This window comes from Solanum lycopersicum, chromosome 9 (genome assembly GCF_036512215.1).
Source record: "Solanum lycopersicum chromosome 9, SLM_r2.1".
Classification (NCBI taxonomy): Eukaryota; Viridiplantae; Streptophyta; class Magnoliopsida; order Solanales; family Solanaceae; genus Solanum; species Solanum lycopersicum.
The window spans coordinates 58921737-58993825 of NC_090808.1; the positions used below are offsets into that span (position 1 = coordinate 58921737).

General features: G+C 34.9%; 2 protein-coding genes across 2 annotated transcripts; both read left to right on the forward strand.

The window, feature by feature from the left end:
* Nucleotides 1-23945: 23945 nt before the first annotated feature.
* On the forward strand, nucleotides 23946-24867 carry LOC138338620 (uncharacterized). The gene is made up of 3 exons (XM_069289599.1): nucleotides 23946-24127; nucleotides 24285-24463; nucleotides 24539-24867. Exons 1-3 carry the CDS (start codon nucleotides 23946-23948, stop codon nucleotides 24865-24867), a joined length of 690 nt encoding a protein of 229 aa, XP_069145700.1.
* A 23928-nt stretch (nucleotides 24868-48795) lies between these two features.
* LOC101249759 (mediator of RNA polymerase II transcription subunit 33A-like) lies at nucleotides 48796-60393 on the forward strand. Its single transcript, XM_004247094.5, has 12 exons — nucleotides 48796-49217; nucleotides 50110-50220; nucleotides 50955-51302; nucleotides 51481-51800; nucleotides 51882-51973; nucleotides 53155-53491; nucleotides 53886-54096; nucleotides 55373-55487; nucleotides 56780-56941; nucleotides 57428-58085; nucleotides 58418-58624; nucleotides 59070-60393. The coding sequence occupies exons 1-12, from the start codon at nucleotides 48937-48939 to the stop codon at nucleotides 60191-60193; spliced, it is 3966 nt and encodes a 1321-aa protein (XP_004247142.1). The 5' UTR covers nucleotides 48796-48936; the 3' UTR covers nucleotides 60194-60393.
* Nucleotides 60394-72089: the final 11696 nt, after the last annotated feature.

The window sequence follows — 72089 nt, forward strand, 5'->3', positions numbered from 1 at the left end:
CTCTTTGAATCCGGAGGGAATGCAAATCAAGGTACTAAATTCTCTTCTTATCACTTTATAAGATTATGTATAAGCATGTTATTACTTGCTTTTGTTGTTTAGTGCTGAAATGATATTGTTATTCTTATCTTAAAGAAAGAATTCTCATTCGAAAATGATCCCAAGGAGAAGATATTGTAACATCTCGTATTCTATATAAACTAACGTTAAGCTAAGAAAAACAAGAAGAATTAAATTTGGAAATAAGTAAGAAAATCTAGAAAAATTGATGATTTCAAAAGTGAATTTTGGTCATTTTCAAAAGGCCAGAATTTCCAGCTCATGAGAAGTTTTGGTGAGTTCTTTATAAGGATGGAAAGCTCGTTGGATGATCTTTCCAACAATGCTAATTTTGCAAATGTCTGAGGTCGTATGAGGGAGATATGACTTTCAGAAGTTGGGTTGTTGAGCAAGGAAAGTTCCAAATCCGGATTTGTTAAGAGTGTTTTGGTCTTTTCCTAAGTCAAGTATTAAATTTCTTCTGGGGGTAATATGTTAGGGTCTAAACTATCTCGTTCAGTTTACCACTTAGAAAATAAGCTAGGTCTTTGAAAGAAAGGATAAAAGAGGAGAAGGGAGAAAAAGACGCAAGAATGCCAAGATTTCATTGCGTGGATTTCGTCGGGGGTGATCCCTATCAGGTATGTGTGATCATTTGGTGTTGTATTCTTTCACCCATCCTTCAACTTGATTTATTACAACAATTTGAGTTAATTGAAAGAAAATCTTGAAGTTCTTGATGAAAAGTTTGATGTTCTTGTTAGTTGAATCGTTGTTCATCTCTGTTAGTTTTAATCCATGTTTACAGATTATTTTTGGGTCTAATCTATTGGTAATGAGTTATTTAGGGATCCTAAGAGTTTGGGGTGGAATCGATGGGAGTTTGGGAATGTTTATAGATGAAAAACGAAGAAAAAAGTCGGAAAACATGTCTGGTAAGTACTGGGGTGTCGCGCCTCCAAAGCCCCTCAGGAGACTCTGTCCATCAGGCTCTGGCACAGCGCACCTCTCAGAGCGCCTGAGTACAGCCTCTGTCTATCGTGTATGGTGCTCCGTGCCTCTCAGAACACCCGGACCCCCTGGAGACCCCGTTCTTTCCCTATCTTTTTCGTATTAGTTCCTAATGATGTACCCTTCATTACTAGTTGATTTTAACACTCTAGAGTACATATAAACATCATGAAATCATCCAAAGATGTGAGATCATGATCCTTGAATCCATAATTTAATTCAAGGAAAGTTAATATCAAAGTCAAGGAAGTTAAGAGCCAAGTTTAGAATTTACGAAGCAAGTCCAAGTAAAGTTATCAAGTTTTCTAAAGTCTTTCACAAACATTTTCAATTTGTTTTAAAGACTTAAATTTCAAGTCAAGAAAGAGTAAAGAGTTGAGTTCATTTCTCAAAAGCTATAAGGGAACTAAGTATTTTGTAAGAGTTAAGTTTCAAGTAAACAAAGATTATCAAGTTGAGTTCACTTCTCAAGAATTATAAGGGAACTAAGTAGTCCCTAAGAGTTCAAACAAATTGTTTTCAAACTTTTGAGAAGGAAGGGAATCTAGATTTCCACAGAGCTTATGACTAGTTTTAATAGAAGGAAGATGAAACCATGATTTCTAAGAGAGCTTTTTAAAAGCTAAGTTTTGAGCACTAATCTCAAACCACAGAATCAATATTTTTTCAAATATAAGAGCCAATATACTTTTGGGAGTAGTATTGAGCACCGATATGGGGGAGAGTTCAGATAACTCACAGCCCCCATAAACCATGTAGTTACCATAGGTAGAAAAGGGTCATACTTTTTAGATGATTTTTTCACAGTTTACCAGTGGATCCATTAGGCAATTTTGGTCTTATACTTTTGGCCGGGGGTCTAATACTTTTGGTCGGGTATAGGGTGCGCTGACAGCATATGGTAAATCGTTGTATTATCATTGTAGCAGTGATGATTGTCGGTTACAGAAACACCCACATAAACTAAATTACTTTTATATACAAGTAAAGTTGAGTTTATTATTGTTATATCTTTAATGAACTAAAAGTTACACCGTTTTATCAGTTTTACACATATATATTGCATATGTTATTTTTGTTTATATTGAGTTGTTGTCTTATGGGTTAAGTAGAGCCTAGATAAGTTCATTCTTACTCGATTTCAAGCTTTATAGTTGTACTTATCATTCCAACTCGCATACTGGTACATTCAATGTACTGATACCAATTGGCTTGCATCGTTTTATGATGCAGACACAGCTAACCAAGATCAGCACATGGTGTTTTGTTGATCCAGATTAAGCTCTAAAGTCAGTGGTGAGCCTCTTTGCATTCCAGAGGACATCCATTTCTTTTGCTTTTAGCAGTTAAGCTTTAGGATGTTGTGGGATCTCTTCAAACATCCCTCTTCATTCAGTTTAGAGGATTCGTAGACAGTAGTATTTCAATTTAGAGTTTATTGTTGCTTGTTGAGACTTGAGTACCGTCATGGCCAGAGATTATATGAAGTACTTTCCTTTAAACATGTCTTATTTCTTTTTTAAGTTGAGTTTAGTGTTCAACTGAGTTAAGTAATCTAGGACAAGGGTTCGCTTGAGGGCCAACAATAGTCTTCGCGTGTCAGTCCCGCCCAGGGTACTCGGGCGTGACAGTGCAACGTTTACATTTGGTCCAAGTGGAAGAGGATAATTTTCACTTTCAATTGTTTCCCATAAACTAAGAGCTTCGAGATAAGCATGTGTCTTTATCACCCATATGTGATAATTTCTTTCGTAAACATAGGAGATCCTACATCAAAAAGATGTTGGATGCCATGTTACTGCTGCTCAACTCTCACCTTAGAAGAACTGGAGAAAAAACCTTAGCTTTCTTACCCTCACAGATCCCTCAAGAAGAAGGACCCTGATATCACTGTTAGCACTAGAAACTGGAAAGAAGAAAGGATAAGGTACAACAACAGTTCTTTTCATTCATATTCAAGTTTCAAAAAGGCATACAAACATATATCCACATAAGCTTTTCCAAAGTACGTAGAGGACCATACATATCCAACCATTATTGACTTTCTTACAAAAACATAATCCATACTAAACAAGGACTACCTTTCCTTTACATACTAAACCTAATCATCATATAATGTATGATTTTTTTAAAATCATATATTATTGGTTATTATATATTAAATATAAATATTATGGGATGCTAAAAGTCTATTTTCTTTTTTAGTGAAATAGAAAATGTCCGAAGAATTTGAAAAATCAGTTTATATATTAAATATAAATATTATGGGATACTAGAAATTTACTTTTTTTTAAATGAATAATAATAACAACAACAACAACAACAACAATAATATAGTAGTAGTAGTAGTAATAATAATAATAATAATAAAATATATATTAAAAGTGAGAAGAAATCTAGGAAGAAGTTAAATTGTTGTTTTCCCCCTATATAAAATTAAAATATTGTTAGATATCAAATTTATTAATTATAAATGCGAAGCTCCAAATTGTAAAGTTGAAAAACTATTTTACCTCCATACTAAAAACATTTTTTAAAAAAAATTATAAAACTTTTTAAAAATCATATATTATTAGTTATTATATATTAAATATAAATATTATGGATGCTTTTAGTCTACTTTCTTTTTTAATGAAATAGTAAATGTCTGTAGAATTTGAAAATCCAGTTTATATATTAAATATATATATTATGGGATGCTAAAATTTTGCTTTTTTTTAATGAAATAGTGAAGTATTTGAAAAGTCAATTTTTCATAATAATAAATTATTATTATTATTGTTATTATTATTATTATTATTATTATTATTATAATAAGTGAGAAGAAATTTAGGAAAAATTTAAATTGTTATTTTTCCCCTATATTAAATTAAAATGTTATAAAATATATAGTTTATTAAATATTCTACCATTAATTAAGAATATCATATTAAGTTTTACAATAATATAATTTATATGTATTTGAGTATACATTCGAATGAATTAATTTTCTTGGTACTGTCATTTATTTCAATACCCTAGAATGACTTATCATTTTTTCATACCAATTTAATGTTTTAAAGTACTTTTCATCTTCTAATAGTAAGCTTTCAGAATTTTATAATTAGTCAGACATTGATGTTCTTCCCCTCCCCTTCTTCTTCTAAATACATCTTCAATGTGATTGGTAAGCATTCTATTGATATTTCTCATATGTCGGCTCTCTTAACCATCTATTAAATTATTATTTGGGACAAGGGTCAAAATTAGCCCTCAACTTTATTTTATTGGTCGACTTTATCCCAAGCGTTAAAAGCAAGTTATTTTTACTCTTACCTCAATAAACTTAATAAAAATACCTCTCTTTGAAAGAAAAGTCCCTAATCAATTAAAATTATCCAATTTTACATAAATTATTCAATTTTAACTCGGACCCAACCCACTTAATAATATAATCCATTTATTTTATCCAAATTCTCTTTGTTTAGTATCTTTTCTCTCTCCGACCGATTCATGTAGTGGAGTAATTTCGAGAAGCACTCTATTGGAATAAGGAACCTACTCAAGTTTGCGTTGATTTCGGAGTTCTCCAAGTATTTGCAGCCCATGTAAACCGATCTACTCCCATGAAAAGACTCAATAGCCAAATGCATACTTCGTGGAGGCAAATCTGACATATTTATAAATCTGTCGTTGCTATTGTTCAATGGTAAGACTGGAAATATGCGTTACGAATAACATTATGCTCTTCTTTCTCTGCGACTTTGATGTCATTGACAAATAGTCTTATTGTATCATTGTTCAATTGATAGTGGTGGTGGTGGTTTTGACGGTGGTAGTGAAGGAGATCTCGGAGAGGGTGGTGATTTGGTGGTGTTGGGGAATATAAAGTTATTTGAGTAAAAGAAATGAGTTATATTATTATGTAGGTCGAAGTTAAAATTGGATAATTTAAGTAAAATCAGATAATTTTAATTTATTTGGGGCTTCAGGGTATATTTGTTAAATTTATTGACGGCAGAGGTAAAAATAATTTGCTTTTAGTAGCAGGGATAAAGTTAACCAATAAAATAAAGTTGAGAGATAATTGTGACCCTTTTCTCATTATTATGCTTGATTATGATATTTCTTGTCTGCTAATAATTCTATCACGACATACAAAGTTTCTTTCTTTATAAATTGGATATAAAATGTTAGTCGACTAGACTTCTTATGAAACTTTTAATTTTATTGGTTATTCTTTCTTATTCAGATTAATATATAGCTTTGTTTAATATTTTTCATTTTGTATGTATATGATTACATGTATATTTTAATTTTTTTTAAAGTTAATTGGGTTGATACTACACATGTTTGTATTAGACCTATGTAAATTTGATATAATAATAAAGGTCAAACGTGCAAGGCGTTCTTAGAACTAGTATTTTAAAAGAACCATTAAACAAAAACCATCTAGAAATATCTCATTTTCAAACAACAACAACTAAATTAAGTATTCTACATGTGGGGGTGTACAATTTTGATTTCATTTGCTTATGTAATGTCAGGCACAAACGTTCAACTTGCTACAAGCAGTGCAAGAAGGAACATGTTATTGAACATATGCGAACATCTCATCATTCGGTTCATGACCCTAAATGATGTGTGTGTAACAAACATTGCAAATCATTTGAATCACTAAGGGAGCACGTTTCTGGTAAGTTGTTCTGCTAGGAAAATGAATGTTCTTTACGTGTAAATCATTTCTAAGTTTTCTTTTTACTTTAATATTTAGGTCCGTTGGCCAAAGTGGATTGCTCAGCCGTCTTTGCTGAACGAGGCTGCATTTTTTGTCTAAAAATATGTAGCAGCATGGACTCTCTCAACAAGCATAATGAAACATGTCGTCTTACCACTCCTCAATCCATTGTGAATTGATGAATTTTCTTTCGTCGATGCATTCGCAGGCAAATGAACATATCTATTTATTATACTGTAAGCTGACGCTTTTTGTATCTCACCTTTTCATACTTCCTCATCGTTGTGTGCCATGTATGAAATTACTGGTATAACAGAAGAAAATCTAAAAAATGACATGCCTTGGGAAGAAGTCCGGGAGAGAATTCGATTGATTCTTTACAGTGGACAGCCCATTGGTAGAGTACTTCTGGGCCATAATCTTACGACAAACCTGCGTTGCTTGGAGTTGTCTTATTTTGATCATCTTCAAAGTAATTTCATTTTTTTTTTCTTTCTAATAAATAGAAATCATTTTCTAGGAACCTAAAATCATGTATTATGTCTTGCTCATGGGATTGGCTTGTATTATGTGTATCCATTCACGGTCCTGCATCAACATGAATGGTCAAGGTGCACGCAATTTGGGCTGGAAGCAAATGCTATTAAAAAGAAAAAAGAAAAAAAAGAGTACCTTATTGTTGTGGGTTGCAACATGTATGCTTATTAGGTGAAAGTAGGTTTGTTCTTGAGGATGGACCTAACCAGGCCTTTGCCACATTTTTTATTTACTCATTTAGGTAAGGCGTGAAATAGTGCTATTTGTGGCAACTATAATTTCCGCCCTTTAGCTCATTGATCTGCGAGCATGTACAGTAGTTCCAATTGCAGCTTATGTTGACTTCTCTTGTATGTAAGAGATGCTAAAAATGCAAGAATTATCATATCACTTGTTCACATTCTCTGTATTTGTCTGTCAAGTTAGGTAAATGGAGATGCTATATGTGTGCATGTCTTGGAGATCTTTTGTACATGAGATGCATTTCTCTATTCACGTCTTGCCTTTGTTCTATGCAGAGATACTGATGTAGAGAATAGCAGAAGAAAAGTATAATTAGGAAACCTTCTGCTTGCCTAAGATCGTTAACTAAGATAGGAAGATTCAACTAAGGAGGAGGAAGCTAGAAGGGAGAATGAGTATTTTGAATAAAAGAACTTTGATAAAGAAGAAGACTTGATTTTGGTTACTTGGGTTGATTACAGATGACTATGGTCACCCCTATTTATACTAGTATAGGGATGCTTCTAGAAATTATTCTAGAAAGATCTACAAGAAAAATTTAGATGACCCTATCTTCTAACTATCTAACAAGAATCTAGATTTTTCTATAATTCAGTATACATCAAGTACTTAAGGTGCTACTCTACATAACTCTAGAAAGTTCGATTAAATATCCAAGATTATTTATACCTCCAAAAAATCATATTTATTTTTCACACTCCCCCTTAAAGTGATTTTTTGGAAACTACCCCACACTTGTTGTGGAGGAACTCAAATGAAGCTTTGAGACACGTTTTGGTGAAAATCTCAACATTTTCTTCTGGACTCCTCTTTCTTCTTCAAATGATAAAAAAAATTTCACTATCAGTTGATCCATGTAGATTATCTCCTTGTTGAGTTCTCAAACTCCTCCTTTCTCTCAACTTCTCAATCATTATATTATCGATAAAAGCACTATCAATTTCCTGTGAAGTCTCAACACCAACATAGTATCTACTGTCATATTCTCTTATCATTTCCTTTGATATATTTTTTGGCAGTTTTAGAGCTTTCAAAAAGCATATCGCTTGACTTCAAGACTTTAATATCAACCTCTATTTCATATTCACTTTCTCCATCTGCTTTCAAGAATTCCTCAAAGCCATTAATTGGCCTTGATATTGTAGATGATTGACCAAATACTTCCGCTTCCAATACATCTCTATCAATGCTCTCTCTATAAAGGTCGCCACTAGCGCATGTGATTTCAAATATTGCCTGTTTGGGATCTTCTTTTCTATTTCTTTAATGGAAGTTACCATATCACCACTTGGAACATCCTCAAAAATTTCTTGCTTAATGTTGAGAGCATCAATTTCTTGCTTCTCCAAGTGATCACCTATATTATATTCTAAATCCTCGATCCGTCCTCATTCAAGATTAATAGACATCATGACATCTATTGCTCGAGCCTCAACTATTAAACACTTTTTCTTCATCTTTTTCTGCAACCTTTTGAGCCGTATTGCTCTCCTTGGCTCGTCAATATCTTTTTATATGTCCTATTTTGCCACAAAGATAACATCTGAGAGGCTTCTTACCATAATAGTTAGAAGACTCTTCCTTCTCTCTAGGTGAGCGTGATATACCCGAGGATCTAGAGTGCATCATATCTCTTGTTTTTCCTTTAAAGTTCCTCTTGTTGGCTACAAGAGCATTTCATTCTCCTTTGACAAATATACTAGACAACTGCTTGGCTAGTAGTTTCTATGACGACAACAAATTTTCAAACTCCTCCAAGGATGGTTGTTGAGCCCATCCTTGTTTTGACGTCACAAATGGAATATATTCAGGCTTCAACTCATGAATAACTATTCTTATCATTCGTGCTTCAGAAATAGCCTCTTTCGAATACAACAAAGATATCTTGAAACATAAGTTCTTGATCTTCAAAAAGTACTCGGAGATAGAAAACTTACCTTGAGTGATGTTAGCCAATTCATTCTCAAATATTTGCAGCTGAGCTTCATTCTTCTTGTTGAACAAGAAATCAAGGGTCCCTCCATATTTCATGAGCTGATTTACACTTTATAATATGATCAAATAAATCGAAGGAGATTGTCCTCTTCAGAATGAACTCCACCTTCACATTAATTTGCTTCCACTTCTTGTAAGCACTATTATTTTCCGGTCCGTTAGCAAGAGGACTTATGCCATTCCTATTAACAACATCCCACAAATCCTCTCCACAAGGTATGGTTCCATATATGTCTTCCATGCCTTGTAATTGGACTGATTTTATAACTCCATCCCGATTCCATTAATACTGCCACTAAAATCCATATAGACAAACAAGTTGAATCTACCTCTATTCCGATCTTGAAATAACAACCAGAAACAAACGTATTGTTATGACTCTGATACCATGTCTATGAATAGCAAGAAGAAAATTATAATTAGGAAACCTTCTGCTAGCTCAAAGTCATTAACTAAGATCAGAAGATTCAACTAAAGAAGATAAAGCTAGAAAGGAGAATTTGTTTGTGGAAGAATACTCTTTTATTAGGTTGTTCTTGGTTTTCTTTGTTTGATTACAAATGACTATGACCACCCCTATTTCTACTAGTATAGGGATGCTTCTAGAAATTATTTTAGAAAGATCTACAAGAAAAATCTAGATGACTTTATCTTCTAACTATCCAACAAAAATGTAGATTTTTCTATAATTCACTATAAATATCTACTTCTCTAGAACATCTTCACAATTTCTAGATACATCAAGTACTTAAGGTACTACTCTACATAACTATAGAAAGTTCAATTAAATATCTAAGATTATTAGGTGAAAGTAGGTTTGTTCTTGAGGATGGACCTAATCAGGCCTTTGCCACATTTTTTTATTTACTCATTTAGGTAAGGCATGAAATAGCGCTCTTTGTGGCGACTACGATTCCCGCCCCTTTAGCTCGTTGATCTTCGAGCATGTACAGTAGTTCTAGTTGCAGCTTATATTGACTTCTCTTGTATATAAGAGATGATAAAAGTAAGAATTATCATATCAATTGTTCACATTCTCTGTATGTGTCTGTCAAGTTGGGCAAATGGAGATGCTATCTATGTGCATGTCTTGGAGATCTTTTGTACATGAGATGTATTCCTCTATTCACGTCTTGCCTTTGTTCTATGCAGAGCTACTGCAACATACCAACCCCTGATGAAGACCAATTTTTCAGCCATTCTCTTGAAATATCTAACCAAGACTTATCTAGGGCAAGTTACTTGCTCTCTTCCTTGTTTTCCTTATTTCTAATTGTATCTTCTCTTGTATTTTTTCGGTCAAGTTTATCCATTATATTCTCATTGTGCATTGCACTTTAAAATGTTCAGTCACTGTTGTTTCCTTGTTAGCTTGAATTGGTGACAAGCTTAGTAGTTATTTGCTTCAACTGTGTTTATTACACTTTTGTGCTATGCTGACCAAAAACTTTTTGCCCAAACAGATATAATATCCAAGTTGGTTTCCATGATTCTTACCAAGTTGCAGTACCATCGATGTGGTTGTACAAAAGGATGTGCTCACAGGACCACTCGATGGTTAGGGTATCAAATTCACCAGTTCAACACTTAATCGTTTGCTCTGATCCATGAAACATCTGTGGCAAACGAGAGAATGAAAATAGAGGAGATCTAAGCAATATCTAAAGCAAACTATGAATGTTGGTGTCTTGATTCACAGGATTGAATATACATTTGATCTGATAAAAACTTCTAGCTCCAAGAAAGAATGTGGCATATACTGAATTAGGCCTGTGAGGCTTCTGCTACTGAAGTTTTTGTAGTTACTAAAGTTAATTGACTACACTGAAATCAAGTATATGCCATATACTTTATGTTTTTACTTGGTAAGCCCTCCATCCTTGGAAGACTCTTCTAGTTTGATGCTGAGGGAGAATTCACATGTGAACCCCTTATAGCTGTCATAATACAGGAGGATAGCTTATTGAGGGAAAAGAGACGGCCATTAAGTTTCAGCCATTCTTTACCATTTTTGATGCATATCACTCTAGTTATTAACCTGCTCAAATCTAAACATATTGGGTGGATTGTGATTTTTTTAGCCGACTTTACCAGTAGCTACAGCCTATAGGTGTCAAATGTCTTATCTAATCACCTCCCTTGTTGATATTCTTTGATGATCTCTATTAAGAGATAAGAATGAATTGCTTTGATGATTCGTAGTGTCATTCAAGTAAGCCACTCTTTGTCTGTGCAGTTGTGTCCTCTGTATCGACCCTTGTTCCTCTAAATAATTTCCAATTTCTTGCCCTCCATTTAGTTCCTTTTTGTACTATTTCCAGGTTAAGCATTGTGTCACCTCTCTATTATACCCGACCTGTTCTCAAGTTCTGTCTTCACTTTTGCTGTCTAAGAATAGGTGCAACTTAAAAATCAACTGGTATTTAAGAGAAACATTTAGTTAGAATATCAACCCAAAGTACCGCAACTTAAGTAAGAGGAACAACTATACTAGCAGTACCGCAACCTTCAATTTAGTCAATGCCATAATGATTTAATTGGGTCTCAATCTGGGTAACCAAACACTAGATGAAACCGAAAAAGCGCTTATCTATAATTTGACTTAGTTTGAGACTCAATTGTTCTGCATTTCTAAAAGGCATAGTTTATAATAGGTTCCCTGGATTCAAAATGGAAGAGGACCTACTTAATTAGTAAAAAGCAAAAACATTCAACAAGAACGATACATAGATTTGATGATATAAAAGAAATTAAAGATATTCATTCTCACTCCACTCTCTCCCCTAATTCCCCTCACATTCCCACCCAAATAAAAGGACTAGGTATATAGGGATCGATAAGTCAATCGAGTACGCATGAACAAACCCAATAATACTCAAGCCTATCATTTGACTATTATAAAGTGTAATTTTATTAGGAGTGCCTTAATATCTTCTTTGTCTGTTCCAAGTACTAGACATATGAGTTAACATCCATTACCTGTGACTGTTCAAGCTGAGAGAAGACGCCCTAGTTCAACATCCCATAGCTACATGGTAGAGTTAAATGAAGCACTACACAGACATACAATAAAACATAACCAATGAGCTCAAAGAAATAGAAGGTTAGGTGCAATACATTAAATCAGTGCACACAATGGTTAAACTTAAACTGTATCTATTTGGATTATTCTTACTCGTAAGGGGATACGCCACTACGGGCCAGATCACAATTATTTCAAAATTTGAAACTCAACTCTTGGGGCTTGACAGTTCGCTGGGGCTGTTGAGCCTCGCTTCAAAGCTTAAGTGAGCCTTCAACATATAAATGTTACTATTCTACCTAAAGAAGTGGAACTCTGAACAAATTTAAATAGAATAATGTAACTACTAACTCGCAAACACCATGCTTCACTACCCCTTAAAATCTCTATAGGGTACACAAGATTGATTCAACTAGAAGCCTTCAGTGCAAACACAGCAGGGGCTTGAAAGGACAACAAAAATAGTGTCATATAAAATGGAATGGTGGAAGTATTTCTTTAAATAGTGAATACTCACCGTGTATGGCAAAATATAGAACCTTTTATCGCTTAGCTATGAAAAATGATCCAATCATAATCTACGACACTAATGTGAGAAAATATTGTAAACATGACCGGTATCAATAGATAGAATACGTTGCCAATAACGACTTTTTATTCGGTTTGCTTGTTCCAGCGCTAGTTGGAATCTATTTGATGGTATATATCTCCTAACAAAAACATATTAGCCAATATATGATGTCTGATTTAATTAAATGAATCTTTCAAGAATAGATATGTTATGATGTTCTCTAAAATCATGCAAGCAGGCATGTTGTTTCATGCTCCAATTACCCCAAGAATTCTTGTTGATAGGGGGAATTGGTAAATAACTTTGTTATCATCAAAAAGGGGAAAAATATTAGTTTGGAGCTGATATTAAGTTTTGATGATTTAACAAACTATCTAACAAGGGACCAGACCCCTGTTATTGAGAGTGTTGACAATGAAATGAATGGTAAACTCAGTGTTAGGTATATTTGTGTGTTATCATAAAAAAGAGGGAAAATTTTATATTCTAGGTATTTTGATTATCCTCACAAATGTGGGGACCTTGTCCCAGTAGAGTACTCTCGTCCAGATACAGGGTACAACTATAAAGCTATCATGTCAGGTGATAGGTGAAAAGTGTAGTGTCCTACACCAATAGGAAGAGCGGAATAGATTGTATGTTTTAGTATCTCAAAAATACAGGGACTTGGTCCCAGGTAGAGTTCTCTCCATCAGATGCATAATGGTTACAACTATAAAACTGTCATGTCAGAGGTTGGTAAGGCGTCAGCGTACTACACCAATCAGAATGGACGAGGGTGTTTGTCCAATGGTCAATAACTCTTTATGGTTGAATTAACCAACATGACAAAAAAACAAATAAATTCATTCATCCAAAGAAGGAAGTCAGCTAGTAAGTCGTTTCAAGAACTCACAAAGTAGTTTGCAAGGGACATGGTACCTGAAAGACTGCGACATGAAAAGGTGACAAAACAACTCTTAGAAAAGTTGCAACCTCTGATACGGTAGGCCCATAACTTTTCTAATAGCAGGCCTTCAGCCAATGGGATAGTCTCAACAAGTTTGTGGTGATTTATATCATTTGGCAAACTAACTTTGGATTTTCTCTGAAAAATTCATAAGATTAAAAATATAACACCATATTTAAGAAAGAATTCAAGCAAAAAAAATACATACAACAAGGACTTGATAAAGAGAAGAAGTGTTTTCCGTACCTTCTGTTGTTCTTGAATGTTTGTATTGAGCTTAACTTGTAGGATTTGTTTCATTGTTTGTTAGAAACATTTCAAGCCTGGTTTAGTCTTGTAAGAACATAGTTAGGAGTAACTTTGAGTCTTACTGTAAAACTATATATTAATCAGTTGGTTAGTATAGTGGGCTATGTGGTATTTGCTTAGTTAAAGTTTAAGTTATCTAGGGGTGATAGCTTAGTTGGCAGTGTTGTATCTGCTCTGGCTCGTCTAAGTAATAGGTGGTATGTTTAATTGTCTTTTACTTTTGTTTGTTGAAGATCAGTGAAAATGGTTTGAGAAGTCTTGTTGAGAACATGTCGTTATTTTACTCCATTGAGTAAAGACGTTTCCACATAAAGTTGCTTGTTCAATCTTTACTTTTAGCACTTATTCTACTGTTCATTATTGTCACTATGCTAAGGACCTGGTCCCATTGAAACAAGTGGGCGCAACTTTTACTTACTGTTCTTGTTGAATAAAAGAACCTGGTCCTTGACTGATTGGCGGGTTCATACATTCCAACAAGTGGCACCAGAGCAGGTCTCTCTAGCTGGTTACACCAAGAGAGATTCCTGAGGAAATAATGGCTTCTCCACTGAGATGGCAAGAAGGTTGATCTTCAACAAGGCCACCCATGTTCGATGGTTAGTATTATTTGTGGTGTAAATATTGCATGTTTGACTTCATAATGGCTGAAGACTGCAAACCGTGGATGTTTTTTTGTAAGGGTCCCTATGTGCCATAGAAGTAAAATCTGTAGATATTAAGAGGATCATTGTCAAAACTCGACATCAATACAATGAATTTGAAAAATGGAAAGTTGATAAGAATCACAAGGATAAGAAGTTCTCAATATGTGGAATAGGACAAATGTGTATAATATGATTTCCTTGTGGGAATCAACTAAAGAAATTTGGGATGTGCTGAGAACTACCTTTGAGGGAATTCAGGAAACCAAGGCAGATCTGACTAGGGATGTTAATCAGAAAGGAGATGCAGAAATAGATGAATCATTAGCTTCCAAGATGTTCCAATGTGAGAACCTTGAAGTAGATGAGACCACGGACTATCTCACTTATAAGTTCCAAAAACTTGTGAGCAAAGTGGAGGTTCCATGAAGGAAGAAGCTCATGACATCATTACGAGCTCTAGTGGCATGTGTTACAAGTGTGATCAACCAGGTCACACCATGAGAGGTTGTCTTGTGCTTGAAGTTGATAACAAGGAAGTAAAAGACCAAGAGGGGAAGAGGGGGACCAGGTCCGTGCCAGCAGTAGCAGAAGAGAAACGTTTTTCCAGACGGTAAAGAGGGAGATTACTACATTGGAAGACTCTTTGAGTGTTTCAGATAACTCTTAGCACTTTGGTGAAGCCTTAATGGCAAAATCTTATGTTAATGAAGATGAAAAAGAGGTAACCTTTTTTTATCTTAAACCAAACTCGTATGTTTACTTTGTAAAGAAGTTGAGAAGTCTAGCTGCTCTTTTGATTGACTCTATCATTGATGCAACAATTGAAAAGGAGATGATGACAACAACCTAGATACTTTTCATGAAGATAAGGTAGCTTTGGTTGACCATATGTCTGCTGCGGAAGAAAAATTGATAGTTCTAGAAGTTGAAAATCTAGAACTTAGGTGAAAATTAAAGGTGTTGAGTGACAACTGTGGTAGAGGAAAGAGAGGCCAGAAGCTTGCAAATCGATCTAGAAATTAGTTTGAATACTAGTGAAACAAAACTTTGTACGGCTCTGGAGAGAAATAATCAGTTAGGGAGGGACCTGTTCCACGTCAATGAAGAACTGAAAAAATCTCTCAAATGGGCCACCTCTTCAATATTTCTTGTCAATCTTACCAATCAGGAGGAAATTTAATTGGATGATATAAACAGGTGTCACATCATCTTATCTAAATCTAACTTTATACTATAACTAGATATAGATGTATTTAGATATTGATTTCACAACTTTCAGTATGCACACAATTAGTAATCATATGAAAATTTACATCCATTATTCGTAGGAACTTATACTTTATTAGTCTATTTATAATGGTAAACTACATAGTTTGACATTCATGTGCAATGTACGTGCATCAAAACTAGTTAAATAATAAAGTGCCTATTAACATAAACCTCTCGTATTCATTGGTTTGATGTGGATACACTTATTGTATTATCCCTGCAAACAATTGTCTATCAAACTTTTATTTTCTAGTTACAATGGTTAGTTTAAATGTTATTTTGTTTTTTCCTAAAATAATAGTCAAAGTTCAACATTACTCCGATCCTATCCTCTCTAATCCAATCCATTAAACACTATTTGAAGGGAAAAAAACTAATTAATTAATGAGATTTTAGTAGTGGGATACACTTCATTTGTATAATTAATAATTACCTATTAATCCACTCAACCTATCCCCTCTACCCCCACCCCCCACTATATATACCCCACTCTCCTCACAAGTCTTTACCAAGTAAATGTTAGGCCCTACCACCCTACTGTACATATAATACCTTGTATTTTTTATTGCCAGTATCCTTCATTCCCTCTATATCATATACTCGACTGATTTTATTCAGTGAAAAATAAAGAAAAAAGGTTATATTGAGCGTCGATATCGGAATCCGGAAGAAGACAAGCTATTGCAGAAGCTAGTAGAGAAATATGGAGCAGAGGACTGGTACAAATGAAAGCACCTTTATATGTTAGAAGATTTGACATTCTAAAATCTTCAACCGTTGTTCAAGAGATCGTTCAGTATCAGGTGGGGTACAAATCTAGGTAGTTCATATGAATCTGACTTGACCAATTTAGATTTTTCAAAGTTTCCTTAGTTGTTTCATTATCCTCTTGTTGCCCCTAGTAGAATTTTACCTCTTTCATCAACATTTACGAGTCCATTTGAATCTGATTTAAGAATTACACATGTATCACATCTTAACCCACTATATCAGAGTCTCTCTTTACCTTATTCAAATCTAGCAAGAATCTGAATCAGATAAATCGGACCGAGTAAGTACTTGATTTGGCACCTATATTGGCATCTATACCTAATAATCTGTGAGTCTCTTTTTTCTCAAATTCAATCTAGTGACAATTTGAATCGACTAAACCGAATCGAGAAAATAGTTGAATTGGCACCAGTATTGACATTTGAACAACTCCATCAATTTTTATGCTCCATGCTTCAACAACTCATAATTGGAGAGAAAATTATTGAGATCAGAACTTTTGATAGTTTTGCAAGATATGGTACGAAAAGAAGTTAAAAATTATATGCCTGAGTTAATAAAAGGGGTTAAATGAAAACAAAGCAATAAGGGATGTCATTGTTAACAACATTCGTGTCTGCAAAGATTGAGTAAATATTGAATAAGGAGAAGGAAAATAGAGAAATCATAGTTATTATTTTCTTTAAACTTTTGTTGTTGTTCTTATAGTATCTCATTAGACTTTTGGATGAATTTATGGGAAAAAAAATAGAGAAAATATTTATATTTATGAGAAATGTAGGGAAAGCAACCCAACCAAACACCCTTATCCACCCCTACCTTCACGTCACCTAAAAAAAGGGAAGTGTAACGTGTGATTTGTTGTTTTCAAGAAAGGCGTGGGTTTTCTTATCTTTTTTGGACTAGGAAGAAATATTTATAAATATGGGGTTTTTCTAACCTAGAAAAAGAATCAGTTTTCTATTCGATAATTACTCACCCATGTATAGAGAGAGTTCGGATCAGATTTGAACTTGGGATCAGTTGTTGTCTATCTTGTTGATTCACTTGACGGTATTTGTAATTTGTGGATTCGCTTAAAGGTATTTGATCACACTTCAGGACGTAAATTTTAAATTAAATGTCAGCAAGTTTATTGTTCTACCATAAGTACGTGTGTTCTAACATAACAGATTTGGTTATCTATTACTCATGTTAGTAAAAGTACTAATCCCGTACGAAATGAACTTGGACATCCATTCACTTATTTGCATATTTGAATGATTTATTATGAGAAAATTTATTGACTAAGTAGCGGTTGAATGAAGAATTAGAAGACCTCAAGTGTAAACAAGGTAAGTCTACACTTGGTAAATATTGCCCAACTTTAAAACATGTTTTGCAATCTATACTCACAAGATTCATATCAAGTTTGAGAAAGAGTTTCTCAAAGGAGGTGACATATGTGACATGCACTTGCAAGGAAATATATTGAATATATGTATATCATATGTGCACATTGTCTACTGATTCTTTCTTCCAATATAAAGTATGTGCAATTCTTCAAACAAAAAAGATGGAGAAGTTCGAGAAGCTCACTCCTTTAGATTCAGGTACATACAAATCTTTATCATCAATAGATATTGTTTATGCATATATTTAGAAATATTATGTAGGTGCTCGTTGTCCTGTTTATTTTTAATTTAGAAAATATTAATATAAAAAGCATCTCAATGTATAAAATATTTTACGAAAGGAGGGTTAGAAAAGAACCTAAGAAATGTGATGCAAATAATTTATCTACTGGAAGAGTTATTTAATTAATATTCAAAATTTATTTTGGCATTCAGGGGTCAATTTACAGGAATTAGGTGATTTTCAGCGTATGAATATTTTGGTGATATAGCTTCAGGATGATTTGATTTGTAATATCTTTACAGAACCCTCCGTAGGGAGATAGGAGAGCAATACATACACTCTTACAATTTATAAAATCCATTTTGGCAATTTAGGCGTCAATTACAGAAAACATGTGATTCTTTTAGTTTTTCGTGTGTGTTAGACCAAAAATATTTTGGTGATATGACTTTTAAACAATTTTTCTTGTGTGTATTTATAGTTCAGACTAAATGCAAAAGAGTAAAAAAAATTCCTGGATTCAAAATGGAAGAGAACATACCCAGAAAAAAAACATTTGACAAGAACGATACAGTTAACTTAGTCTCACTCCCCCCCCCCCCTCCCTCCTCACATACCCACCCAAATAAAAGGAATAGGTATATATGTATCAATAGTTCAATTAAATATGAATAAACAAAAACCACATAATACTTGATAATGTAATTGAAAGTTAAAAAGGGTAATTTTATTAAGAGTCCTTATTTATATCATGTGTTCAAGTAGACATAATGAGTTCACATATGTTACATGTGTCAGTTCAACTTATGAAGAAGACGCCCTTGTTCAACATCCCATAGCTTCGCAGTAGAGTCGAATGAAGCACTACCCACTGGCTTCATTTGACTCTACTGTGAAGCTATGAGATGTTGAACAAGGTCGCCTTCTTCACAGCATGAACAGACACATGTAATGGATGTGAAGTCGTTATATTTACTTGGACACATGAGATTAATAAGGAGTTTTAATTAAAATTACCCTTTTTAATTGTCAAATACATGATAAAGTATTATGTTGTTTGTTTACTCATATTCAATTGAACTATTGATACCTATTTACCTATTCCTTTTATTTAGGTGGGGATGTAAGGGATGGAGAGTGAGAATAAGTTAATTGTATTGTTCTTGTCGAATGTTTTTATTTTTTAAAATTAAGTAGGCTATCTTCCATTTTGGATTCAGGGAAGTTGTTTACTCTGTTGCATTTAGTCCTAACTATGAATACACACACGAAAAATTGTTCAAAAGTCATATCACCAACATATTTATGGGCTAACACACACAAAAAAACTAAGAGAATCGCCTGATTCATGTAATTGACGCCTAAATTTCCAAAATGGAAAAAGAAGAAACACACTTAGTATATATCCACTAAAAGAAAAAGAAGAAACACATTACTTTGCATCTAAAGACATTTATTTCAACCTTTTTAAACTCCAAAGAGTTGACTGATTCTTAGTTGTTTCTGTCGCGAAAACAGAAGGTCATCCTATCAATAAGGTCTTCCCTGTGTTAGGAAAGGGTTCTCCCCTTTTCTTTCAGGATTTGAATTTGATTAAGGAGTTATTGAATGTGTTGTTGCATTGGGTCTGGAAAAATATCAAGGCATCTGCTCTAAAAAAGCATGAAGCATTTGCTGACGTTCGTGCCTTTTTTATTTTCAATGTTTAGAATTATTTGATTAACTTTAGAAGGTCTTTGAAACTCAACTCTTGGGGCTTTAAGTATGACTTTGACAATAGTATACCAGATAAAATTTTAGAGGTAAGTCAGTCCCAACACACCGGATGTTGTAAACTAGCGAGCAATAAAGTGAGTGAAGATCATAGAGACTAAAATTTATATCCTAAAAGCGAAAAAAGCTTTAGATGATTTCTTCCTATCTACCTAAATCTCGATAGCCAGAGTAAAGGTTTGGGCCCAATGGAAGGCAAAGGTGAGCAAGGAATGTATTGAGAAAGATGAGATGGGTGAGCAAATAACTGGTGATTTATATAATATGGAGAGGGGGGCAAGTTCTGATGCCGAGAAAGGGGGTGTCATGGATCTAGGGAGAGTATGATGAAGAACGAAGGGGGTTTCCAGCAAAACATAGAAACTTTATTGCACAGCTATGAACAATGATTGAACCACAATCTAAGACACTGATGTGTAATATATATGTAAACGAGAACCTAGTGCTACCACCACATGTGAAAGAAAATTATGATAGAAAAGAATACGATAAACATGACCGGTAACAATAGATAGCATACCTTGCCAACAAGACTGTTGATTCGTATTGCTTGTACCAGCACCAGTTGGACTCCATTTGATGGTAGATATCTCCTAAAAGAATAATAGTCAGTAGTTGATGTTTGATTTGATTAATTGAATCAACAAAGAAAAAGAAAGAACAAAAATATATACTTTGTGATGTTCTCTGAAATCATGCAAGCATGCATCTTGTTTCGTGCTCCATATCTGCACATAAACAATGAGTTACTGACAAATTTATTATAAACAACACAATAGATATTCAATGTCTTAGCGCAGGAAGAGGTGAAGCTAGGATGCATTAACACAACTAATACATAAATTTAGAACATAAATAGATATTAAAAGTTACTTAAAAGACCGTAAAAAGTACTTTTCTCAAACATGTGGAGGAAAGAGCCTCCATTAGTTGCTGTTTTAGAAGGTTAGGATAGAAATTACCTTAAATGTGGTATCTTCATAGCACGATGCCAGCAGAGAACCAGAGGGGTCTCACTCAATAGCATTGATTTCATTCTGCAATGGAAAAGTCAACAATCCTTCAATGTTCCAAGCACAACTTCAGTTAGGAGGGGCAATTTTAGCCCATATTAATAAAATGAGTCTATTTTGTCCATAAATAGTTTGGATCACTCATATTTTAATTATTTAAATATGAGTTTTAAACTATTTTAAGAGTCTGTACAAATATGGGTATCCATTTGATCCATATTAGATCAAATATGGTCAAAATGGGTTAAATATGGGTATCCATTTGATCCATATTAGATCACTTATTTTCACTTTCACTCAAAATTCTTAATTGTGCTAAAAACTAAAAAAATTAATATTACTTTTTCAGAAATTCAATTAATTTTCAAACTTAATTGAAAAAAAAATATTTTTTTTGTCTTTGGAAAACAAAAAAATTTAGGAGTAGGTTGGTGGAAGGTTGGGTGCCCGGGGGAGGGGATAAATTTTTTTTTTTTTTTTTTTGCAAAAAACAAATTTTTTTTGTTTTTGAAAAATAAAAAAAATTAGGGGTAGATTGGTCGAAGGTGGGGGAGGGGGGGTGAGAAGGTAATTTTTTTTGTGCAAAAACATTCTTTTTTGTTTTTGAAAAATAAAAAAAATTAGGGGTAGGTTGGTGGAAGGTGGGGGAGGGGGGCAGGGGGTGGGGGGAGGCGGTAAATTTTTTTTAAAAAAAAAACATATTTATTTTGTTTTTGAAAAATAATTTTTTTTAGGGGTAGGTTGATGAAAGGTGGGGGGGGAGGTATGTGGGGAGGGGTACATTTATGTTTTTTGCAAAACAATATTTATTTAAATGGGTTAGAACTATTTTGCCCAAATCATATTTGACCAAATCAATATTTTCCCATACTAAATTTGGATGGATTGTAATACAAACCATCATTTTCTCAAACCATATTTAACCCATGCAAATCCGATTCAATCCAACCTTTTTGTCACCCCTAGCTTCAGTGTTCAACTGGTAATTCAATTCCTTTTTGCAAACAGTGAATTATTTAGAGCATCATCTGGTTATACATCAAACAAGTAATTCAATTCAAACTTTTTGCAAACAGTGAATTATTTAGAGCATCATCTGTTCAATCTGTAATACATCAAACAGGTAAAGAGAAAATGTATATTATGCCATCAGTGGAGCACACCTGATATCTTGAGAACTTTTTGACTGGTCTACACTCACCAACTTTACAAACGTAGATTATGCCATCTATGGAGCTGGTGGCAAAATCATTATTGTTTCGTCAATCAAAATCAAGCAATGGACCTAAATGGGGTTGTATCACAATGGTGAGAATATATACAAACTTATAAATTTAAGACAGAACAAGGGAAACAAATTGTTACATCCATTCGCCAGACCTCACCTCAGAAAAGTATAGATCAACGAAAGTCAGACCAAAACAAGCAGTAGAAAACTCACATTCCAATCAAGAGTCGTAACATTCTTATTTTTCTCAATTTTTCAACTTTGGATAGTAGAATTATGTGACCATCTCCGATAGACCAAATTCTAGAAGTAGAGTCTTCAGACCCAAATTGATATTACACATGCTTAGCTATAAGAGAGATGATTCCTTAGACGAGTCTAAAACTACTCTCAACCTTCATAAAATCCCGGTACTTATGATGGTCATCTCTAAAGTCATAAAATCACAAGAGAATTAGAAACAGAATTATGAATATGAACATGTGTATTCATAGACGAGAGCAACAAAATAAAAAATGGAATAGTAATGCTTACCCAGATGCAAGAAAAGACCTTTCTAGACTCCAAGCACAACCAAAAATCTGGAACAAGAAAAAATTGTAATGTTAATATAGAAGATAGAAAAGATATGATATTTATCATTTTTCCTATTAAGAAATCATGTCGGATTAGGAGAACTTTGTAAAGATGTGGTCATACCTTAGATGTATGTCCTTCCAAAGTCGTTACATCAAGCCTAGGAATTTTACTCAGCATAGAGGTTGCCACTGTGCTAATATCTATAGGCTCCAAATATGTCTTGCGCAACAACAAAAGCAAAATTTTAGTGTCACAAGACCAACAAAACTTGGAAGATCATTAAAACATACTGAAATGAGCACGAAAAATAGACGTTTCTATTGTTTGTCATCCAGAAATAAGAAAAGCAATATGCAATTCAACTGAAAATGAACAAAAGCACATGACAATTGACATGAGTTTTTGGAGGCTAAAAGCTAGCACAAAAAAGGCACTCCTTTTTACAATAAAAAACACACATTATTTCTCTAAAAAGTAGTTTTTTTTTGTAGAAGTTGTTTTTTACAAAAGTGTCTCTAGATCTGAATAATATTAATTATCTTACCTTTGAGGTACGAACCCTCGATTAGGAAAAATATTATACACTAAAATGGTTACAGAAAAATATTCCTTTCGCAGAATTTAACTCAATTAACAACAACTATTGGGTTGTAGCAAAGTGTAAATGGGAAATGACAAGATAAAAATGAAATGAGGAGGAACCAATTTTGGAGGAAAAATGAAAAGTCATTTATCCCATATCAGTAGAAGGAAAGTGTTGTCCTTATATTAGGAAACACTTCCTTTACTTCTTAAAGGTCTAAGAAGAAGGTTCCCCCTCGCACCGTCATTACTCGCGGCCTCGACTTCGGCTTCGACTTCAGATTTGGAGTTAATCAATTTCTTTTATCTCATAAATTAATTCACAGTGTTAGTTAAATAACATAATTAATTTAGGCGCAACAAATATATTTGAAATTAACGTGCAATGGTCATAATGGTCTGATTTTTTAAAAGTCGTTATTTTTTCCAAAAGACACATCTTTCTAAAAGTTGTTATTTTTTTCCAAAAGACACAATTTTTTGGAAAAAATGGGTCTAAATAAACACGTTTCTTGTTGAAAATAGCTATAAAAGGAAGTCATTTTTCGTTTTTCAAACACAGAAAATCTTATCTATTTTCTCTCATAAACAAAGTGTCAATCGACTGAGTCTGTGTGGCTTGTTACTGTTCTTACGTTCACTGAAGTTATAGATGTTTGAGATACCGCTTATTCTTTAATAGGATTAATCCATTTTATGTTAGGAGAAATTAATATTTAACCTCGGGTACAGTGAGGGGATTAAATTTCTTAAGGAGACACAATAGTTTCTGTGGACTCAGATTATAAGTACATTCTTTCCATTTCATCTTCTTTCTGTTTCTGTAATTTTGACCAACCTTAATACGGGTGATAATAATCTTGAGAAATTTAATAAGTTTCTGTATTTGAGGTTTTTGGAGATTAAAACCTTTATGATTTTCTACTCTGTTTGAATTTTTTTAAATTCATTAGATTAACGATTAAAAGAACATAAAAACTTTATCGTTAAATCAGAAACAGTCTGTGCAAAGATTTATTCTTTACTGTAAGTATTTCACATACTAATGTTTTCTGCCATTTGTGACAGTAAAAATGACTAATTCAAGTCAAGTAAATGCTGGAACAATGAGTGATTCAACAGTAAGTGTTGCAACAACAACGGTTGAACACAATCATTCAACTATTGCTTTAGCGCCAACTGAGAAACCTGCAAAGTTTTCTAGAGTCGACTTCAAGAGATGGAAGAAAAATATGTTCTTCTATCTCTACGTTGAGTCTGCAGAGGTTCATTAATAAGAATGTTCCTGTTATGTCGGATGATACTCCGCTTGAAGAACAATTCTTGGTAACAGAAGCATGGACACACTCAGATTTTTTGTGTAAAAATTATATTCTAAGTGTCCTGCAAGATGATCTGTACAATGTGTACAGCAATGTCAAAACCTCAAAAGAACTCTCGGATGCTTTAGAAAAGAAGTACAAAACAAAGGATGACGGAATGAAGAAGTTCATTATGGCAAAGTTTCTGGACTATAAGATCATAGCCAGTAAGACCGTAGTCACCCAAATTCAAAAACCGCAGGTCATAATCCATGATCTCCTTGCTGAAGGTATAAATTTATTTAATGCATATGTTTTAAATATATTATGTTTTTTTCTTAATACTCACATAATCTTTAATTTAGGAATGATTGTGAATGATGTCTTCCAAGTGGGAGTCATTATTGAGAGTGTACCTTCATTGTGGAAGGAGTTCAAAAACTACTTGAAACATAAACGCAAGGAGATGATTGTTGAAGATCTCATAGTAAAGTTGAGAATAGAAGAGGATAATAAGGCTGCAAAAAAGAGGTCACTTAGTAATTCAGCAATATCTGGAGTAAATATTATTGAAGATCCCAAAAAATTAAAGAAAAGAAAGAAAACATCTAGTCCAAAAAACAATCCTCCTAAGAATAAATTCAATGGAAGCTACTTCAATTGTGGCAAACGTGGTCATAGGGATACTGAATGAAGGACAAAAAGAAGAAGGATCAAGCAACTTGGCTGAATCCAAAGGAGAAATAGACGATCTCTGTGCAATGCTTTCAGAATGTAACTTGGTTGGAAATCCAAGATAATGGTGGATAGATTTTGGTACCTCATGCCATGTTTGTGCCAACAAAGAATTATTTCATCATATACTCCAGGACCTACAGACGAGAAGTTGCTTATGGAAAACTCTATTGTTGCAAAGGTATTAAAAATGGCATCATGTAAGGTGGTGACTTTAAACATGGTCTCATATGTTCCGAAATTTCAAAAGAATTTAGTTTCTATTCGAATTTTGATTAAGAATGGATACAAATGTGTATTTGTTTCTGATAAAGTAGTAGTGAGTAAGAATGAAATGTATGTAGGAAAAGGTTACCTCAGTGATGGTCTTTTCAAACTCAATGTAATTGCAATTGATATGAATAAAGATTCTGCTTCTTCATACCTGCTTGAGTCGAAATGTTTATGGCATGAATGTTTGGGAAACGTTAAGAACGAAACCTTGTAAAAACTGATTAACATAAATGTTTTGCCAAAATTTGAGTGAAATAAATCAAAATGTCAAATTTTCTTTGAATCTAAGTATGCTAAGCATCCTTCTATTGAAAGGAATTCAAATCCTTTAGAACTGATTCACACTGATATTTATGACATAAAGTCAACACCCTCATGTGGTGAGAAAAAGTATTCCATAACTTTTATTGACGATTGCACTAGATATTGTTATGTCTATTTGCTAAATGGTAAGGATGAAGCAATAGATGCATTTAGACAATATAAAACTGAAGTTGAAAATCAGTAGGATAGAAAGATCAAAATGATCAGAAGTGATAGGCGGGGAATATGAATCTCCATTTGTAGAAATATGTTTGGAAAATGGAATAATCCATCAAACTATTGCTCCAGACACTCCTCAGTCTAATGGAATTGCAGAAAGGAAAAATCGAACATTAATGAATGCACTACTTATAAGTTCAGTTTTACCACAGAACTTGTGAGGAGAAGATGTCCTTATAGCAAATTGAATAATCAATCGAGTGTCTCACTCAAAGACACATATTATTGCATATGATAAATGGAAAAGTTGACAACTTGAAATATTTCAAACTGTGGGGACGTCTAGCCAAAGTCCATGTTCTTATACCTAAGAGGGTAAAAATAGGGCCTAAGACTGTGAATTGTGTATTCATTGGATATGCCACAAATAGTAAGGCATTTCGATTTTTGGTTTATAAGTCCGAACATCCGGATATTCATGATAATACAGTAATGAAATTAGATAATGCTGAATTTTTTGAACTTATAAAACTAGACTTGAGTTCATCTAGTGGGGGGTCTAAATAACCCCGAGAAGAACCAAAAGAGAATGAAACCAATTAAGAGAGTCCAAGGCACAACATAGGACTGAGCTTAATCCTATGTGATACTCGGTCAGTATATCGATATCATATATGATTAGACTCTTTTTTAAATAAATAAATAAGAAACAATTATAAGAAAATTATTAAAGTCACAATCTTATTAATTAAACTCTAAATTAGTAGAAAATATATTCTTTGTGATACTTCATCGGTATATTAATACCATATCGATACCATATAAGACTACTTAATATCCTCTATGTTACTCTGTTGGTATATTGATACCATATCAGTATTAACTAGGATTTACATGTTCCTTAGGTAAAAATCTACCGAATTATTCTACTCATTTTTTGACCTTAAATCATTTTAATTCAATTTTTTCTCAAATTCACGTTAGATTCATGTATTCGCATCATATATACAAGGATCTAACCCAATGAATTCAAAACAACACCTAGATCATCAAAGAACTCTTAAATATCAACTCATGTTCAAGAAGGAAAGCAATTCAAGAACAACATTAAAGGACATTCAAAAATTCAATATTTTTAATTCAATTTATACCCCTAATTAATTACCAAAAATGAAAAAACTTAATAGGAAAAGGAAAATACCAAACTACCCCATCAAAATCCGGATTGGACTTCCCTTAATCCAACCGCCCAACTTCCGAATGGCATATCTCACTCATACAAGCTCGGAATCGCACAAACTTGGCGGCATTTAAAAGATAATTCCAAGGGATTTCCAACCATTTCTGGAACTACACATAAATCCTCCTGATCTAGGAGTTATGGTCATTTGAAGTTGACCAGAAACTCACGTTTAACTAGTTTAAAAAGATATCCAGATTTCAATTCTTTCCAAAACTGTCTATTTCAACTTCTAAGATTCTTCCTAGCTATTTCTATTTGCGAGATGTTACATATACTATCAAATATAAACATCTGGTTTAAATTTTGAATCCTTCTCGTTATTAAATAAATTTAATCTTTCTACTCTTTGAAATGGCTTGAGTATACATTAGTCATTCAATCACTTGATTCAACATGTCTTTTAGAATTAAAATATTTCTAATTCTAGTCTTATATATAATTTTCATGTTTCTATGAATTCCCACTTACCATATTTATCCTCTCTATATATCACAAGTAGTAGGAATCCATTGACCATTTGTGTGTTACTTTAAGTTGCTGCCAATTCACATCAATGGCTTCTTTACCTCTGTTTTCCTCCTACTTGAATTTGGTAATTCAATTTTCATCTTCTTTTGAACTTTTTTTATGGATATTTTGATGTTACATTTCAATAGATGCTTTGATATGCATTACTTGAGGCTTGTATATACATCACCCTCTTCGAACCTCAATTTACAGAAACAAAAAGAAGGTGAAATAGACAGAATGTACTTATAATTCAAGTCCACATAAATTACTGTCTCCTTAAGAAATTTAATTCCCTCACTGTACCCGACGTTACCGATTAATTTCTCCCAATATAAAATGGATAAATCCCGTTAAAGAAGTAGCAGTACCTCAAACTATTATAACTTCAGCAAACGTAGGAACAACGATAAGCAACACAGACTCAGTCGATCGACATTTTGTTTATGAGAGAAAATATATGCAGAGAAGAAAAAAAATTTAGTGTTTGAAAAACGAAAAATGACTTCCTTTTATAGACATTTTCAGTAAAAAAAATTGTCTGTTCAGTCCCATTTTTTCATAAAGTTGTGTCTTGGAAAAAATAACAACTTTTTGAAAGAAAAATTAATGACTTTTAAGAAATCAGACTGTCATGACCATTGCATGTGAATTTCAAATAAACTTCGTTGTGCCAAAATTAATTCTGTTATTTAACTAACATTCTGAATTAATAAATAAGAGAAAAGAAATTAATCAACGATATTTATTTGATTAAAAAAATTAATTAAATAAATATTGTCGAAAAAAATTTATCAGTCAATCACATCACTTGCCAAATCTGAAGCCGAAGTCGAGCGACGATGACGGCGTGAGGGGTCGCCTTCTTCTTAACCCTTAGAGAAGTAAAGGAAGTGTTTCCTCATATAAGGACAACAATTTCCTTTCTTATACCGATATGAGATAAATGACTTTTCATTTGCACTTTGCAAATGACTTTTCATTTTTCCTCAAAAATTGGTTCCTCCCCATTTTATTTTTCTCTTATCATTTCCCATTCATACTTTGCTAAAAACCAACAAACCCCACATGAATGGGGAATGACTGTTGTTAAAACATATGCATAAAAAACTTGTGTGTCTTGTAAGTAAGGGTTAATCGCACGTGGATAAGTAGGTTTTCCTTTAAACTTTGTGTAGTGAACATATATCGGATATACTCAATCAATTGGTAGATTTAATATCTTTGAACCGTCGAGCTTTGGTGTAGACCTAGACAACATAAGTCACACAATCAACCCTTGAACTGTTCTTAGTTCTCATTATTTTGTTCGTTTCATCCATGAACGCATCTCGGTTAGTATTACTTAGAGAACTGCCTTACCAGATTCTTTTTACACTTCACACTCACATAGGTGGTTTCTATATATGTTATCCAGTAGATACACTATTTGATATACCCTGTATCAAACTTATAAACCATTAAAAAGTCCTTATGCCTTTATCTTGGGTACTAAACATTGTCTCATCATGAGAATGGACCATAAAATAATTTTTGACTATGTTGAACCGTCATAATGACTTTGTTTTATCTCCTTGAACCTAGATCTTGGGATCTCTAGTCTTCTAGGTAGAGTTACCGCCATAATGACTTGTTCTCGACCATAGTCCCATTCCTGTCAATAATTTCTCAACTCTCTCTCAAGTTAGGCCTTTTTTAAGTGGACCCGACACATTATCCTTTGAATTTTACATAGTCAATTGTGATAATTCCACTAAAGAGTAATTGTCTCACATAGTGATGTCTTCGTCTTATGTGACGAGACTTATCATTATACATAAGGCTTCAAGCCCTTCCTATTGTAGCTTGACTATCACAGTGTGATAGCGATTGGCATCAATATACTGATGGAGTATCACAAAAAATATATTGTGTACTGATTTAGAGTTTAATGAATAACATTGTGACTTTAATAATTTTCTCATAATCATTTCTATTTATTTCTTAAAAAAGGGTCAACTCCCATATAATACCAATAGGATATTGATATACCAACAAAGTATCACAAAGGATTAAGCTTCATCTTATATGATATTGATATGGTATCAATATACCGATATAGTATCATAAAGGATTAATTCATAGTAGTGATGTAGACATCGTGTACGAAATAAAAAGGGAGAAAGTGAGGTAAGCGGGTAAATAGTTTGTCATGGTTTTAGTATTATTAGGAATAAATAGTTTGGGTTGGGACCAATTTGAATTATATTTGTGATGATTGTTTTTCCTTTTTAAGACAAGTTTTGTATATGACCATGAAACATATTAATTCAATTCCAAGAGGTCAAGGGTATGACCGACATTTACTCTTTCTGAGTTATAAATAGTAAAAAAGTTATTTCCTGAATCTATTATAGTTATTTAAACTCTGTATTTATACTATATGTATTACCTAATACCTTTTATATTTTTTTGACGGCACATTGGATAAATATTACTAGATTGAAAATAAAGATTTATACAACCCTAACAGAAAGTTGCTGAAAAATTCTACATTTGAAGATTTTGAAAGGCATTACTCTCTAATTGGGCAATTTTACAGAAGAAAAAAAAAGGAAAATGGTTAGAGAACAACATAAAATCAAACGTCTAGTTTTTAGCAAAAATTTCAGGTACAATTTTAAATATCATATTTTTGTTATTTTCTTTATGAAGAAATGATAAAGTGAATTTCTAATGAAGATGATGAGATTTTTGGTAGGGTTTGAAAGAAAATTGGTATAAAAGAGATTAAAAAAAAGAAGAATGAGAGATTTGCACTAAATAATTTGTTTGTTTGTTCTTTAAAAAAAAGAGAGACTTATGCACCATTTATTTACATTAAGATTAAGAGATCTGAAATGCACATTTGAATGATTAAATATTGTATTTAGATCAAAATAAAATGATAAAAACTATTTGTCTTCAACACTTGAATATTCATAATTTATTTATTTTTAACTATAATAAATATACAATTTAAATAAAAAGTAGTTAAATATTTGAAATAACAAAATAATTTTTAATATAAAGATATGTATGTCCCCTAGGGATGATGGTGGAGATAATGAGTGTTGTGGTAACTCATGTGATCATGATAGTTGGTATTAGTGAATAGTGATGATAGAGTCAATTGATTTTAATAGTTGACGATGGTGCTAGTTGTGATAGTAGCTAGAGGTGCTTGTTGTATGAACTGATCATAGTTATTAGTGGTAATAGTAGCTAATAATGATTGCGGAGGTTATGTTAAGTATAGTATCGATTAACAATATTGGTTGAACAATGATAATGGTTGCAACTATTAATCGCGATAGCAAGGATGGTTGGTAGTTGACAATGATGAGAGTAATTGTGATGCTGAAAATTATTCACACAAAAAAAAACCTCTTAATGGCCTCAATGTTTGTATTTTATGAAAGTGAAAATCTGAATGATTTAGACCTTAATTAGGCTATTAAGAATGTGAATCGTAAATAGTTGGTTGGCCCATGGCCAATCCATTTTTATTACTAGTATACTATTGCTTGAATTTTCTTAGAGGAGCTTCTTCAATGTGATGTTCATGTAACATGTTATATTGTTTCAGAATAATTTTATACATGACTTTAGAAGTCCAAATATGAATTTCATCGTAATTTCTGCTCAAACAATTTATTTGTGTTAAAAAATTTATTATTAAATATTTTATTTAAAATTCTATTATTAGCATTTGAAATTTTAAAAAACTAGAATTTATAGAGTCAAAATGTTGGGGCTTATGTAACTGTATATATGACAAAAATTATTTTAATTCAAAATGGCTTTGCGCGAATATATATATATAATTTTAGTTGATTAAAGTCGCTTCTGAGTTATTAAGAGATTAACTGCTAAATATAAAAATAGAATTAAAAATAATGAAATTTTGACGTGGTGCTTGGAGTAGTTTGCATTACTAGGTAGGGTTAGTTCGATAAAAGAACACCAAATACTTACTACAATTGATCGAGAGATAATTCTGACATGTTAAGATTTGCGATTGATAGAGAATAATTCAACGATATTATAATTAACATATTGCAGATTTATTTTGATAATAAAGGAAAACATTATCTTATTAATTATTGAAAGAACTTCACATTATTTTACTTGAAAGTTTGTTGTTTTTATTATTTAATTTTCTTAGTTTACTGAAAAAAATTTAAATATTTCAACTTGAAAAAGTTAATTGTATTGTGTTTCTAGGTGATATAAAAGTGGCTAAAATTGTTTTTATGCTGGATTAGTTCTAAACCTTTAAAATGAATTATATTTGTGATGATTTTTTTTTCTTTTTTAGCATGAGTTTTGAATATGACCAATTGACCATGAAACATATTAATTTCAATTCCAATAGGTCAAAGGGTTTGACTAACATTTACTGTTTATAAGTTAAAAATAGTAAAAGCATTTTTCCTGATTTTTTTATAGATACTTAAATTCGGTACTTATATTATATATGCTACCTAATACCCTTTATGTTGTCTGATGATATACTAAACAAATATTATTAGATTGAAAATAGAGTTTTATACACATCTAAAGAGAAAATTTTTGAAAAATTCTACATTTGAAGAGATTAGAAGACATTTCTCTCGTGTAATTTTACGAAAGTAAAAAATGGTTGGAGCACAATATAAAATTAAACGTCCAATTTTTAGCCAAAATTTCATGTACAATTATAAATATCATATTTTTGTTATTTTATCTATCTATTAACGATAAAGTGAATTTTAAATGAAGATGATGAGATCTTTAGTATGGGTTGAGAGAAAATCGATATGAGCAAAAAAAGATTTTCACTAAATGTTAATTTAAAAATAAAGGTTTTTGCACTATTTATATGCAATAAGATTAGGATATCTAAATGTACATTTAAATATTTAAATATTTTATTTACATCAAAAAAGTTATTAAAACATTTGTCTTCAATACCTAAATATTCACACTTTGTTTTTCTTTTGTAATATATATACAATTTAAATAGAAAGTAGTTAAATTTTTCATATATATATATATATATATATATATATATATATATATATAAATTAAAATTATTTTTTGATATAAAAATATGTAGGTCGCTAGTGATGATGGTGGAGATAGTTAGTGGTGCATATGAGGATTCACGTGATAAACAGTAGGTGTTAGTGATTGTAGAGTTGATTAATTTTAGTAATTGACGATGGTGCTATTTGTGATAGTAGAGGAGGTTGTTATAGGGATTGATCATAATTATTAGTGGTGATAGTGGCTAATAGTTATTGCAGAGGTGATGATTAGTATAGTACCAATTGACAATATTGGTAGTGATAGTGGTAGCAACTAGTGGTTGTGGTGGCAAGAATTATTGGTAGTTGACAATGACGATAGTGATTATAAAATTGAAAATTATTCACACAAAAATGCCTCTGAATCTGAATGATTTAGACCTTAGTTTATTAAGAGTGTGAATTGTTTACTAAGTAGTTGGTTGGCTCATGGTCAAGGCATTTTGACGACTCTAGTATTATTACTTGAATTGTTTTAGAGGAGTTTCTTCAATGTGATATTCACCTGACATATCATATTGTTTTAGAATAATTTTATATACAATTTTAGAACTTAAAATACGAATTTGGCTGTAATTTTTGCTCAAGCAGTTTTTTTGTGTTTTAAAAAAATTATTATTAAATATTTTGTTTGAAATTCTAAAAATTGGAATTTATAATGTAAAAATGCTAGGGCTTCTTATGTAACTGTACATGAGACAAAATTATTTTAATAAAAATGGTCGCATATATTTGTAATGAATTAATATTGTATAAATTAGTTATGTAGTATATATCAGTATTGTGCAGATAGTACATAATCATGTACACAATTGCTTCTTAGTTGTTTTTTCAAATTCCGATCAATTTAAATATATTCTAAATAGTGTCAAAACTTAGATATGAGTTCACCTCGTGTGAGTTTTTTTTGCTTATAAGTTATGAATCTTTAATTCTTATATGACTTATTGCAAACAATTTCTTCTTGCGGGGTCTTTTGAGACCTTTTAAAATGACTTTAATGTTTAAAAAAATAGAATATTATAGTTCCCCCCCTTTTTTTTTTAATGAAAAGAGATTAAAGACCCAATTCCCACGGAAAATTAGATTCATTCATCTTCATACTTTGAATTTGTCATTTGTTTGTGGAGCAAAGGAGTAAAAACATAGGTGTGTTTGGTACGAAGGAAAACATTTTTCAATCTTCTCATGCTTGGTTGAGACAAAAGTTTTGAAAAATATTTTTTCAAATCAATTCATTTTCCTCAAAATTAAGGAAAGTTAAGGAAAAATGACTTTCCTTCAAAAGTTAAGGAAAATATTTTTCAAAATTTTCATCCAACTTCAAATTACATATTTTTTAGAAAAAACATCGATTACTAAAAACTATTTTCAATTTCAAGATTTTATATTTTCACTATGCCCTCCCCGACCCCGATCATCCCTCCAATCCCCCTCCAAAAAAAAAAAGTTACTATTGTTTTAAAAAAATATATTTAATTTTAAAATTTTATTTTTTCATGCCGATCCCGGACTCTCCACCCCCACACTGAACACCCCCTGCACCCCCCACCCCACCCCACCCCCCCACCCCCGAAAAAAATGGATTTGTTTTTTGAAAAATATTTTCGACTTCAAAATATCATTTCTTCGCCCTTATCCTCGACCCCACCCACCCCTACCACCACCACCACCGAAAAAATTAAGTTTGTTTTTAAAAAATATTTTCAACTTTCAAAATTTCATTTTTTCACCCCTACCCCCAGCCCCCACCCCCACTACCGCCCCAAGTTTGTTTTTAAAAAATATTTTCGACTTCAAAATTTAATTTTTTTTCACCCTACGCTTGACCTCCCCACCTAACCCACGCCGCCCACCTCTCAAAATAAATTTTCAGTTTCATTTTAAAAAAATATTTTCATCTTCATATTTTTATTTTTTCACCCCCAGCCTCCATCATCCCCCCCCCCCCCCGCAGCCCTTACCACCCTGGCAACCCCCCCCCCCCTCCCCCCCCCAACACACACACAAAAAAAAATATTTTTCAACTTCAAATTTTTATTTTTTCACCCATACCCCTCCCCCACTCCCACTCCCTTACCAGCTCCACCCCCAAAAAAAGAAAAAAAATTAAGTTTATTTTTAAAAAATATTTTCAACTTCAAATTTTTATTTTTTCACCTACCTCGACCCCCGCCCCCCCGCCCCCCCCCCCCCCAACACCCACTTCCCAAAATAAATTTTCATTTTGTTTGTAAAAATTATTTTCAACATCAAATTTTTATTATTTCACCCCAAACCCATTCCCGACAGCCCCCTATCTGCCCCCACCCGAAACAAAATAATTTTATTTTAAAAAAATATTTTCAACTTTAAATTTTTATTTTTCACCCCATACCCCCCTCCCTTACCCCTAAAAAATTCATTTGTTAAAAAGAATATTTTCAATTTTCTATTCTAGTAAAAATAAAATATATTTCTCAAAAATATTTTTCATTCATAAATTAAACACTAAAAATTATTTTCTAACAATATTTTTTACTCAACAACCAAACATGAAAAAATAAGTCATAGATCTATTTGTTTTTCTAGGAAAACATTTTTCTTCATACTAAACACACTCATAATCTTGCAACACTGAACTAAAGTGTTCACATGTGAGTTAGAAATGACAAAAGGGCTTAAATGCAAATTATAACCCAATTTATCCCATTCTTATTAAGTTTGAATTGTTTTATTTGTCCTTTTTATAAGTTTTCCCCCAAATCTCACTTTGTGTGATTTGACTCTGTTTGTTGTTGTTTTTGTTGTCGTCTTTTTCATGACTTTTAAGTATCCAATAACTTTTTTTAATCGTTATGGCTATATCAACTAAAATAATAATCACTCTGTCCCTAATTAGTTGTCCACTTTAAAAGTGACACACATATTAAGGCACCAAAGATTATCAATGATTAGTTACAATTTTACCCTTAACTTAAAAGATTATGCAACTTCCCAAGTATAATAAATGTATTTCTAGTTCCAAAAAGCATGCATTACAACTTAGTAGTACTAAAATTTTTCTAGAATTAAATAAAGGCATATTAAGAAAAAAAAATTGTTGTCCTTTATTGATTTGTTAAAATGGACAATTAAATAGGGACAGATATAAAAGAAAATTTGGACAAGTAAATAGGGACAGAGGGAGTATTTCTTTAAAAAATAAATTATTTTGGCATAATTTCTCAGGAGTCATTTGAACTACTTATCAACTCATTTTTCAATTGGTTGATGAATAACCTGGCCCAACTTGGAAGGATTGGATGAATTGAGTTTGATTTTGCCTCCCTTATGTGAGGGGGTAGAATTTTGTTTTAGTTTGTGTCAAGATCTAAACTAAGAATAAAATCAAACAACAACCTTATTGGGACTACTACAACTAAGAATGAAAATATGAATTCTAAATTGAACTACTTTACTGGAATTTCATAGATGAACCTGAAATTTGTAGTAAAAGATAAGAAGAAGAGGAACTTAGACTAAGAGAGAAGAAGGAAGAAATCTAGAAAGAGAGGAGAAATGAATAAATTTTTTTCTCTCTCATGGTTTTTAGCCTTATAACCATCTAGTCCGAGTTGGCAACAACGTCGTCCTTCAAGCTCATTAAGCAACTTTCAATCAGCATTAGTTATAACTAGTGTTGATTAAACCACCACTCTAGGCCCATCTTTTTTCTTCAAAAGTGAAACATGAATGACAGGATGCGTACACCTTGGAAGTTGGTGGAATACTAGCTTGTAACTAGTAAGCAAATAGTCCAATCTTGCTGATTACCTGATAAGGCCCATAATATTTTCAGCTCAACTTAAGGTTATTCCCCTGAGCAAATGAAGTTTGCCGATAGGGTTTCAACTTCGGATACGCCATTTCACCAACTTGGTACTTCCTTTCGGTCCTCCATTGAACTACAAAATACTTTGTTCTCTCCTGAGTCTTGTGGAGATTGTCCTTTAATAGCTATTGTATTTATTGTTGGTAGGCCTGGGCATAATATGGTTCAAACCAAAAAAACCGATCGAATCAATTTATTTTTAATTTTGATTTTGGTTTTTCGGTTATTTCGGTCGGTTTCGGTTTAGAATTTTTACATTTTGATATTTCGATTCGATTTTTGGTTTTTAGATTTAAAATTTTGGTTAATCGAAAAACCAAAATTATATATATATATATTATTACACCATAAGTCCATAACTCATTCCTAATCCTCCTATAGCAGTCAGCCCAAGCCCAACTATCCAAATTCCTAAATCCTAACCCAAATACCCATAACCCAATTACCTAAGCCAATTTCCCTAAATTGATAAATCCCTAAATTAACATCATACAAATTACAAACACTGAAAAGTGAAACCTTCTTCTTTGAAACACACCGACCACTACCGTCTACCAGTCTACCGTTGACCACTACGTAAAGCCGTCCTCCTGCTACACCGTTACGCCGTCACGCCGTCAGCCCTCCACGTTGTCAGCCTATCACATAGATATGCAGGCCGCCGCCACAGCCAGCAGCACACGCTAACATCGACGATAGACCGAAAAGGGGCCACGTCGGTCGTCGGTCGCCGCCCGCCGGCTCGTCGCAACCGCCACTTCCGTCTTATCATTAGTTCATCACTCTCACTCATCTCTCAACTCTTAGCTCTCGTTTGTCGTCACTCGTAACTGTAATTTATTCAAATGGTCTTAAACTCTCATCATCAGTCATCTCTCAACTCTCATGTTCTGATTTTGTAGTTGTTCCTACTTCCTAGTTCCTTGTGCTCTTGCGTTTGATTTTAATCTTTGTTTCCTTGTAAGTTGTCACAAAGCTGAGGGGCGAGGGCTATTGTGAGGCCAGATCCTTGTAACTTTGTTGATTGTTTTTCTTATTGTTTATTTCACTTTTGTATAGATGGCCCAAACTGGAAGTAAAAGAAGTGAAAGTGGAGCTTCAAATGAGAGCATACCTTACACCTTATCTCCCAATGAGGTTGAAGTTGATGTTGATACTTCAAAGAAAGGAAAAACCATGGAACCTAGAGCTAATTGTTGGAAGCATTTTGAAAAGTTCACCGATGAAAATAGAGCTAGTAAAGCCAAATGCAAGTATTTTGCAAAAGCTTATGCAGCTTCTACATCATCTAATGGTACGTCATAAATGAATACTCATATGAGAACATGTCCTAAATTTCCTCGTGACACCGTAGATAAGGTCAAAATCTAATGATTTTTCTACCATCTTCAACGGAAGCAAAGGAAGGGGTCATTAGCACTTGGGAATTTTACCAATCACAAAGTAGGAAAGCTTTAGCCAAAATGATAATTGTTGACGAGCTACCATTTAGTTTTGTTGAGAAAGAGGGTTTTAAAAACTTCATGAGAGTTACAATGCCAGAATTTCATATTCCTTCTCGTAGAACTGTGACGAGAGATTGTTATGAATTATACCTTGTAAAAAAAACTTTTGAAGAAGGTTTTCAAAGAAGCACGTCCAAGAGTTTGTCTTACGACAGATACTTGGACCTCTATACAAAAAATAAACTACACGTGTTTGACAGCCCACTTTATAGATAGAAATTGTATTTTACATAAAAGAATAAAAAAAATTGTCCTATTTCTAGTCATAAGAGCGTGGATATGGTGGCTTGCATTACTAATTGTTTGCTTGAATGGGGTTTGGATAATGTGTTTTTACTATTACAGTTGATAGTGCTAGTTCTAATGATGTTACTGTGAAAGAAATGTCTAAAAAATTGATCAATTGGGGAACTAACATTATGGATGGTGACCATTTTCATGTGAGGTGTATGGCACATATCCTTAATCTTATTGTACAAGATGGGTTGAAGGAAATTGGTAAGTCTGTCAAGCTAGTGAGACAAGCCGTAAAATACATTAAAAAATCTCCCGCAAGACTTAGAAATTTAAAGAATGTTGTGAATCTGAATTGATAACTTGTAAGAAATCATTATGTTTAGATGTTCCTACTAGGTGGAACTCTACATATTCGATTCTTGATATAGCACAACATTTTGAGCTTGCATTTCAAAGATATAGTTTTTATGATATTGGATACTTGAATCATCTTCGTACCTTAGGTTCTGATTCTTCTGAAAACAAAGATGGAACTAGTGTTGAAGATGGAACAAGTGTTGAAGATGAAACTAGTGTTGAAGATGGAACTACTGCAAATATTTTTTCAAGTGTTGACTGGAAAAATGTGAGGTCAATGGTGAAATTTCTTGAAACTTTTTATGTACTTTCTTTGAAGGTCTCTGATTCTAATTATGTCACTAGCAATACACACTTTGTTGAAATTGTTGAACTTAATCTTATTTTGAAAGAGATGATGACAAATGAAGATCGTAATTTGAAAGAAATGGCGGAAAGTATGAATGAGAAGTTCAAAAAGTATTGGGGTGAACCACAAAAAATGAACAAGATGATCTTTATTTCATTTGTATTGGATCCCCATAACAAGCTTGATTATGTTCCATTTGCAATTGTGGATATGTTTAGAAAAGAAGTTGGGAAAAAGCTATGTTCAGAAGTGAAAAAATACATGAACAAACTGTTTGAGTATTATGTCAAGAAATCCCCAAAAAGCTCTTTACATGTACCATCTTCATTCACTTGATCTGACAATTCATCAAGTATATCTAGTGTGAGTGGTTGTGGCAACTTTGTAAATAGAGGAAGAATGAGAACAAAACAACAATTTGAGAAGCATAAAGAAGTTAGTGGAAGTTCGGGTAATAAATCAGAAATGGAAAGATATCTTGCGGAAGATATTGAGCCAGATAATGATGACTTTGATATATTAATGTGGTGGAAAGTTAATGAGCCGAGATTTCCTATTCTCGCGGAGATGGTTCGTGATGTGTTAGCCATTCCCATTTCAAGTGTCACATCAGAATGTGCATTCAGCACAGGGGGTCGTGTTCTTGATCCCTTTAGGAGTTCATTAACTCCTAAAATTGTGCAATCTCTTATTTGTATTCAAGATTGGCTTAGAAGTGAATCTTTTCCAATCAATATTGAGGAAGATTTTGAGTATCTTGAACAACTTGAAATTGGTAGGAATTTGATATTTCTATTAACTATATTGAAAATAATTTTGTTATTTGTGTTTCTTAACAACTAACAAATTCTTTCATATTTTTTTAGATTTTGCTTGTAGTGGGACTGAATCTAGTATAATTGATATATAGCTGCAACTTGTAAGTTCAACTATCAACTAGTGATGTGTGGTAACGAGTAAGTAAAGAACTTATTTACATAACTTGCTTGATAGTTTTATATATTCTATTATGAAATGTAGATCATTTGTCTAAAAAGTTCTATTTTCCTGCAGGTCCATCAATGTATTGTTATTTTCTTGGTTGCTATCTGCTAGAACTTGGGAGGAATTGCAACGGAGGTTGCAAGTTGCAACGATGTTTTATTGGTTTTCTAAATCACTTTGTTGCTGGAAGTTGCAATGAGCCAGATAATGATGACTTTAGTTTGTAACTAACTCTATTTTAGTGATGGACACAAGTTTGTTGAACTTTCTAGTGTTGTTGTGATGTTGTCTTGACTTTTGATAGTTTTTTTATTATTACTGATTGAGCCGATATTTAGTTATCACGATGGCCGTTTTACCATTTTTTTGTATTAAATTTGGTTAAACCAAAACCGAACCGAAATAAAGCAAACCGAATTTATAATAACCAAACCAAACCGAATTTATTTTGGTTTTATTTGGTTTCATATTTGACCAAACCAAAAATCAAAAAACCAAACCGATATTTACGAACAGAATCGATCTGACCGAACGCCCAGGCCTAACTGTTGGTGCATAATCACATCTTCAGTAGAAGATACCATAGGTCTAAGAGAATCCCAATAGACAAGTGAGGTGGTGAATAACCATAAAAAGTTTCAAAAGGTGCTTTGGAGACTTTTATGAAAGTTGGTGTTGTACTACTATTCAGCAAATTAGAACTACCTTTTCCAGTTTGTAGGTTTGTTGCTAGTCATACACCTCAAAGAAGTTCCAGTAAACCTATTCACGCTCTTTCTTTGATCATCTATCTAGGGGTGGTAAGTACTATAGGAAAATTTGATTCCCCTTAGTTTGAACAAAGCTTTCCAAAATTGTTGAGGAACACCTTGTTTCTATCAATAATTTTAGATGTAGGGGTACTATGCAAGGTCTAAACCGTCGTCCAAAACATATCACCCATAATAGTTGTAGTATAAGGATGAGTTATGGCTATGAAATGTGCTGATTTTGTGAAACCTTTTTCTTAAGACCGAGGCAACCCCTCTTATAAAACCCATAATAGTTGCAGTACAAGGATGATCCCATGCTTGGTTGGAAATAAGAAGTGGTTGAAGAACAGCAGAATATACTATATTGTCATTCTTACTCCTCTGACAGATATCATATTGTGCTACATATTTGAGTATCGTTTGTTTCATAAGAGGCCAATTAAAAACCTGAGATAACCTCTTAGGTGTGCCTAACTAACCAGAATGTCCTTCTAATGGTGAGCTATGAAAAATTTGTAGTAGTTGTTGTGTTAGTGTGCCAATAAATCCCACATAGATTTTTCCTTTCTACCTCAAGATCCCAGATTAATAGTGCCAGAGATTAGGACCTTTTAAGTCTACCACTAGCTGAGCAATAAGATCGGAAGCAAAAATGTAACCTCCATAAGTGGTTTTGATGTCTTGCACCCAAGTTGGAACTGCTGATCTAATAGCTTGTAATTTAGTATGCAAGGAAAATGTTTCCTTCTTGCACCCCTTCAAATTGTCTGGAAAAAGCATTAACAACTTTGTTCTCAGCCCTTCGCTTGAACTTAACTTCATAACCTAAGCCTAACAACTTCATAAGCCTTTTTTTTATGTATTGCTGAATTAACTCTCTGATCAAACAAATTTTTCACTCACCACAAAATGCTTATACCGTAAGTAGTACCGCTACTTGTGTATGGAACTAAGCAATTGCATATACTCTTTGTCATTAATGGACCTGCCCCTAAGCTTCTTGGCCAATACTTTGCTAAAATAGGCCATCGACCTCCCCTTTTGCATGAACTGCATCAATTACTGAGTGGCTTGCATTTGTTTCAATTATGTATTCTTAGAAATAATTCAGTAGGGCTTGACTGGGGTGTTAGACATAACTTCCTTCAAATAAAGCAATTTTAGCCTCACCACTCAAATTAAAATTGTCCTTTTGAGGAGGTTAGTGAATGATCTACATATTATACCATAATTAGCCACATACTTCTTGTAGTATCTAATCAGTCCTAAGAATCCCCTAAAGGCTCTCAAGGAATAGGTCCTAGGTCACTGCACCATAGCCACTACCTTTTCAGGATCAGTAGTTATCCCAAGAGCACTAATGACATAACCAAGATATTTAACCTTGGATTGACCAAATGAATATTTGGATCTCTTAGAAAAAAGTGGATGGTCCCCCAACATCATAAAAATAGTAGTAGCATGTTTCACGTGGTCCTTAAGATATTGGGTTTATATTAAGATATCATCAAAGAAAACTAGCACAAATTTCCTGAGATTGGGTTAAAATACCGGGTTCATCAGAGCTTGGAATGTGGTTGGGGCACTGGTAAGACTAAATGACGTCACTCTAAACTCATAGTGCCCCATATGAGTTATGAATTTTTATCTTAAACACATCATCATATTTCATTCTAATCTGATTATAACCAGCTCTTAAATCAACCTTTGAAAATGTCATTGAACCATGTAACTCATCCAATAGGTTATCTACAATAGGTATGTGATACTTTGTCTTTCATAGTAGCTTCATCCAACCCACACAAAACCTTCAAGTTCATCCTTCTTTTTCCTCATCCAACCCACACAAAACCTTCAAGTTCATCCTTCTTTTTCACTAACAATGCAGCTGAAGAAAAAGACAACCGACTCGGTTGAATAATACCATGTGATGATATATCCTTCACTTGTTTCTCTAGCTCCTCTTTTTGAAAGTAATTGTACCTGTAAGGCCTTAAGATAACATGCAATAATATCCTCAAATTGTTGCAAACCTTTAGATTCAGTAATTGTACCTGTAAGACTTCAATGGAATTGAGTAGTCTAAACTCCTCACTAGTGGCAAACCTTTAGATTCAGTAAAGATATTCTCAAATTGTTGCAACACCACTCTTATTGGTTCTTCAATGGTTTACTACTCAGTAAAAAACAAGTGAGCCATCAAAGTCTGACCCTTCGTGATCGGTTCCCCCATAGTACCACTGTTGATCATGTGAATACCTCCCCCTTCCGGAATAGCATGCAACACCACTTTATTGGCCTACTTGCCAATAGTAACACTTCTCTTTTCATGGTCAAACTTGGTGGGTGTATTTTTTTATCCAGTCATTTTCTAGGACTACATCACACTACCACATCCAATAGTTGAATCTATGAAAAGTTCAAATTGACTATCTAACTTTGGAAGTCCTTGATTTCTACGCTCAGCATTTATCCAGTCTCTAAATAACACTGATATCTCCAGGCTGTCTTCTGCTAACGAATATCTGCGGTCTCCAATTTGAAATCTTGTCGTGCTGAAAGCTGCCTCCGAAGCTACTGACGATCCTTGAATTGCAAGCACATCCTTCACCATCCTACTAAGTTTTGGAAATTGAGCTCCGCGATTCCTCCACCAGTTCAATAGTTCCGGTATACCATTATCGTTTGTAATATCATCTGTACCCTGTTCAAGATATTTAACAAATTCACATTTATTAGAAGAGTCAAGACCAAGTTTATGTTTCACTCGTCCATGAGCACCTACTTGATTCATAGACGTTTGAGAATTTTCAACATTATCTAAGAATGAATATTTATCATACATTTCTTTTGCAAAGTATTTTATACTATTTTGACATGTTACCAAATCAGGTTCTTCTTCAGGTTGAATATCTAAATTCTGATAAATGCATTCAACTAAAGCTTTTGTACCATATTCTTTATATTCGGGGTTGAAAAGAAGTGCAGTTAAGTAAATTTGAGGAATAGGAAAAAAATATTTTTTAAATTTTGTAATCATAACTTCAATAGCAGAGGTGAATAAAGTATTTGTTTTATATTCAAAAAAAATAGATGAAATCTCACATATGTGTATTAAAATTTCAGAAATAGTAGGATAATATATTCCAGAAAATTTTTTAGTAGCATCATAAAATGATTTCAAAAATATTCTAAGTTCATTTACTTCATCCCAGTCACTATCATTAATTTTTAATTCAGGATAAGCATTATGATTATTAAATAGCGTAGTAATAGGTTGCCTATATGCATAAGCAACTTCAAGCATATCATAAAAGGAATTCCATCTAGTTTTTACATGCTTCGGAACTTTTCTAAACGGAAGTTACAAAGTACTTTAAATTGATTAATTCTACTACTACTATTCATATGAAAAATGTAAAAACAAACATTATCAATTTTATCACAACTATTTTCAAATAATTTCACACCGTCACTAACAACCAAATTTAATATATGCGCGGCACATCTAACATGAAAAACATATTTACTAATAGGACAAAGTCTAGGTTCTAGCATATTAATAGCATTTAAATTAGCAGAGGCATTATCTAAAGTAATACTAACGACTTTATCACAAAGACCAAAAAAATCTAAAATTTTCAACACAGTAGTAGCAATATAAATTCCAGTTTTTTTCTTTTGACAAATTTTATAACCAATAATTCTTTTTTGTAAATTCCAACTATAATCGATCCAATGCGCAGTAACAATTAAATAATCAAAACCATTAGGACTACGACCCATATCAGTAGTAATAGCAACTCTACAATCCATTAGTTCAAAATAGGCACGTAAATATTGACAATGTTTTTCTTGAAATTCGAAAATATCTCTTTTTACCATGCTTCTTGATAAACCTTTAAAACTAGGATTATATGTTTCACGAATATAAGCAATAAAATCTGGATGTTCTCCAAAACTAAAAGGTAAACCACAAACAACAACCATTTTAGCAAAGTTTTCAAGATCACGATCCTTGTTATAGGTTCGATGTGTAAGAGAACCACTTGGGTTTGAAGTATTTAATTCACTTTGAACCATATTTGATCCTCTAACCGATTCTTCAACATTACAATTTTCAACAAATTCAAGAGAAGACATATATGCAAACCACTCTTTACTATGCTTGTTAATCAAATGTTTTTTTAATCCCCCCGTTGAACCTCCCGTCCCACCAGATGTATATTTAAAATGTTGTTTACAAAGATTACATATACTAAAAGTTTTTTCTTCATTCAAATAACAAAATTTCCACACATGTGATTTTAAAGAACGTTGTACCTTGGTCTTACCTCTAGTTAGAATAATAGGGGGACGAGTAGTTCCAACCGGAGGTGGAGCTTCAATACCTATACTATTGATTGTATTGAGGTCGGCGGCGGGGCTAGTCGGTGTATCATCTAAATCTATTTCTTCATCTAAATTTAATTGTTCATCTATTTCCACTTCTTCAATTTCTTGATTAATACCATAATGTCTTTCATAGAGTTCATGGGGAATCATAGGAGTATCTGAATTAATATTTATAGGACCGGGACGGGAAACACTAGTTTCATTCACATGCGTAAATTCATCTGTATTTATTCTAACAAGAGGAATTTTAGGTTTAGAAGAACTAGCACCTATATTAGTTTTTTTAACTAATTTTTTTACTGATTATACAAAACCTTTTTTACTTCCACTTCTTTTAGAAGACTCCATGATATAAAATTATAAATTACAAAATACAAAACTTAACAAGAGCAATAATATAACAAGAACAACTTACAAGTTAAATAATAAATACAAAAAAACAAATATAAGATTAGAGAGTGGAACGAAGTTACCAAACGTTTGTGTAAGAACAAACGATTATAATGAAAATTAAAATATTGATGTCGAAACTTGAATTTAAAGAAGATTCCTCCTCCGAAATACACCAAATGACCAAATGATATAAAGAATTTAGAACTGAATTGAATATTGAAAATTTGAAATTTTAGAATTTATAATCCGTAATTGCTAAATCTTATAAGTTATAAATATGAATGTAATTTGGAAATATATATTCTCTCAAATACTCAGACTTATATTTGTAAGTTGTAATTTGTATAAAGTTTTTACAAATCAACTCTAATTTATAAAACAAAAAAACTAGTCGTTTAAATTTTTCCGTTTAAAGCCGTTGGTCCAGGTCTCGGGAAAAGGGTAGGGGGCGGGGGCGGGGGGGGGGGGCTGGCTGCAGTTGCAGTGCACTACAGCTTTATGCAGAGTGCAGACTGCAGACTACAGGGGCGGGCAGGGCGGGGCAGGAGTGGTTAATTTGAAATTTGAATTATAAAATATAATTTATAAAAAATATAAATATAAATTATATAAAATATAAAATATAAAAAAATTAATATTAAATAAATTGGACCGGAACCAGACCGAACCGAACCGAAACCGGAATCAACCGGGATGAATCGGTACCGGTACACCGGTGCGAAATGACGGTTTCGTCCCGTTCCGTGTACCGGTTTAGACTATCCCGGCCCGTCTCGTAGGCAACCGAAACGGGACGAACCGGAACGGTATCGGTACATCCCATTCCGTTGCCCAGTCTTACTTAGATATCAATTCCTTAACATCACTAGCAAGAGCATCCAAAGACTTCTTCACAAAAAGCAGCAAACGGTTGAGATTTCGTCCAACAAATGATCTATTTGTTGCAACAAATAGATCATTTGTTGAACGTAAGTAAATCAATAGCAAATGATTGAGTTTTCGTTCAACAAATGACCTATTTATTGCAACAAATAGGTCATTTGTTGGACGTAAGTAAATCAGTAGCAAATGATTAAGTTTCAGTCATTTGTTAGAACTGAGGTATGATTGTTGTTGCTTAAACTAGAGACAATTTATTAGTCGGAGATGAAAAGTAACACATAACAAACTATATACGAAAGTTTAACTAATCACCAGATTAGAACAAATTAGCAGCAAAAATGCATCAAGACAGCACTAAAAATGCACAAATTAGCACAAAAAACTGCACTATATCAGCTATCAAAATGAAAAAAATTGCAGCACTTGTCATTCCATCCATGACATTGGCAAAGTCAGGCCTACATATACGGAATAGTTAACATCTTGAGAAATTTTCTCTTTGCAGGGCCACACCAACATCATCACATATGAACAATGATATTCTAAAAGAGACACTCGTGTCTATTACCAAAAACTTGCATCAACTTTCATCTATAATTTGCAACATGCTGTTAGTTAAAAAAGAAACAAGAACTACACCTCAATATCCCATTAAAATAGTAAGGTGAGCTATATAATCCTTAATGTCCATTTTGCCGTAATTGGGTTTCATCCAAGAATCCACCATTATTAATATTTCATCATAATACTAAAAGGAATGAAATCAATAAATAAAACTTAAACTAAAAGCTCTAATTTTTTAACGGAAAACACCTACAACGATTTGTTCGTTCCAGTATTTCTTTAAAACAAATGAACTAAAAGCCCTATTTTTTTTAAAAAAAAGTAAAGTTTTACCCGCAAATCAATGTTTCCTTGGCTAGTTAGAATAGATGAATAGGCGTCGGAAGTTGAATGTTGTCGAAGAAACTGGTTGGAAGAAAGAAGCAACTTCAATTTTGAGAAAATGTTGTTGCAACCGAGAGAGGAGACCCCGTTTGATAAGAAAGTGTTTGAGAGAGAGAGGGAGTGAAAAGTTTTTTCGTTTAGTGTGTGGGTTTAAGTTGTTTTTTTTAAGAAAAAGATTATAAGATTTTGAACATATTAATTGAGTCCCCAATTAACTTAATCAACTATTTAAATTTCTTTGACCTATTTTTGATCAACATTGTCACCAATATTTAATTCAAGACTTAAAAAATACATTTCTTTCAATTATCTCAGGACAGGACTCTACTACACTATGGGTCTTTATATTGCAATTTACTTCGATTTCTACTGAAAAAAATATCAAATCAATTAAATAAGTTTTTACAAATATAAAAATTAAGTCAAATTAGTTACTGAATCAAGTTTTTTAAATTTATTGATCTTTTAAGTAAGATTGATTAACTTTTCAAATATAAAGAAAATTTTTTTCTTCGACAGATATTCTTTTTGACACATTTATAAGTAACAATTGAATTAGTATATGTTGTAAGCGATTACAGATGACTATTAAAAAAGTCCGCCTATGTGAGACAAATAATATTTTTCTTTTAATTTTTTTGTTATTAGGCTAATAAAGTAGTACGTAATCATTTTAAAAAGGAAAATTGTATAAAATAACAAATTATTAATTCAAATTAAATGTTATAACCACAATCTCTTATAAATGTAATCTATGTCAAACATTTGTCATTCGCCTCTCTCCCCAGAGAATCTCGGTCGTCACTCTTCCTTGTCTCTCTCACTTTATACAAATATAAATGTATAAATTAGATTTGTATTTTTTATAAAGCGAAAGAAAATTGTATATACATATATTTTTGTCCTATACACTTGCAATTTTACAAATACAAATCTTCCCATCTTTTGTCTTTCTTTCTTTCTCGCTTTATACAAACACAAATTATACATATAGTTTGTGTTTGTATAAAGTGTGTGTGAGAGAGAGAGATTTGATATACAAATTTTTTGTTTCGATTTAATTGTACACAAATTCAAATTTTATGCGGATATATAAACACAACCATTGATGCATATATATAGTATTTGCATATATACAATTATTTAACTGATAGACATTTACAATCGCCACATTTTTATACAAACGAATGTCTATCTGAGATTTATATAAATCTAATCCTCCATGATAAATATAAAATTTGTTATGAGGCGCAATTATGCAAACTGTAACTATAACATACAAATATGTTTTTTATGAGTGCTAAACCTATAAAGATCATATCTAAAAATATTAATTTAATTTAATTATCAAATATTCATAAACACAATTATTCTATGCTTTTCACTTCAAATTATTCAAAAAAAGAATTCAAAACATTATTCAAAATTATATTTATATCTGAACACAACTTCAGTTTCTAAACCTATATATTTTGATTCTCCTCAAATTTCACGATTTTTATGTCCGGGCTCCATACTTTTTGGCAAATTGTATTCGGAAGACTGAAAAATATAAGTGGGACCGATAATTTTAGTTTTTTTCAAAAGAAAAGCCACCGAAACTGACTAAAATATTTGTAATATATATTCGCAATTCCCAAGTCATTTCTCCACATAGAACGGAAGAGGCAAACACTTTGAATAAAACTCCTTCCGCCAGTTTAAGCTCTTCACTGTTCATGACCGATTTTCAGATCTAGCTAAACCCTAGGTTTCTCCGGCGACCGTTGAATTCTCTATGGCTATGGTGACCGGAAAACAGTCGAGTCTATGGGACGGAGTGATTGAACTTACTAAGTTGGCTCAGTTGAAAGGCACTGATCCTTTGATGTGGGCAATGCAACTTTCTTCGACTCTCAACTCTGCCGGACACTCCTTGCCTTCTACCGACGTTGCTAACCTTCTTGTTTCTCATATTTGTTGGGATAATAATGATCCTATAGCTTGGAAGTTGCTTGAGAAAGCTTTGGCGCTTCGTATCGTACCTCCTATGTTCGTTCTAGCTCTACTGTCAAACAGGTATTTATTTTTGTTTTTGTTTTATCTCGCCTTTGATTTTTATCGTTTGCTTTGTTTAATTGTGGAATGAAATGACTCCTGAATGCAGCAGAATTGGCACGGAATTGTTTATTTTAAAGAAATGATTAGTCAATAATGCTTAATTCTTAAGTTTATTAAGCTTTAAGATGAGATGATAGCTGTTAAACATACTTCCTAAGTTAAAAGTCTAATAGTACAAGTGGAGTCTGTGGAGGTTAGAGTGTACACAAATCTTACACCTGCGCCTGCCTTGGGAGGTACAGAGACTGTTTTCGATAGATACTCGGCTAAGAAGAAACATACTAAGGAAAACATGTGAAAGCATTTTGAAAAAAGAGGAATAGTGATTACAACAACTAACAACTACTCATTGATTAATACAAATATTTCCACGAGCTTGTCCTAGTAGAAAAGAATGATCCCCCACATAGAGGAATTTTGGGACGTAAACAAATTAATGAATCACATTTGTAACAATGTTTAGTTGAAATGGTCATACAATTTAAGAAAGGGATTTCATTGTTGTTAGTCTTTTGTTACGTGTACGGTAGAAAAAATGAGATTGGCTCGTGTAGCACATAGGGCTTTGGTAGACGCATATCATGATTTTGAATTTTGTCTGTTGTCACCAAGTATCGTAGTAAGTGGAGCAGGTAGAGGGGTGAGCCCATTACCTACTGAGTTTTGAAGCTATAAACAAAGGATTTTAAGTTACAAAAAAGTGAAATTGGCTATTATAGAAGGGGATTGATATAGGAAATTCGCATAGCCAACTCCAACTAGTTTGAGAATTGGGATTGAAGTGTGGTCATTGGTTAATGAATTGTTAGTCTTTTTTGTTCACAGTTTCCCTTACATTTTTCCTTTGCAGAGTGGTCCCGACTCGAAGGAGCTATCCAGTGGCATACAGGCTTTATATGGAACTTCTAAAAATATACGCTTTCTCATTGCCATCTCTGATTAATGGTCCAAATTATCAAAAGTATGCCTTGTGTCTTGTATCCTTCTTCAGTTTGTCTCATTACTAGCTATTTGTTTGTTCATATCCTTTATTATTAAGTTTGATCTTAGCTCTGAAAAAAAATTGATGCGATGTTAAATTTGTGTTGACACCATAGGCCACCACAATATGTGAATTTATTTATTAATTAGTTTAGATTTCTTGGTTAAATAGTGAATTCAGACACCGCGGAAAGGTAAATGGCGGTGAAAAGGAAAGCCTACACTTATTTACTTTTGTGTCAATGGTAAAGTCGGTTACTGGCCATCCTTGGACTCTTTGTCCTCCTAATCAAATTGGCAGCTTCAGTTTATAATGTTCCAATCTTTTTTGACTGTCTCAGAGCCCAAAGTATCATATTCTTTCTGGAGAACATTAGCTGAGAGTCTAATTCCAAAAAATCTTTCTTCTGTAATCTTTACTCTGTCGAGACTTGGTAGGGATTTTCTTTTTCCAGTAATTTTTTTGTTTATATATTTTCAATTTTCACTTCTGGGGCACCGTTTTTCAAGATGAGGATTCTTTCAATTCTGTCTTGTAATGTTAAGATGACCCTTGCTCCTGACTTTTTACTAACTCGGAGATAATAAGATATCAATATGAATGAAAAGTATAGTGGCTCAGATTTGTGAACTTATTTTGACTTTGTTTGAACTGACGCAAATGCAGTCAATTAATTCAGCATCAACAGTTAACAAATGTGCATGTAATTGCAGGATCATGGAAGCTATAAATGATACATTACATGTTTCCCAGATATTTGAACTTCAGGGGTCTGAAAGTGGTCTAATTGTGGTTGGCTTTATTTTTACAATTGTATGGGAGTTACTTGATGCGTCCCTTGATGATGAGGGATTGCTGGAACTGACTGTGGAAAAGAAGTCTAGGTGGCCTATTACATCTCAAGATATGGGATTGAATAATCATGATGGTTTTGCTGGGGGCAGAACAGAAAAACATGAAGTATTATCTAAATCAAACACAGTTATGGCTATTGAAATAATTGGTGAACTTTTTCGAGATAAAGTGACTTCCGCAATCCTTTATTTGGTACGCACGAACATGTAAGATCATATGCGTTTATGCCCTCAACTGCTGCTCTTGTGATAGTGATAATACCCTTACTCAAGCTTGCATGTTATGTTGCCTTCTTTTGCTATTTTAAGCAATGGATAAGTTTTAGCTGTACTAGACTAAATTGATATAGCAGTGGCTCACTGTTCAATTTTCTTTCTTCGTTAGGCCCACGCACTGGGAGTCCTTCACCCAGAATTTAAGGCTTCTTGTGTCAAATTCATCAGCTTTAAGAACTTCTAAGAATATATCTCCGGAGGCTTTGGTGCAGTTAACATCTGATGATCATGTAGTCCTCTCAAGAAAATGCAAAACAAGCTCACATAAAAGGTCTCACGCTGTAATGGCTTCTGGTTCGCTTGGATCTTCTGCAGATCAGTGTCATGGTGCTAGTCCAGCGGTGCTCTGGCTTCCCATTGATCTTTTTCTAGAAGATATCATGGACGGGTCACAAGTAGCAGTTACAAGTGCTGCTGAAACACTCACTGGTATACATAGTACATTCCTTAAGTTATTGTGTATAATTAACCTGCTCTAAATGACATCGCTAAACTGCAGTTGTATTGCAGGTTTAGTGAAGGCTCTGCAGGCAGTTAACTCTTCACCTTGGAAGGACACTTTCCTTGGGTTATGGATTGCAGCCCTAAGGCTTGTTAATAGAGTAAGCATTTATTATTGGTGCAGCTCAGAGTATATAGATGACCCAGCTTCTGTAATAGACATCCTAGGATCCTTGTAAGATGAGATAGGATTTAGTGTAATGCCATTTCTAGATAAATTTTACCCACATATAATAACAAAAACACATTGGTGATTTACTACACCATGCGGAAATAAGATAGGAGCAAAAAGAGTAAATAACAACAACGTAAACCTATAGAATGGATGAGAGGAAGTGAAAAAATAAACCAAGAAATGGAAAATATAAATAAAAAACAAATAACACAATTAGAAATTATCATATTTACAATAGATAAAGTTAAAATAATTAATGAACAACTAGAATTACTTTATAATGAAAATCCATTACAAGGATGGGAAAAACATAAGACAAAAATAAAAATTGAATTAATAGATGAAAACAACATAATAACACAAAAACCATTCAAATATAATTTTGATGATTTAAAAGAATTCAAAATACATATAGATGAACTATTAGAGAATAATTATATACAAGAAAGCAATAGTAAACATACAAGTCCAGCATTTATAGTTAATAAACATAGTGAACAAAAACGCAGGGAGTACATCTACAGCAGGACCATCTACAAAAAAGGAGGAAGCTAAGGTAAAATATACAAATACAAACATGAGTAAATTATTTTCTAAACCATATACTCCTCAAAATACCCAAAAAGACATATTTTCCAGCACTTTATGCTGCTGATTTGTATACAGCCTGTTAATCAAAAAAGGAAATAGAGTAAGCACTTCATGATGAAATCCCTTCCATCCCTTGTCAAGTTGAATTCAGATATTATCTTATCTTTCTTCTGTCCCATCGAGCAAAATTATAAAAAAAAACCATGCTTCTCAATGTGATATTGCTGGAAGGAATGGTTTCAAGTTTTGAAGTGCTGGAAAGTCAACTGATGTATTAGCTAAAGCTAAACTTAGGGTTGCTTTGCTATTGAACTATTCAGTTTCTTTCTATAAAAGGTTCTGGGAATATGTATGATGCATGTGTGTCACTATTGTGATTTGTGGGGGTGGGGGAGCAGGATGATGGACTCAGTTTATTAGAAAACTAGAACTGCTATTTAACAATTATGCTAAGAGTCTGATTTTATTGCTTCTGGTTTCATTGCAGAATCTTCTAACCACTTTCGTTCAATTCAGGAACGGGATTCAAGTGAGGGACCAGTACCTCGCTTGGATACTTGCTTATGTGTGTTGTTGTCTATAACACCACTAGCAATAGTGAATCTTCTTGAAGAGGAGGAGATGAATTGCAGCTCTACCAATCAAAGGAAAGAGTCATCCAGAAAACGTCACCAAGACTTGGTATTTAGCCTTCAGCAACTTGGTGATTTTGAAGGCTTGTTGACCCCACCATTGCCTGCTGCTCCATTGGCAATTCTAGCTGCTGCAAAAGCGATGATGTTCCTTTCAGGTGTAAGTGTTGGGAGTGGCTATTTTGAGGGAATGAGCTTGAACGACATTCCTGCCAATTGTGGTGAGTTTCTCTCCTTATTGAATTTCAAGAAATTTCAGTTTGTCTGAACCTTGTATTAGTTGTCCCGTGTGATTTAAATTGCATCATGCTATTACTTTGACAACATCAAAGAGTTCAACAAAATTGCTAAAAATTTGCCCCATCTCCAATCAACGCAATGGTAACTAGATGAAAATTTCAATTTTGCCATTTCTCAGTTGGGTATTTATGTTGTTTTCCTATACTTTTATCTTGTTTCTTGTGTTCATTTATTTTATTTTGTGATGGTTGATTGCTTTCAGATAATATGTTTGGAAAACTTAATCTATGATGGTGCATCTGCTACTTCTCGTCTATGTACTAGTATGTGAAGCTATTAGTGCATGTTTTTAATCTAATCTCTAACAATTTGTAGTTGGAAACCTGCGACACTTGATTGTCGAAGCCTGCATTGCCAGAAACATTTTGGACACCTCTGCTTATTTGTGGCCCGGATATGTAAAAGGTAGATGCAATCAAGTTCCTCGTAGTGTATCGAGTCAAATGCCTGGCTGGTCATCATTGATGAAGGGATCTCCCTTAACTCCTCAAATGGTCAGCTCTTTGGTATCAACACCAGCATCAAGGTACAACAGAGTTGTCAATTTAGAAAGTGTTCCTTGTTTTCTGATTTCCTACTTATCTTCTACCGAGGATACTTGCTTTGAGTAGTCATATTTTACATGGTGCCACTGTTTGTGTTGCCTAGTTGGAGTTTTCAAACATTTTGAGGAGTGTGAAAAGATATATAGATAAGAGAACTGATGCAGATTTTTAACTACTGATAGAATGATACTTTTTGATTGAAAGAAAACTAGAACTTCATCATGAAGTATTCTGTCCTTGCTGGCTTATAAAACAGGCCTTAGTGGATCAGAATCTGATTTAGAAATTATTAAAGAATAAACCTAGAAGTTACAAAGAATGCTCAACCTACTCAAGTTTTGGGAATGGTAGAAGAGGTTATGGGAAATAAACCAGAATGGAGAAATTAAATGATTTTATTAGTAAGGAATTTCAGTGCGATGAGTTTCATATGCTGATTTTGAGTTGATGTAAGAAGATAGTGATCCAGCTCTAAAGGAAGATCTTTTTTATGAAAAAGAGAAATTGGACAAAACAGAGAAGGAACAAAATAATAGAGTGGGTGATTAAGATTGGATCGAAAAATCAACTATAATGGAAAGAAAAAAAATGGAGAATTTACTACTGGCAAAAAATTTCTTTCAAAGTGTCTCATACTTGGTTTCACCTGGGATTATCTTACTAGAATTCTTTTTATACCTATCTCATAAAAAAAATTCTTACTATAAAAGGCTCTTGAAAGTGCTACTCCCTCCGTCCGGTATTGTTTGTCATGTTGCGCTTTTCAAAAGTCAATTTGACTGATTTTCAAAGTTAGATTAGATTACATTAATTTGATATTTTAAACAAAAAATTAGATATTCTAGAACTATTTGAAAAGTACTATAACTTGCAATTTTTTGCATATTAATATGATGAAAAAATACATCTTAAAATGTTAGTCAGTTGTTATAGTTTGACTCTAAAAATAGAAATCATGACAAATAATATCGGTTGGAGTGAGTATAAATTGGAAAATATTTTCCAGTTTAAGGATTGATTAGCAGTTCGGGTTTTCTATTTCATCAATCTATATCTCCAAGGGGTATGGCATGTAAATAGTCATGAATTGGAAAATGCAGTTGTGCCATTAAATAGATTCTTCTTTTATTTTTCTTAGTTAATGCCTGGTCTTCAGTTAAAACCGTTTCTTTGCTGAAGCCAGGTATATCAGATGTTGTTTTTCGAAATTTATACCGTGGTATGGAACTGAAATTAAGCTCATGGATTTGATGGAAGTTTAGCAGAAATAGAGAAAATATATGAGATTGCAGTCAATGGCTCGGATGATGACAAGGTTTCTGCTGCTGCTATTCTCTGTGGTGCCTCTTTTGCTCGTGGTTGGAATATACAGGTGTGGTTTGCCCTTCTCTCTACATAAAACAAGTGTATTTTACTATTCAAGGTAGTTGAACCTCAAAATCCTCTTTGTTCAAAGCCTTTAGAGTCTAAATTATTTATAATATTTTTCTACACTTGTTTTTTTCCACTTGCTGGATTTCACTAGGCATGTTGTTGTATTTGTTTTTTCCGTTGTGAAAAACATATTTTTTTCTTCTTTCCCTTTTTCTGTTCCCAAAGTATCCGTTTAATAGTTGGTACAGGTTCCCAAACACCACTTACATCACCCAGCTAAACCCACAACCATAACCAATTACAGTGCAAGTAATGCACAAACGCCAAGCAGCTCCAGCATTGGCATAAGCAGTTGATCCTAACCCATGGATAAGAGAAGTGAAGTAATGAAATCAAGGAGGGAAGTTGTGGATGCTCATCTTGACAGCATCTTTCTATCCCATAAGCATTAGGAGATGAAGAATTTCCATCTTCTATTGTGGCCATGAAGTGTCAACTGGTGGAGGTGATGGTGATGAGAAGAAAGAATACAAGTTGCGTGAAATTAGGTCTTAGACTTAACTCACACCTCAAAAGTTAGCTCTATGAGAAGGATTACCCAAGCCTTATAAGGAGTCCACCCATCTCATTAACCACCAGTGTGGGTCTTTTTGCTTCAACACCCCACCTCACGCCTGGTGCTTAGCATCTGGTGCGTGGGTAATTTTGGGCAATTTTTGACCCATCTCACGTCGAGTGCTTAGCATATGATGCGTGGGCAATTTTTGTTTTTTTGGTAATTTTGGGTAATTTTTGACCCATCTCACGTCGAGTGTTTAGCATCTGATGTGTGGGCAATTTTTGATTTTTTGGGGCCCCAACATTGGGTGTGATTGGCCCTGCTGTGATTCCATGTGAAATTAGGTCTTGGTTTTTACTCACACCCCAAAAGCTGAACTCTAAGAGAGGAGGATTGTTCAAGTGTTATAATGAGTCCACCCATCTCATTAACTACCAATGTGGGACTTTTTGCTTTATTAGAGTGGAAATCCCCTTAATTGACCATTAATGTGGCTCATTTTAGAAGAGGGGTAGTTTTTTTCTGAGCACTACCTGAAATACTCTCTGACTTAATTATTTAGAGCACATTACATGACATTTATTTGAGCTGCAAAAGAACTTATATAAAAGAGTATACTTGTTTTAAAAGTTGGTTTCAAAGAAGTCATTCTTAAGTTCAAAAATAGTTACAAAAGTTGCTATTTCTGTGTCAATAGACTCATTTCCTGTGTTTCATCTGCATTGATGCAGGAACATACTGTTCTGTTCATCACCAGGTTGCTGTCTCCTCCTGTTCCTGCTAATTATTCGGGAACTGAAAGCCATTTGATTGGTTATGCTCGATTCCTGAATGTTCTTCTCGTCGGAGTGTCATCTATTGATTGTGTTCAGATTTTTTCTTTGCATGGATTGGTACGTTGAATTTCAGCTGCTCCTATCTCATTATAAATTACCTTAAATGATATTTATGTTGCTCGTGTGGCTGAAAATCACGTAAAAACATAGAGACCACTGAACATGGATGGAGACCTCGTGACTCTGAATGTTTTTGATGATATCACAAATAAATTTTGAAAAGATTTCCATATGCACTCAGGGGCCTAAGGAAGACTGAAATAAAGTAGTCTTTTGTGTACCGATGAGGGCCTTGATGCTAAGCCTGAAATGGTTGTTGAATTTTGGAGAAATGTCTTCTCTTAAAATCGTAAGTCTATCTTTAATGTACTTTTTCGATGGACATCTAACTGGTTATGCTGGCATTGCTTATCTGGAAACTAATATACAGAACTGTGTGAAGTACGTTTGAAGAAAGTACCTAGAGCAGCAGCTGTCATAAGATTAGGATAGAGAAAACGAGATTGTCTGTTTTGTTTAATGTTTATGCATTACGTTTTCCAGGTTCCACAACTTGCTGGTGCATTGATGCCAATCTGTGAAGCCTTTGGTTCATGTGCACCCAATGTGAAATGGATTGTAATGTCTGAAGAAATTTCTTCACATGCCGTCTTCTCAAATGCATTTACTCTTTTGCTGAAGTTGTGGAGGTTTGATCAGCCGCCTCTTGAGCATCGTATGGATGCTGCTCCAGTGGGAGCCCATCTAACTCCCGAATACCTTTTGCTGGTGCGTAATTCCCAGTTGACATCCTCTGATGATCTGCAGAAAGATCAAAGCAAAATCAAGCTGCTGACTAGACTTTCAAGTCCATTATCTGGAGAACCCATATTTCTCGATTCTTTTCCAAAATTAACACTTTGGTACAGGCAACATCAAGCGTGCATTGCATCACCTCTCTCAGGACTTGTCCCTGGAACTCCTGTTCATCAGATTGTTGAAGCACTGTTGAACTTCATGTTCAGAAAAATAAATAGAACAGGCCAGTCCCTCACACCAGCTATTTCTGGAAGCAGTAGCTCATCTGGGCCTGGAAATGAAGACGTGTCTCTCCACCTTAAGCTCCCTGCATGGGATATTCTGGAAGCTGTTCCTTTTGTGCTTGATGCTGCTCTCACCGGCTGTGCTCATGGTAGATTGTCACCACGTGAACTAGCTACAGGTTTGAGAATCTGGTCTGGATTATATAAACTGCAATTGCTATTGACTTAGTGTCTAGCCTTCTAGGGCAAGTGTTAAGTGTGCTGGGAAGCCGAGCATGCATGAAGTAGACAGTTTAAAGAGAGAGAGAGAGAGAGAGAGATGTAGCTTTTAAGACCAATTATCAGATGTAAGAGACTTATTGTTTAATGCTACAATGCTACAACAAATAAAAATGGATAGCCAGAACCTCCACTTTCAGTATTTCTAAACTTGTGATTTCTCTAGTTCATTCTTTAAGTCAATGAATTGTATGTGTTAGTATTTTGACAGATGCATTTTTCCCATTCACAGGTCTCAAGGATCTGGCCGATTTTCTCCCAGCTTCTTTGGCAACAATCGTAAGCTACTTTTCAGCTGAAGTGACACGGGGTATCTGGAAGCTAGCTTCTATGAATGGAACTGATTGGCCAAGCCCAGCTGCAAATTTAGCAACAGTGGAGCAACAGATTAAGAAAATTTTAGCTGCAACTGGTGTGAATGTTCCAAGTCTTACTGTAGGTAAGCACTCATCTAAGTTGAAGTGATTGCTTTTTAAAGACCAGAGGAATTGTGGCACAAGAAATCTATTTCCTGCTTATCTGTTTAGCACATTCTTTTCTCAAACATAATGGTTTGGGACCAGCTGTGTCCAGTTGTCTCTGGTGATAGTTTCTCAATGGGAGGGTGAATATGTCTACTCTTGCTTGCTCTCATATGTATGTGTTGGATATAGTAGAATTCTGATTTCATACTTCTCAAAAGACTAAGTTATGCCCAGCTAAACAAACTTGCTGGCGCTAAACTTGACCTCCCATACATGTATAATGTGTCTCCAACTATTGATGCATTCAAAAGTTGTGCTTACTGACCTGGACATTCACACATTCTGTACATGTGGTTCAGGGTTTTTAATTGTTCATTCATCTTTTCTGCATGTCCAGCTTATGCTTTTTTTTGTTTGTAGGTGGTAATTCTCCAGCTACCCTTCCATTGCCCCTGGCAGCCCTTGTGAGCCTCACTATTACATACAAACTTGATAGATCAACTGACCGCTTTCTGAACTTAATGGGCCCAGCCTTGAGTAATTTGGCTACAGGTTGTCCTTGGCCCTGCATGCCTGTCATGGTTGCTCTATGGGCCCAAAAGGTGAAGCGCTGGAGTGACTTTCTTGTCTTCTCTGCATCACGGACTGTGTTCCACCACAATAGGGATGCTGTGGTTCAACTGCTTAGAATGTGCTTTGCAGCTACACTAGGTCAAACCACATCTTCTATTGCAAGTAACGGCGGTGTAGGTGCACTTCTTGGTCATGGTTATGGCTCTCATTTTTTGGGTGGCATCTCTCCTGTTGCCCCTGGTTTACTCTACTTGCGTGTCCATAGAGCTGTCCCAAATGTCATGTTTATGACAGAAGAAGTTGTTTCTCTTTTGATGCATTCTGTTAGAGATATTGCAAGTAGTCTACTACCTGCTGAGAAGCTAAAGAATAGTAAATATGCTAAGAAGTATGGTCAGGCTTCTCTTGCTGGAGCACTGACTCGTGTGAAGCTTGCAGCGACATTGAGTGCTTCATTAGTTTGGATCACAGGTGGTGTAGTTTTGGTCCAATCGTTGATGAAAGAAACTTTGCCATCTTGGTTCATATCAGCACATGGCACGGAGCCCAGTGGTGGGATGTCAGGAGGGTTAGTTGCAACCCTAGGGGGTAAAGCCCTTGCTTGCTTTGCAGTGATATCCGGAACGTTTGCATGGGGGGTTGATTCATCATCACCTGCAGCCAAGCGTCGGTCAAGTACTCTCGAGGCACACTTGGAGTTCGTTGCAGGTGTTCTACATGGGAAAATATCCCTCGGTTGCAACAAATCAACTTGGAAATCTTACGTCTCAGGGCTCATCAGCTTGATAGTTAGATGCACACCGAACTGGTTACTAGAGGTGGATGTAGAGGTTTTGAAGAGTATCAGTATGGGTTTGAAACAGTGGGGCGAGGAGGAGTTAGCGTTGTCTCTTTTGAGTAGTAGTGGTATTGGCGCTATGGGTGCCACTGCTGAAATGATTGTAGAAGGTGGTATGAACTTTGTTAAATGAGTTGATTGCAGTTAATTTTCTTTCTACAATAGCCTCCTAGATTCATCAATGGAGCTTCAGCTTTGTACAAGTTTTGGTTTTGTACATATATATCATGTAAGCTGAGCATAGAAACCAAAATATTGAAAACAAAATGAACTCTGATATTTCATTTGTATGGCTAACATGTGTTGGTATTAATTGAATATGCATCTTCTGAATAGCTTTCTTTAAACTTTTATTTCTTGATATTTTAGGTTAAGGATTTGGAAACTACAAAGTTTTAATACTAAGACAACATTACGGATTTGAAAAGATGCTTTACCAAGAGGATGTAGAAGGTCGTATTGACCTTTTAATGCAGATGCTGGCACTAAGAAAATTGGTTGATTGAAGGACTGACAATTGGGTCAGCCAACATTATAAGATAGAAAAAAATAAATAAATATATTACTTTGTGAATTGTACCAAAAATATGTTATTTTACTTGTCCAGTTCGGTAAATTAAAGTATAAAATTTAGGTATAATATATGAATGTGTCAATTTAATTTGGTGTTAACTATAATTTCTACGGGTGTGTATAGGTTGGTTCGAGTAGACACAAATTTTATTGGATTTAATTCATACAAAATTTGAATTAAACTCATGTTTCTTTCGGTAGAATGTTTAATTTGGGCTTTACAAGTAAATAAGTCCATTTTTATTAAATTCAAGTCTAAGGTCCATTTCACCTTGAAGCCCACACTCATGCCACGTGCCATAGTGACTAGACATAAAAAACTAACAAGGTGACATCACGTGTCCAAATGAGGTGGTAGTCTCCCAGTTAAATAGAAGAACGAATCATAATGCACCAAGTAATCTTGTCCATCCCTAACAACTATAAATAGGGGATAGGGGATGGACATGACATTCAAAAGAGAAAAAAACACTTCAACAAACATTCTGCATTTGGAGAAAGCTACAACATCAACGACATAGCTCTTCGAAGGAGTGATCAACGAAATTCAGCCCGAAGATCAACTTGCAACGACGAAGCGCTTCCCGACATTCGCGGAGATCAAATACATCTCAAGGAGGTCTACATAAGCTACAACATCAACTACATAGCTCTTCAAAGGATTGATCAACAGAGTTCTTTCCGGAGATCAATTTGCAACGACGAAGCGCTTTCCGACATTCCTGGAGATCAAATACATCTCAAGGAGGTGTACATCATCCTACATTTGAGAAATACGCTACTGAAGTCCCTCGAATCACGGAGAAAGTTAGGAGAGAAGAATCAAGAGAACAACAAAATTGTACTCACAAGATTCATTAATAAAACCACAGTTTTCTTTTATTTGTTTTGGTTGCAGTCGATTTTTTGCAATTACAAAAATTTGTTGCGAACAAATTTAGCAGGCTCAGTGGGACCATTTTTCTCTTCATCTCTTCCTCCTACCAAAAAAAAAAAAAAAAGAAGTTGAACTCTGCAATGGCCTTCAAGAAGATCAATGATATTTCATGCAAGGACTCTAGTGCTGCCACATTTATTGATTTTAGTGATATTGATCCAATCACTCGACGCAAGTTCAAGACAAGTGTCTTGAGTGGATCTGAATATTTCACCTCTTTGAAGATGCCAAGAAAGAGCAAGTCTCGAATGACACTCAAAATTGCAATCCCCGGAGACAACATTGCATCAAAATTGTTTCATGAACTTTCTCACTCTGGCTTCAACTTTGGTGAATCTAAAAGTTCAACAGATTCTTCAATTTCAACAAAGTCTAACTCCTTTATGGTTGACGCAGCTGCTATGGACGAGAAGTTCGCAATGATGGAGCAAACCGTTGAAGCCTTGAAGAAGTCTATTGATGACAATAATCTTCAAATTGCGCAACTTATGAGCAAGTTAGATCTCTACAACTCTAGAGAGTCACATCACAATCTAAAAACTCAAGAAAAAGTTGATATTGATTTTCTCAACAAGTCAGTTGACTCTCAAAGCGCAAAACAGTCTGCTTTAGTTGCCACTCTAACAGTTCAGCAACTACAAGATATGATCACAAACACAATTAAAGCTCAATATAGTGGTCCATCATAAAGTTCCTTAGGATATTCAAAGTTGTATTCTAAGCGAATCGAGGGTTTACTAATGCCAATTGGATATCAACCACTAAAATTGAAGCAATTTGATGAAGGGGAAATTCAAGGCAACATATTGCCCATTTCGTTGAGACTTGTAACAGTACCGATATACATGATGATCTTCTTGTCAAACAATTTGTCCATTCTTCAAAAGAAAACGCCTTTGATTGGTATATGGACTTGGAGCCTGAATCAATTGGTAGTTGGGGACAACTAGAAAAGCAATTTCTCAATCATTTCCACAGTACCCGCCGTGCAGTGAGCATGATGGAATTGACAAACACAAAACAAGGTAAGGATGAACTTGTTGTGGACTACATCAATCGTTGGTGAAAGTTGAGCTTAGATTGCAAGGATTAACTTTCTGAAATCTTTGCAGTCGAAATTTGTATACAAGGAATGCATTGGGGTCTTGTAGATATCCTTCAAGGGATTAAGCCTCGAACTTTTAAAGAATTAGCTACACGCGCTCATGACATGGAGTTGAGCATTGCAAGCCATGGAAAGAAATCACATGTCTTTGATCCCAAAAAAGAAGACATACAATTCAAAGAGTCGTTAGACTACACAACTAATGAGTCCATGACAGTAACCACAACTTCTATAAAAGCCTCTGGGAGACAAAAGTTCAAAGAGATTGTAGCACATCAGCAAATGCGAGAACTGAAAATCAATCTACCTTGAAGGAGTTACAAGCAAAAGAGTATCTCTCTCTGGACTCCGACGTTTATGCGATTCTTGACGAGCTGCTAACCAAGAGAGTCATTGCACTCTCATAGTCAAAGATACCTGAGGAATCCAATAAAGTCGATGATCCTATGTATTGTAAATTTCGCCGCATCATCGGTCATCACACCGCAAAATGCTTCACTTTAAAGGAAAAGATCATGACATTGGTACGAGAGGGAAAGATCATCATTGACGACGATGAAACAACTGAGATAAACCATGCTGGTGTCAAACTAGATTATGATTCAATTTCAGAAGTTCTACATCCCGTGGAATCACTAAAAATTGAAGAAGATGTCATCACACTGCAATTTGGGAGCTTTTAATCAGTTGAAGTTTCCGTCTTGAAGAAAACAACAAACACATCCAAGGTAGATGCCTTCTTCAATAAAGAGGGTGATGACACTTGGACTTTGGTCGCTCGCAAAAGGAAGAATCATCAAGGTAATTCTAAACTCCGATATTCAAAAGTTGACACAAAATCAATTATGAATTAACTTCGGCAATCAAATCGAATTTCAAATGGAAGAAATCCACAGATAGCGAAAGCATGAAATCCAACTCTCAAGTGAAGTACATTAATGATTCATCACAAAAGGTTAAAAGAACAACTACATTGATGAAATTCTTTCCCCAAGTGCTCCTTAACATACAATCCTAAACTGCAAGTTACAACGCTCCTTTAAGGTATGAGCATAAACTGCATGTTAACCCTGTCCTGCAAGAGTATGTAGGGCCTAAAAAAACTCATCATCTTGAACTACGATATAACTTGATCCTATTCAACGAGGTACGTAGGCACTTGGAGTAATCACTCTAAGTTCAGTCAAATGTGTAAAAAAAATTGATGGCATTGCAGGATCATCACACTAACTCTTTAAAATCATATAGCTAGCATATGAGTTCAAATGTTTCAAAAATGAGCAAAAGAAAAAAGTTGAGCAAGACATCTTAGTTGACTTAAAAGGCGCATTTGTAAAAATTTACAAAGGTTTTGACCATGATTTTCACATATATTGCAATTCTGGAGTCTGCTCCGCAACGTAAAAATTGACTTGTGATTCAGAGGTTTTTATGCCAAGTTATGGAGTTTCTAGCACGATCGCTCAAAGCTGCTAAATAGACCATCAGATTTTGAAATTAAACAGAGCAGACATATTTGTAAAAATCCGTACAGGTTTTGGCCGTGATTTTTAAGAATAGTGTAGTTCTTTGAGTTATTTTCCATCGGAAAAAGAAAATCGCAATTTCAATACTCCTACTTTGAGTTGTGAATTTTATACTACGACGCGCCAAGCTGAAAAGTCGAGAAGGATAAAATTGTGAGCTGATTTCGAAGTGACAAGTTGATTCCACCAATGCCGTAAGAAAGGTGAATTCTTCAAGTAGTGTCTCTCCAAGTCTCCAATGAAAGCTAAAGAAGTCGATTTTCTCAACCAATTCTGCGATGAGGGTTTAAGCTGAAACACTAAATGATTGTTTGTCAAATCCTCGTGTGAAAAGGTAGATGCCGCGCTAAATTGTAATATGCAAAATCTACAATCAGAAGTGTGATACGCTCAAACTTACTTCTCAAATAAGAAGTAAAGCGGTCGTGTCAAGTAAAATAATCCAACTAGTGAGGTTGGGATCGTTCCCATGAGGAAAATAGTTTAGACTTAACTTCAATCTATTATTACTATTGTTTAGTCAATTACTTCCTTGGAAAGCAAAATTGATAAAAGGGGGGGTTTTCTATTTCTAAATAAATGAAAATAACTAGCGAAATTAAAAGAGACACTTAACAACTTCAAATGTTAAAGTTTAATCAATTAATGAAAGTAACTAGGGTTTACGTGTTCCACGGGTTCATAACTTGATAAGTCTTAACTATAACAATTCTTTCCTAGTATCTTGCATGCAAAGTGATAAGTTATGTATTTCTAAATCCTTGGTCCGGCATCTAGAAAATTTCACTCCGCACCTTGGTCCGGTTACGTGTGTTGCTATCCTAACCCTTATCTTTACTTCATATTAAGCATCGTATTCGATATTTGACTAAGTTATACCTCGTACCAATCAATACTAGCCTATTAGATAGTATACACTAAATCTATGTTGATGATTCTTTTCCTATTATCTACTTCCTTGGTCCGAAAAGTAGCATTAAGGCGAGTTCTAATGTTGGCCATCCGTTAAAAAAACTTCTAAACGAATTATCAATACATGCAAGACACTATTCTAGAATTGTTATTTTAGTTAGTTTTACCTCATTATTTGTCTATGGTTCCCACAACCCTAGTTATGGAGTTTAGTTACCCATAGTCATAATCACAATATTCAAATATATGGTATAAGAATTCATGTACTTACTTCAATGAGAAAGAGTAAAATCCAAAAGTTCGCTTGATTAATCAAAAAAAATTACCAACAATCAATTACAAGAATCTCAAAATAATCAAGAATCTCACAAAAGGTCTAAAAAATAATCAAGAGTCTAACAATAATCAAGAGCCTAACCAAATAATCCAGAGTCTAACAATAATCAAGGGCCTAACCAAATAATCCAGAGTCTAACCTCAAAAACGAGGTTTTTCAAACTATTTATAAAAAAATAAAAACCTAATTACATAAGGACTCTATTTGCTGGAAATCTGTCAAAACGCGGCTGGGTCGACGGACCTCGCTACGAATCGTCGTGGTCACGACGAACCGTCATGGACTCCGTCGTCCCACATTTGTGCAATTTCTTCTGCTGCTTTCTTCATTATCCTCGACGGCAGATATGACGGATCGTCACAGACACAACGGTTCGTCGAGGATCTCCGTTGCTAAACACTTAAACTCTTGGAATTTGGGTACTGGGACTACTTCTCTGAACTTCATGACGAACTAGCAGGACGGACCGTCATGGCTACGATGGTCCGTCACGCACTCTGAATCCCACACTTGGTCAGACTTCCTCATCTTCCTTCAGCAGCTGCACTACGATGCCACCTACGTACCGTCACGAGCATGACAGGCCGTCACAAGCTCCGTAGGTGGTCTCTTCTGCATTTTTTCGCTCAAAAACCTCCACATTCATCTTTAGACAGATTTCCTGCAAATAAGGAGAAACTTATATAAAAATTAGCACAAAAAGGCTTTTGGATGCACTAAACTTAAGGAAAAAATATTAATAATACCGTGAAACCACGATATATCAACACCCTAAACTTAAATTCGTTGTTTGACCTCAAGCGACACACTATGACTCAATACAAAATCTTTGTACAATATTATCCATGTTTTATCCTCCGCAATTATTTGGCTATCAATCCCGATCAATCTCATCATATTTATGCATGCTATCACTAATAGGCTTGAATTATGTGGAATCAGACCATGATACAGACTCACCATGCACTAACACCTATCCTATTCAATTTCTCACCGAGGTGCTATATTTCCAGTATTGCAACTAGTGTCCTCAACTCAAACAAAATCCTCATTTTTCACACAATGATTGAGTATAAGGATTACTTTTCAACACTCACTCTCAGAACAAATTCACACTCATTCATACATATTGCCATAAGCTTGCACTTATTTTCACTGCTTTAAGTTTGCTATACAACTCTTAGAATCACGATAGGACTTTCTTAGCTTGTAACATAGGCTCAGGGTCAGGTAGGGTATATTTAGGTATACTTTAGTGACTTTTTTTCCCTCCTTGACATATCGGCTAAACATATCATTTTCTATCATTTTATTTTGCCCAGTTTCCCATATTCTTTCACCTTGTTATTTCCCTTTTTTCTTCATTTGTGTAAGTGACTCTCTTCTTTTCTTGCTTGTATTTCTTGTGAAAAAAAAATTCAACTAATTCTTGAGTCACTTTACTTTTGTTCTTTCTCTCTCTTTGTTCTTTCAACCCCACTTTCCAGAGCATTTATCATAATAGCCACCCTCAACTCATAGCTTTTCCATGAGTCAAAGTACACAATATCCAAAGTTGGGTCAGGGCCATAAAAAGGTTGTTTACTGCATTAGCCACCCTCAACTTATGCTTTTGGCATAAGTTGAGGTGCACATGTCCAAGGAGGAACCATGACCAACACATTATTCCCAGAAAAGGTCAGTTGGGGTGAAAAAGAAAGGTCTAATTTAAGCTCAAATCATTTGGATCAAAGAAGGATAAATTTCATTTGGTTTTCTTTTATTTAAGCTAAAAATGGGCTATATTGAATAAGGGCCTATGATCATTTCCTAATTGTCTATTACAACTTACTTTTAACAGGACTAACCAGGCAAGTTCTAGCTCAGTACAAATAGTGGACTATTCAAATCTTCCTCACACTCACTTGACATCTCATCACTCTACCAGATTATCAGACACCTAGTTCGAATTTTAGACTTAGGGTCATGCAGTGGTGTGCCTCTATGTCATGCTTAGAGCCACACATTTATCGATTCCTATACCTAGTCATGCATCATTTTCCATTTTATCAGGATATCATTTTAGCCATCATGCTCCAGAATTAAACTATGTACACAAGATATAGACATGCCGATTCAGCAGAAAAAGTAATCAGTCTCTTGGGGAAAAAGAACACACGCAAGAAAACCCCCAAAAAGGATAGTGAATTGGGATACTCAGATTTCACCCTAGCACTCACTTTCCATTTACCCCACCCCCAACAAAAAGACATGCAATATTCCCCAATGCATAAAAAAATTGAAATACTAGAGTGATAGGTGAAGCAAACCTGGGGCGCAAATCGCAGACGATCAGCAAGCTGGTGGGTCCGGTTCCCCGGAACCCACTACCTCTGTAATTTGGACACCCTCAGTGGTGTCCTCAGCATCAACAACACTATCAGCAGTGCCTCCCGCTATCTCCACAGTTCTGGAGCTAGACGCCCCAACAACTAACTCTTCTGCTCTCATTTGGCGCGCCTCCTCCTCATCAAGCGAGGCTCTCCTCGCAGCCTCCATCTCACGGCGCTCCTTCTTCCGTGCTCGCACCTCATCCTCCTCTCTACCCCTACGCTCTTGGCATGCTCTCGAGGGGGAGGTGGTGGAATCTCTGAAGTGGCGAATAGGGCCACCATCACTGTGTCTTCAGCAGGCTCTGCAGAAGGGGCCTCAGACTCAGGCACCCTAGCCTCTAAGATCATATCAATATCCGCGCGAAGGCACCCTAGCCTCTAAGATCATATCAATATCCGCGCGAAGACTGTCGACCGCAGCCTGAAGGGTCGACACATCCACCAGAGGGGCTGGACGGGCTAGCACCCGCAACTCAAAAGCGTCCAAGCGCTGATGAACCTCAGCGATCTTCCGCTCTGTGTGCTTGAACATTCTCCGCTCCAAGCGCTCTTCTGCCTCGGCAATAGACCTCAGCATCCAGGCTGGATATGGTGCATAAGTGTAGCCATTTGCGCCTCTAATTTCTGGACCCTAGCAAGCGGGTGCAGAGCGGGTAAAGGGGCTGAGCGAGAGGAGCTCGGGGCAGTGCTACTACCCGGGATAGACTCGACCAGGGTAGTGTCAGTGGAAGCCGCCTGCGTAGCCGTGCGGGCTTGTGCTACCGTATCAGCCAGATTGTCAACAAGTGGAGGCAACTCTGGACGGGGCCCTCTGCGTGGAGCCAACTCATTGGCCTCATCCTTGATGAGGCCGATATCAACAGTGATCAGAGGGGTCTTGAGCTGATCAACGTGCCATATAGGCACACCTGCGGACCTGCATAGAGAAAATATCATGCACGGGAAAGGGTAAGTACTTGTGACCTTAAAAGCCCTCTTGTGCATGACCGCCTGTAGAAGCCACGCAAAATCCACCTCGAACTCGGCTATCATCGCCGCCATCAGTACTGCTCGATCCCATGTGACTATATTATCAGCGGCTGTGGGGGAAAGGCAGTGGCGGACAATCAACCACAAAAACTTCGCCGTGAAAGTTAGGTTGGCCTTCTTGATGGCCCCCTTCGGCTCGGTCACCCAGTCGGCACCCTCTCCATCAATGGATAAGTGCAGGGCCATCCACCTTTTGATGGTCTCTCTCAGCGATAGCTCACGCAGAAATTGGCCATCTTTGACAATCTACCATTGGTAGTCAAACTCGGCAGTGAGAGGGGTCCGATTAGCATCAACATTCTCGCCGTATAGAAACCAGCGGATGGCAGGCAGGGAGATATCAACCTGAACGCCATGTACTCGGACCTGCTCCAGTGGGGCCTGTTTGGCGGGGGCAGCCCGCCTATCAATCTGTGATCAGAGAGTCGCTACGTAGGATGCATAGAACTCTCGGACCAGCTCTTTACTATAACGTCTCAACGAAGGTGCTATCCACTCCAGTCGATGTCTGGTGAAGAGATTGTGGATCTCAGGCATCGTCGGGAGACTTCCCGTAAGGACCCTCCGCTCCAATGTAAGTGTCTGAGTCATAACTCCTTTGTCATTCAGGAACTTTGCATAGGAATAGACTTGAAACTGCCCGTCGATACACCACCGATTGGGCTAGTCAGTAATCGGGGTGAGAGCACGAGCTGGTGAACCGGGTGTAGATTCTGAACTATCAGCCTCATCAGACGAGGCCGACGCTACAGCGGTGGCGGGTGCGGAAACCTTAGTAGATCCGGAGGCTTCCTCCGACCACGAAACTCCTAAGGAGCCAGACTCTCCTGGCTGACCCAGAAGGTGTGCCGATCAGTGTGCGCTCCTCCTCAAACTGGGAGGTAGTGACTACGCCGGAAGCCACCTTTTTGGGTGTGGCTCTGGCAGCACGGTCAGCATTGGATGGGGTGGAAGTGCCTGGGGGCACGTACTTGTGGTCACGCTCATCATCAGAGCCAATGACTAGGCAGGCAGACGGGGCGACAGACTTCGATCGCCCGCGTGCATAGACTCTATCTTGTTTTGGTGCCATAGTAGATGGTACCTGTAAAGGATCAATATTAGTACTAGAAGGATCAAGCAAGACAAGCAAAACCACACAAAATAAATAATAAAAAAATTAAAATAAAATAACATTGCTATAGTAACAGTGAAACACAACGGACCAGGTGACGGCTCGTCGTGAGTACGACGGACCGTCATGGGGTCCATCGTGTCTTACTTAGACTATGCTTATAAGGAGAACCCTAAAGGAGAGTCTCTGACAAGTATGACGGTATGTGCAGGACGGACCGTCACAGGTACGACAGTCCGTCGTAGGTGCCCGTCAGAGGACACTAAAAAATATGGAGACCCTTAGGAGAGAGGTCTCTAACCATCATAACGGTCATGCGTGATAGACCGCCGTGGGTATGACGGTCCGTCGTACTTGTCCGTTTGAGGACACTTAGAAAAATGGAAAGATACCCTTAGGAACAAGGTCTCTAACAACCAAAACGGTTGCGCTGGACGGTCCATCGTGGGCACGACGGTGCGTCGTTGTTGTCCGTTTGAGGACACTTAGAAAAAGTGAGAGACCCTTAGGAATCGGGTCTCTAACAACCAGAACGGTTGTGCAGGACGGACCGTTGTGGGAACGACGGTCCGTCGCATGTGGTCGTTGGTGGACACTTGGAGAAAATTGGACAGTGGGGTTTTAGGGTTGTTGGAACGGACCCAATGACGGTCAGTCGTGGGTACGATGGTCCGTCATCGGGGTCTCGTTCTGTAACTCAGTGACAGAACTAGGGATGCCCCATTCATCCACTATGACCCAAATCGAATTTGTAGTGTTTTAACCTACATATGTCTATCTCAAATACCTAGGAAACTAGCAATGCTAAAGCACCTAGTTCTACGGTTTTAACCCGGCAATTTCAAGGATTTTCAACCTAGGTCAGATAGAATTTTATTAAAGAATGTACATATCAAGAAAAACTAAGCTAATACTAATTGATAAACAAAAATGCAATATAAATGAGTAGAAATTATAGACACATACCTGAGAATTTGAGAAAAAACAAGAGATAAAGTACTTTGTGATCAAGTAGAGACCCATAGCAGCAGCTCCGACTAGTAAATGATGAATTTTAGGAATTTGGAGAATTTAGGGAAAATGATCGGTTAGAAGAGAGAGAGATCTTTGGAATTTGAAAAGGGAGGGAAATGGGAGAAAGAGTGAAGGAATGGGGTGAAATGAAGGGGTGGGGGTTTTTAAATGTTGATTTTTTTTACAAAAAAAACCCAGCCGGGTCGGGTCGGGTCAGCTACGCTTCATTAATGACGCGACGATTCCCCGATGATAGTCCGTCTCAGTTGTGACGGTCCGTCATTGGATCCGTCACGTGTGCCCAAGTTTAAAAATAACAGAAAGACGTACTTGGCATGACGGATTCATGCGACGGTCCGTCGCAGGAGCAATGGTTCATCACTGTATCCGTCAGTGACTGCTGCAGAGTAATTTTCTGCAGAATTTCCTAGTGATGTGCCTGCGAATTTAAAACTCATTAGTAGAAAATGCTACCATTACTAGAAAGAAAAAAAACTATGAGTATTGAGTTGCCTCCCAACAAGCGCCTGATTTAACGTCGCGGCACGACTAAGGACACTTTATTACTTAGCCTTCATCAAGATGGTATGCCTTTATCAATTCATTCACCGATGCAGTATGCCCAAAATAGAGTTTTATTCATTCTCTATTCATCTTAAACCGCAATCCCTCCTTGGTTTTTAACTTAACTGCTCCATGAGGGAATACTTGGGTAATCAAGTAAGGTCCAATCCGTTTGGACTTGAGCTTGCCCGGAAGACAAGGTAACCCAGAACTGTCTAAAATCACCAAATCCCCAACCATAAACTCTTATTTTTCACTTTTTTGTTCATTCTCCTTCTTCATCTTTTCTTTGTGGGATATGGCGGATACTGATTGAAGCTCACCACTCTGCCTCATGGTCCTACAAATGTTGAAGGTCGCTTCTTCATTGTTCAACCGAAATTTCATCTGCCCCTTTTCCATATCAACTAAGGCTCTACCTGTAGCAGGGAATGGCCTCCCAAGAATAATAGGCACTTCAAAATCGACTTTACAATCAAGAATAACAAAATCTGCCGAAAATATGAATGACTCCACTTTTACTAGCACATCATGGAGTATCCCTAT

Coding starts and splice junctions, on each gene's coding strand:
- LOC101249759 (XM_004247094.5), top strand. CDS start 48,937: ATGGCTATGGTGACCGGAAAACAGTCGAGTCTATGGGACGGAGTGATT. Junction 50,221..50,954: donor AATGGTCCAAATTATCAAAA/GTATGCCTTGTG, acceptor ATGTAATTGCAG/GATCATGGAAGCTATAAATG. Junction 53,492..53,885: donor CGACATTCCTGCCAATTGTG/GTGAGTTTCTCT, acceptor AACAATTTGTAG/TTGGAAACCTGCGACACTTG.
- LOC138338620 (XM_069289599.1), top strand. CDS start 23,946: ATGACTAATTCAAGTCAAGTAAATGCTGGAACAATGAGTGATTCAACA. Junction 24,128..24,284: donor TTCTTCTATCTCTACGTTGA/GTCTGCAGAGGT, acceptor CAATGTGTACAG/CAATGTCAAAACCTCAAAAG. Junction 24,464..24,538: donor CCATGATCTCCTTGCTGAAG/GTATAAATTTAT, acceptor TCTTTAATTTAG/GAATGATTGTGAATGATGTC.